Source organism: Cajanus cajan, chromosome 8, assembly GCF_000230855.2.
Source record: "Cajanus cajan strain Asha chromosome 8, NIPB_CcT2T_4, whole genome shotgun sequence".
Classification (NCBI taxonomy): domain Eukaryota; kingdom Viridiplantae; phylum Streptophyta; class Magnoliopsida; order Fabales; family Fabaceae; genus Cajanus; species Cajanus cajan.
This window is the reverse complement of record NC_138524.1, coordinates 9,824,598-9,887,389: the sequence shown is the minus strand read 5'-3', so window position 1 is coordinate 9,887,389 and position 62,792 is coordinate 9,824,598. Positions and strand designations below refer to the sequence as shown.

The window sequence follows — 62,792 nt, the reverse complement described above, 5'->3', positions numbered from 1 at the left end:
TAGTTTAAATATGTGGGTAGTATATGTATAAAATAGAATTTTGATTTTGCTTGCTATTTATGTTTTTATCCTCTACAATTGAAAATTATTTTTTTTCCTTAAAAAGGTTTTAGTTTTTAACTTTTGTCAATTTTAGTTTTGTCTTTAAATAAATTTTATGTAGTTTTAATTTTTTATGAATAAAAAATTTGATTTCAAAGACCAAAATATTAATAGGAGAAAAAATTTAAGGATACTGAAATATATTTTCTCAACATTATTTATCCCTTAAATCTAGTCAACATTAATTTATAAGATAATAAAATTTTAAATTTTTTTACATGATTAAGGATATTGAAGATTTTAAAATTTGGGGGCTGAGGCCCTTGTGTTAATGGCTTTGCTAGCCACACAGCCCTGCATCCACTCATTTTGTTTTTAGTTTTAGTGTAAAAATGTGGTCCAATACTAACTCAATTGGCACAACTAGTCATTGCCTAGGGCTCCCCCCCTCTAATTATTGAATATTAAAATGGTGTCCTATATTACATTCAATTTGTTATTCTTAGAAATTATTTTAGTTTCAAGTTGTTATTTTTAAACTAGAAAATATTATTTTATCTTCAATTGAATTTTTGAAAGATGACTACTCAAGGAACTCTTAATTCATATACTTTAAGAAGAAAGAAATAAAAAAATTATGATTCATGTCTGCTTACTTCCTTCTTAATTTGGCTTTTGAGTCCTAAGAATGTGTTATTGTTTTGAATTTTTTTTTTAAAAATAGCTATATTTATTTACTTTTATGAGATATTTTATTTTTCAATATATTAAATTGTAAAAATTATTAACAATAAAAACTAGTTATTCTTAATTTTACTTGAGATAAAATATGTTTTTGGTCTTTTTAAAAATTAGAAGATTGGTTTTATTCCTTAAAAATTGTCTTATTTTAATCGTCTAATTTTAAGATGTATTAATTTTGGTCTTCAAAATAATTTAAGTAATACTTTTTAACTGTTTTTAAGCATTATTGAAACCATTTTATGAATAAAAAATTGTGTATTTTCATATTAGAGAGACTAAAATAATACTTAAAAAATTATGAGACTAAAGCCAAATTTTAAAATTTTGAAGGAACTACACATATTTTACCTTTTTTCTTATATAATGTAAAAAAAAAATTGCCTCCTGACATTTTTATTCTTATTTCGTCCTTGGAAGGTATGTCACCATTTACACAAGTGATCAGAGATTTGATTCTAATTAACTCTAATTCAAGAGTCTAAATTAATTGATAAGTGTATCACTTACCGTAAACGTATCATGCATTTATCTTATTAGACTTTTTATCATTAAGTTGAATTGTTTGTTAAAACAAATTATCTTTTTCTTTTAGTAATTTATAGTAGATTAGATCTTACTTTCAATAGGAACTATATCAAATATACCTTTAGGTTTCGAAGTCGTCGAAATGTATCTAACTCTTAGATAACTAAAAATTGATACTTTTATATGTTTTTCGACGAATTTAAATACCTAAAGGTCCTTGTGATATAGAGATGCTTTTTGATTTGATATGAGTTTTTATTTATTTATTTTTTTAACTTGAACAATATATATATATATATATATATATATATATATATATATATATATAAAGAATGTTATAATAATATCGGTGTAATTTCTACTAAGTATTATACTTAATAACTTTATATTAATTGTGAATTTTTTGTAAATTTAACCGATAGATTGAAAACTCATATCAATTTATATGTGTATATCAAATTTTATTAAAATTGAACAACAACTTGAAGATAATCAAAATATTCATATCTTAATATATTTTAAAATAAATATATTACGTTAATTTTATTTTACAAAAATGAAGTATCAAATCATTTTAAATTAATATAAAATTTTATATATATAATTTAAAAGTAAAGAATTTTCAATCTTTACAAAAATTATATTTAATATAAAGTTATTAAGAGTTACGATACATAATATATATATATATATATATATATATATATATATATATATATATATATATATATATATATATATATATATATATATATATATATATTCCCGAGAAATCATAAATGTAGAGGTGAAGTTAAAGAGATGGGTTGTGAGATCTCATTTATGAGGGAAGGATGATGTCGGTGAGGCTGCTGTGAGACTAATCTTTGGGTTGGCTCAAATTCAATAGGTCAACTCAGTTTTTCGTCATTTCGATTCTTGTTCTGTCTCTTTCACTTTTAAATTTAAATCACTTACTTAATTAAGTACAATGAATTGAGCCATCACCAAAAACTTGTTGAGAGAGTGAAAAGCCAAATTCAAAAGTAGTTGGAGCTTCGTATACGTTGACTGTTTAATTAATTAATAAGGGTTGGCAGGTGTATTGCATCGCTATTCATTAAGAACAATATATGATATTTCTTTTGAGTTAGAAACATTATAAAGATAACAACAAATTCGAATATAAGACTTTTTTCATACATATTATTTCAACATTTATCATTAGACCGACTTTAATACTTTAAACAATACAACTAATATATGATGTATATGTTTTATTGGTTAAAAATATGATAAGTGGTACTTTTTATTGAAAACATTTCACTTTTAATTAGTTCCTTAAAATCAATCCTATATACGGTATATGCATGGATAAACTATATTGATCAATGTTTTTACTTAAATATGCACGTTAAATACTTGTAATAAAAATTGTCTTTGTCCGGTACAAGATACAAACATATGGTCTATAAATCTTTTTGACTTTTCTTAAACAATGAAACGACAAACGTACTTTTCATCCATAACAACAAGAAATAACAAAACAAGACTTTTGTCAAAGTTCATATACGCTGAAATGAAAGTTATGTTCTTCAGATGAAGAAATTGACTTGCGTAACTAGGTTCTGGGGTTGTTTTGTAGCCCTATGTGTCAATTCCCTTGTTCATCACTTTACCTTTCACTCTTTCACCAATACTCAATCTTCACATCTCTTAAAAATATAAAATTGAAGTTAACTGAACTTTACAAAATTAATTTATAAGATAATTATATAAATATTATTTTCAATTTATATACACTATTATAGTTATCTCACCTGTTCTTACCGAACAAGATATCGAAATTAATAAAGAAAATAACTCAAACTCTTGTGTGCCTACTCTACCATCTCTTAAGTCAAAACTGACATCCATATCATTGTCATATCCAGCTTGTTAAAGGCTCTTCGTTCACCTGCTCCTTTAAGATCATGCACATGGCTCAGAGACTAGGATTTTATCTTTGCAGAAACTATAATCAATCGGGGGTTGCTGCTGCATGCACATCCAGACTTTTATTAATTATTATTATTAGTATTATTATTATTATTCCCATCATACCATATGTGTGTAACCATTTCCAATTCTTGCTCATTTGAGCAAAATCTTGCATATATAAACATGCAAGAGAGAAGCACATTAATTAGCGTGTTCAATGTCACTTGATTGAAAGGGTAAAAGAATATTAATAGGATATTGGGTTTTGTTTGTTATATGTGGCCACCCCACCATCGGTTTAAAGCGACTACTCACCTAAATGCCCTAAACTCGTAGTAATTGATTGTATGACATTAGATGTAATGGCCCCTACTTGACTCCTTCATTATGCATGCATGTAGCTTTCCCACCTACTCTCTACGTTGGAACTTTATAACTATGACTTGCGAATCACACACCAGTTTTAGAAGAAAATGCTTCAAATCATGAAAAAATATGAGGTACTTCACGATCAATATATATGCCCTTGATCCCTTTCAATCTTTATCCGACATCTAGTTAAATTTTATAATTTATTAAAAATTACTAATATTTAATTACATATCATGTAAAAATTAATTGAAAAAGATTATATATGTTTTTAATTTCTGAACAATTTCTTCTTCTTTTTTTTACTAATTTTACACTACTATAATTTTTCTTATTACATGCAATCTTTCATGCGAATTTTTCATAAAAATTCGTAGGAAATGTTATTCCTACAAATTTTTCTGTGAAATTTTATCTCTAGGTAATACTTTCGTGGATAATATATTTCTGCGAATTTTAAAATTCGCAAGAAATTTTATTGTGAAAAAATTTGTAGGAAAGTTTTCTACGAAAAAAATTTGTATGAAAGTTTTCTGCGAAAAAAATTTGCAAGAAAGTTTCATACAAAAAAAATTTGCAGGAAATTTGCAAGAAAAAAAATCAAAGAAATTACTAATCGAAGGTAATTTTTGTACAATTTCTATTAATAATTCTTCAATTTTCAAATAAATTCATCTGAAGCATGTAAATTATAGGTCTAAGACTAAACCATACAAAATCAACTTGTAAGGTGAGTGTTGTCTCAACTTATATACTCTTTAATTATTTTATTTCTAATCGATGTGAGATTTGAGGTAAATATTTTAATTCTTAAACTTATAAATTTATATATATATATATATATATATATATATATATTATTTTTCCTACGAATTAAAATTAGCAGGAAAATCTGCAAGAAAAGTTAGCTGTGAAAGTTTTTTACTATTTAGTAAACATTACTTGCGAATTTATTTTTATAAGAAAATCAACAAAAAATAAGATAAAATTCTTACAACATGCAAATTTTTACCATGAAATTTTTTTTCTATAATCATTAAAATTATAGAAAAATTTGCAAAAAAAAAAAATTGTGCATTATTTTTCATAAAAATATTTGTATAAGAAATTTTTGTAAATTATTTTTCATAAATAAGTTTGCCTGCAAATATTTTTTTTGTAAGAAAATTCATTAAAAAAATAATATTTTTCAAGTAATTTCTAGAGAATGGTGTTAGACCCATATATGTAGGCTACATACTTTAATAAATACAACTAAAGTCACTCACGGAAGTATTTATTATACATTGTTAGTCCAGCAAAATCATTAAAATTTCTTTTATAATACTCATCCATTTTTTTACTTTATATATTGAGTTAATCATTTATATATTATTCATGTAAATTTCTTTACACTATTAATCAATTAATTTTTTTAATTATATTATGTTATTATAAACATATTTATTTTTAATAATAATATAACACAATTAAAAAATTTAATTAGTTATTAATATAATTTTTTTTTACTATAATAATATATAGGTGATTAAGTCTATATTATCTCAACTTACCCGAGAGATATCGGTCATCAAAAGAACTCACACCGTGATTCACCCAAAAACTTTTAAGCCAAGTTTCCCAAAATTCGATTTTAGTCGACAAATCCAATTGAGACACGTCAACACAATTTATCTCATACATATGTTAACAAACAAACTTAACATTAATGGATCAAAAAGAAACTAAAAAAATTGACGTGTAATAATAAATAAAAATTTACTAAAAGTTAAATATTTGTAAATAAATATTTATTTTATATTGTTTCATAGACGATTTATCTATCTATTGTATAAGTTGTATAATTTTATTTTTTTTTAGATTTTACCAACAACAAAAATAATTATAAATATAAATATTTAAATTTTATCTATACTGAATATTTATCAATAAAATTAGTATTCAATTTCATGCACAGTCATATCTATTAAATTAAAACATTCATATGGATATGTCATTTTTATGGTAGTGATCAATAATTAAAAGTATATACAAAGAAAAGAGTTATGAATAAAAAAATCAGAAAGTTTTTAATTAGAAAAATAAACCACACAAGTTGCAAACCCATTAATTACTCTCTGTAATCTTATAGAGAAAAGGCAGACACGCATATTCTATCTAAATAATAAATTGAAGACTGTACATTGTCAAGTGGGAACACTTCAATTTAATGGGAAAATAACTTCATGTTCAGCTTCTGATCAGTAAATGGGACTCTAATATTAATTTTCTTTTATTTTTCAGCTAGCTAGTATCGGACCAAATACACTTAACAATAACCACGAAGGCACAAAATATTAATTTTTTTTTTCTCATTTTAATTAATTAATTAATTAATTAATTATCCATCCCTTCATCTGTATCTACAATTCTGTCATTAGTTATTGTTGTCTGTGCTCGTATGATCGTATCCAGCTGGGGATATTATTGCTCTACCATTCTTGAAAAGTGAAAAGTTGTGTCAACGAAATTATAGATTTTTGGTAGCGAGTGTCCCCAAGTTAACAAAGAATGTTTTAAGTGAGGCGTTCATATATAAAATAATTTTACATCGTATCTAACTATAAACTACAACCATTTATAATCAGTAGAAATATTTTTAAATTTCAACTAATTATTGAATCAATTTAAATGTAAATGTACTTTAAAGTTCAATGGCTTAATCATAATTAAACTGTAATTAAATTAATATTAATAAAATAATAATAATTATTTATATAAAATTAATATTAAATATTATAATATTATAATATTATAATATTAAACATTAAAATAAAATATTATTTATAAATTCTTAATATTTAATCTATATAATCATATATGCTAATAATAATAAATTTATATTTAAAATAAAAGTATTGAATTAATATAATATAAACTATAAAAAATAATGATGTGTGTGTTAAATTTTAATGATCTAATTGTTAAATTAAAAGTTTGTTAATGAATAGATTAAGTGTATCTTTACAAAATTTAAAAATTATATGAAACTTTGTTATATATATTTCAATTGACATATAATATTTTTATGAATATACTTCAATTTTATTTAACATAATGAAGTATCAAATAATTTTAAATTAAAAAATTATAAACTTAATTTATTTATTAAGAAATTTTAATTTAATAGTTGACTTGTTGAGATTTAATACAAATTGTATATTATTGAATAGAGGAAGACTATCAAGATTTATTGTAGAATAAGTGAATCCTCCCCTATTTTTAATGAACTAAATTATATTTAAATTATATCTATACATATTATAAAGGAGATACATGATATATAATTATTTTTGGTATCTATTTTTTATTAAACCATTATATCTCTTAGATAGATGTTAAAAAAATATATATAATTTCTCATCTTTTTTGAATAACTATTCACAATCATCTAACATCTTAACCTTTCTAGTAATAATAAGAATAATTAACAGTATTATATATCTAACATGTACTTATATAGTTGTTTATGTTACATGAAACATTAAAAAAGTTCAATTCTCATCAATGAAATTTATATAACTATTTTAATTTGGATTCCGAATTAACATCAAGTTTAAGGGTTGAAGGTTACTTTTATTAAGTAGATTTAAATATTTTTCTATTTGTAATATATCCAAAAAAAAATTAATCCTTTTAATTGCTTTTGGAAGAGGTCTTGTTATTTGGATCCATATCAGTCCATACTATTAGCAACTTGCTATGCTGAGGTGGTCCGATACCCACCTCGATCGACAAGCCAATTCTCCCAATTTTAATGAGTCATTTGCAACGTAATAGTACATGCAAACAAGGGGGGAAAATTAAACACATGAACATTGTTTGGCATTATTATTTGTATTTGGTATGTTCTGTATTTGAGTACATGAACATTGTTAAAATGATATTGTTTTGGGAATTCCTTTTTGATAGTCATGAGCTTATGTTAATGTACATTTGTGGAGGGGCACTTGTAACCAACCCCACACGGCAATATAAAAGTGGGGAAATATAAACAATAAAAGGCATTGCAATAACTAATTTTCAGTCTCATTGCAATGGAAGACAATTAAATTGATAGAGGCCAATGAAGAAAAGGATGATATGTGCATGATGTGCACTTTGATGTCAGAGAGAGGAGGGAAAAGCGTAAGAGATTGATGATGGATTTGATGAAGTTATTGCTTTTACGTCTTAACCATGTACATGTGAAGAGGCAACATATACAATGCTTGATAGTTAGAATCACCAATCACCAATACCTATTAAGGAAGTTTAAGAGGAAACTAAGCGTGTATCAAGATTTTCATTGAGTTTGCAAAGAAAAAGGGAGAGGATACTGATGTCGACACTGCTTGTGGAGAAGGATTATAAAAATAATGAAGAATGAATCCATTATATATATATATATATAATAAATAAAAAAACAAATGAGCTTCGAAGTTGGTAAAAACTTACAAAGTACAACAATTACTCCGTCTGAACTCAAATATAAATATAAAAAAAACTCACGAATTATGAACTGAAATAGATATAAATAAATCTTAATATTTTTACAAAATTTAATACTATTATATCTAAAATACTCTTCATTTAATTGAGATTTTATTTTCAATGACACTACTTTATTCTTGATAACAAGTTCTAGTGTGATATAGAAAAATATAATTTTTAATTGAAATTAGCAAAATTAAATATTGTCGATTTACTAATTTTGTTAATAAATATAAAAATTAGTTAAATTTTCTTATAAGTCCTAAGGTGTGACACCCTCTACCCCGTTATTAATATACAACAAATGTAACAATAAAATATTTCTTATCTTCTTTTTGGGTAAATAAAATCTTTCATAGTTGACAAATATTTCAAATATAACAAGGTAGAAGATTCACATTCGTAACTCATAAATCATAACTCCAGTGTAAAAATTATAAAAGAAAAGAAGTTAAGATTTTCAATACAATTTAGTGTAAAACAAGAAATCATATATATACAAATAATAATAAAGGAAATATAAATTAACTCCAGTAAAGGTGGCAGTGCCTCCTGGTTAGGAATTAATTTATACTCCCAAATCATATAATAAAAATATAACAAAAATGTACATCTTGGTCTTTTATCAAGAACGTTCAAATTACAATTCTTAACATATATTTTCCTTGAATTATATATGTTATCTACGTTATTTCTTCGTTAGAAATTACAAAAGAAGAGAAACTAAAGTTATAAAAACAATAACATATTAAACTAAAATAACTATGCCCCGATGTCACATCCTATCAGAGCATGCCCAATTGAAGCCTTTAAGCCTCATCACCAACATCCTCATGATGCTGATCACCTGCAACATAATTTAAACATATACAAAAACAACAAGGGAGTGAGAAACATCTCACTCAGTTTCAGGTGCAGAAATAAAGGCTAGATAGCACTCACACACACAACAAATATAAGTCACTTATAAATAATACACATACATCATCAATATCACATATATATTCATTTATCATGCAATGATGTCATGATCTTGACTTATAAATGCATGCATGTGGCGCCATAAGGAAGTTTCACATATCATCACTGGTGACCCTAAGGCACACCTGGTTACATCACTGGTGACCCAAAGGTACACCTGGTTACATCACTGGTGACCCTAAGGTACACCTGGTTACAAGTTACATCACTGGTGACCCTAAGATACACCTTGTTAGCATGTTACATCACTGGTATGCGGCCTCAGCGGCACACCTGGAATAATATATGCATATGATGCATGTCATACCATCATAATCTCATTGACTCAATATTTAACTTTTTACATGATTTCATTTAGTACATCATGTCCTCATTTGTCATAGTCTCATAATCATAGTTTGTCTCAATAGTCAATTCTTAGGTCTCATGTCATTTGTCCATATTTCACATGGTCATGTCATCAATACTCCTCTTAAGGTCCGCATAGGTATTCACAGAGATCCAGAGAGCATTCTTATTCATATTAAAACTCATTTATTATTAACATTAATTTCATATTCATTTATTACTTTCAACAAAGAACAAGGTAGAGTAAATAGAAAATCAGACAGAACAACGACACTTTCAACAAAAACAAAGTAGAATAAATAGAAAATCGGACAGAACAACGGCACCTTCAACAAAAAGCAAAGTAGAGTAAATAGAAATTTAGACAGAACAACGGCACCTCCAACAAAAAAGCAAAGTAGAGTAAATAGAAATTAAACAGAATAACGACAAAGGATTGGGGCCAATCCGACAAACAACTATCCAACAATTATCCCTACACCCGTGAGCGAGGTTCTCACTCCCCCCCTTACCTGGATAAGCGGAGCTGAACTTAGGCAGAGCCTCCTCCTCTGGATTCCCTCTTCTTTTCTCTCTCTCTTTCTTTCTCTCTCTCTCTCTCTCTCTAAAATTTCACTTTCTTCCTCTGTATAAAAAAATTTCACCCCCCTGCCCCTATTTATAGGCAATCTGACGCACCCGGAACGGCCCGTACTGATTTCGGAACGGCCCGTTCCGGATCCTTCAAATCTGGGCAAAATTTGTAACTGGAACGGCCCGTTCCAAAATCGAAACGGCCCGTTCCCAAAAAACCAGAACGGCCCGTTCTGAAACCAGAACGGCCCGTTCTCAATCTCAGAAGAACGGCCCGTTCTCCTTCCGGAACGGCCCGTTCTCCATACCGGAACGGCCCGTTCCAAGGCCGTTCTGGAACTACAAAAACCTCACATTTTCAACATTTGGAACGGCCCGTTCCACTTTTGGAACGGCCCGTTCCAGAACCCAAAATACCCCTATAACTTTATTAAAATTACGAAAATGCCATTAAAATAATAATAAAAATTTGGGTGTTACAATTCTCCCCTCCTTTTAGAAATTTCGTCCCCGAAATTTACCTGAAAACAGAAATGGATGAGCTTCTCGCATCTTGCTTTCTAATTCCCATGTAGCACTTTCTTCAATATTTCCTCCCCAAACGACCTTAACCAAAGGGATTTCCTTTCCTCTTAGTTGTTTCACTCTCTTGTCATCAATCCTTAGAGGAACCGTTTCATAAGTAAGATTATCCTTCAACTGAATGTTGTCAGACTCAATGATATGGGAAGGATCATGGACATACTTTCTGAGTTGGGAAACATGAAAGACACTATGGAGATTTGAAAGAGATGGAGGCAAAGCAATTTGATAGGCCACTTCACCGATTCTTTTAAGAATTTGATAAGGACCAATGAAACGTGGAGTAAGCTTACGGGATTTCAGTGCTCTGCCTACTCCTGTCCAAGGAGTGACTTTAAGGAATACATGATCACCTTCTTTAAACTTAAGGTCTTTTCTCCTCTTGTCATTATAACTCTTTTGCCTACTCTGGGTTGCTCTCATCTTCTCTTGGATCATCTTAACCTGTTCAGTAGTTTGTTGAACTATCTCAGGTCCTAACATGACATTCTCTCCAGGTTCTGTCCAACATAAAGGTGTTCTACATCTCCTACCATACAGAGCCTCATATGGTGCCATCCCAATACTAGAATGGTAGCTATTATTGTAGGTAAATTCTACCAAAGGTAGGAAACTATCCCAACTACCCCCACGTTCTAAGATGCAAGCCCTCAACAAGTCTTCCAAAGATTGTATGGTTCTCTCAGTTTGGCCATCTGTTTGGGGATGGTAAGCTGAACTCAATCTAAGCTTAGTGCCTAAAGCCTTATGCAAACTCTCCCAAAATCTAGAGGTGAACCTAGGATCTCTATCAGACACAATACTAGTAGGAACTCCATGCAACCTCACGATCTCACTGATGTACAACTTGGTTAACCTCTCCAAAGAGTACCTAATATTAATGGGAATAAAATGGGCAGACTTAGTCAATCTATCCACAATGACCCATACAGCATCCAAGTTCTTCACAGTCTTAGGTAACCCAACTACAAAATCCATAGAGATGCTATCCCACTTCCACACAGGCACATCTAAAGGTTGCATCAAACCTGAAGGTTTTTGATGTTCTACCTTAGCTTTCTGACATACTAAGCAAGCATACACAAATTCCTCCACTTCCCTCTTCATCTTAGGCCACCAAAACATCTTCTTAAGGTCTTGGTACATCTTAGTGGCTCCTGGATGGATACTAAGGATACTCTTATGACCTTCTTCCAGGATTGCTCTCTTAAGTTCTGGCACACTAGGAATGCACAACCTATCCTTAAATCTTAAAACTCCATCCACTCCAATTCTAAACTCACTTTTCACAGCTTGATTCAACTTCTCTACCCGACTCAATAAGAAAGGATCCATCTTCTGACCTTCTCTAATCTCATCTATCAAGCTATTAGTCACTCTCAAAGCTCCCAACTTAATACTCTTAGAGGTCAACTCACACCCTAAGCTCATATCCCTAAACTCCTCAATCATTTGCATTTCCCTAATCATCAAGGAAGACATTCTCAAAGATTTTCTACTCAAAGCATCAGCTACAACATTAGCCTTGCCAGGGTGATAATTTAATTGAAAGTCATAATCCTTAAGAAACTCTAACCATCTCCTCTGCCTCATATTCAATTCCTTTTGGTCAAACAAGTACTTAAGGCTTTTATGGTCACTAAAAACCTCAAATCTAGACCCAAACAAGTAATGTCTCCACAACTTGAGCACAAAAACTATTGCAGCTAACTCAAGGTCATGGGTAGGATAGTTTTGCTCATGAATTTTAAGTTGTCTTGAAGCATAGGCTACTACCTTACCCTCCTGCATAAGCACTCCTCCTAAACCCAATTTAGAAGCATCACAAAATACCTCAAAAGTCTTACTAGGATCAGGTAATACTAACACAGGAGCACTAGTTAATCTCCTCTTAAGTTCTTGAAAACTTTCCTCACACTTAGAATCCCACACAAAAGGTTGGTCTTTCTTCGTCAGCTTAGTCAAAGGAAGAGCTAGCCTAGAGAAATTCTCTATGAACCTTCTGTAATAACCAGCTAGTCCTAGAAAACTCCTAATCTCAAATACTGATTTAGGTGTTCTCCACTCTAACACAGCTTCTACCTTAGCAGAATCTACAGCTATTCCACCCTTGGATATCACATGTCCTAGAAAGTTCACACTATCCAACCAAAATTCACATTTTGACAATTTTGCATACAACTGCCTCTCCTTAAGGGTTTGAAGAACGATCCTAAGGTGCTCAACATGCTCCTCCCTAGTCTTGGAATACACTAGGATATCATCTATGAAGACCACTACAAATCTATCCAAGTAAGGGTGAAAGATCCTATTCATGTAGTCCATAAAAACACCAGGTGCATTAGTCACACCAAAAGGCATAACTAAATACTCATAGTGCCCATAGCGGGTTCTAAAGGCAGTCTTAGGAACATCCTCAGCTCTCACTCTAATCTGATGGTATCCTGACCTTAAATCTATCTTACTGAACACACAAGCTCCAACTAGTTGATCCATAAGGTCATCTATCCTAGGCAAAGGATACTTATTCTTAATGGTCACTTTATTCAGTTGCCTATAGTCTACGCACAACCTCATGCTCCCATCTTTCTTCTTAACCAACAAAACAGGCGCTCCCCAAGGCGAGACACTAGGCCTAATGAATTGTTTTCCTTGTAATTCCTCTATTTGTTTCTTAAGCTCAACTAACTCTGTAGGGGACATCCTATAGGGTGCTATAGATATAGGTGGGGTACCTGGTACTAAGTCTATGCTAAACTCAATCTCTCTCTCAGGTGGTAAACTAGACATATCCTTAGGAAATACTTCTGGAAATTCTCTCACTAAGGGAATCTCATCTAGCTTACTATCAGTCTCAAGTGTTAAAGAAGCTAAGATCATGTACACTTTTTCATTGTCTTTTAAACAAGTTTTAATGTCAGCAGCACTAAGAAATTCCGTACTCTTACATTCACCAAAGGAAATAGATTTCTCAAAGCAGTTTAAAAGGACATGGTGAGAAGATAACCAATCCATACCAAGAATTACATCTAATTGACTAAGAGGTAAACAAATTAAGTCAACTAGAAACTGCTTATCAGAAACTGTCAAAGGACATTTCAAACACACTAGGGATGTAGTCACAGGACCATTAGTAGGGGTTTCAACAACTAAATCAAAATCTAACAAAGACACAGGCAAATTCAATTTTTGGACACAAGAGACAGAAATAAAGGAATGAGTTGCACCAGAATCAAATAGTACAACAAAAGGAGTCTCAGCTATGAAACAAGTACCTTGTATCAAATTTTCTGACCGAGAAGCTTCAGCACCACTAAGAGCAAATACTCTCCCCACAGTCTTTGGACGCTCAGTTTGCGAACCCGATCCCATAACACGTGTTCTTTGTGATTCAGGACATTGGGTACTGATGTGACCTTTACCATTGCAGTTGAAGCAGGTAACTTCCCTGTCACGACACTCAGACTGATTATGACCAACAAGTCCACACTTCCAGCATCTTACTGAAGGAGTGGACACAGACCCTCCAACACTTCCAGTAGCACTAACAGTGGATCCTCTAGTAAGCAACTTGCTTTTATTAGCAGCAGCTTTACTCCCTTGAAATCTATTAGAAGCGGAGTAAGGCTTGCTCCTACCCGAAGTACTAGAACTCACAGCACGGATAGGACCTCCAACTCCTTTATAAAAAGCAGCACGAGCACGGTTGTCATGATCATAAATGCTGCACTTATTGACCAGAGTGGGAAAGTGATATATCTCCTGATAGTTAATTGCAGTTTTTACTTCCGGACGCAGACCATTTACAAATTTTATGCATTTAGCTCTTTCACCACCCTCACCATGGTAGTGTGTGCAATAACGAACCAAAGCATCAAATTTGGCAGCATACACAGCCACTGTGTCGTTCCCTTGATTCAGCTCAAGGAATTCCATTTCTTTCCGACTTCTCACATCATCCGGGAAATACTTCTCAAGAAAGACCTTCTTGAAGTTGTCCCAATTCAAGTGCACCCCTCCATCAATCATCCTCCGAAGTGCTCCTTCCCACCAAAAATGAGCATCAGCAGTCAACATGAATGTGGCCAACTTCACCTTCTGAGCGATGGGACAATCCATAACATTGAAAATTTTTTCTATTTCTGTTAGCCAATTCATAGCAGCATCTGGGTCATATCCTCCTTTAAAGGTAGGTGGGTGATTTCGTTGAAATTGCTCCAACCAGTTAGGAGCGACCTCAGTCCTATTATTATTATTCATAGCTTGTGCTAATGCTTGAAGAGCATCGGCAATCGCACGATCATTTCTACCAGCCATAGTCTAAGAAAATAATACAATCAATAAACATAATCAATCATCATACTATCATACCAACAAGTTTTACAATCAATTCAGTCCATCATTCATGTACCAAATAAACATAGTAAACCAAATAAGCATAGTAAACTCATAACTCACGGTCGATTAGATCGACCTGCTCTGATACCACTAAATGTGACACCCTCTACCCCGTTATTAATATACAACAAATGTAACAATAAAATATTTCTTATCTTCTTTTTGGGTAAATAAAATCTTTCATAGTTGACAAATATTTCAAATATAACAAGGTAGAAGATTCACATTCGTAACTCATAAATCATAACTCCAGTGTAAAAATTATAAAAGAAAAGAAGTTAAGATTTTCAATACAATTTAGTGTAAAACAAGAAATCATATATATACAAATAATAATAAAGGAAATATAAATTAACTCCAGTAAAGGTGGCAGTGCCTCCTGGTTAGGAATTAATTTATACTCCCAAATCATATAATAAAAATATAACAAAAATGTACATCTTGGTCTTTTATCAAGAACGTTCAAATTACAATTCTTAACATATATTTTCCTTGAATTATATATGTTATCTACGTTATTTCTTCGTTAGAAATTACAAAAGAAGAGAAACTAAAGTTATAAAAACAATAACATATTAAACTAAAATAACTATGCCCCGATGTCACATCCTATCAGAGCATGCCCAATTGAAGCCTTTAAGCCTCATCACCAACATCCTCATGATGCTGATCACCTGCAACATAATTTAAACATATACAAAAACAACAAGGGAGTGAGAAACATCTCACTCAGTTTCAGGTGCAGAAATAAAGGCTAGATAGCACTCACACACACAACAAATATAAGTCACTTATAAATAATACACATACATCATCAATATCACATATATATTCATTTATCATGCAATGATGTCATGATCTTGACTTATAAATGCATGCATGTGGCGCCATAAGGAAGTTTCACATATCATCACTGGTGACCCTAAGGCACACCTGGTTACATCACTGGTGACCCAAAGGTACACCTGGTTACATCACTGGTGACCCTAAGGTACACCTGGTTACAAGTTACATCACTGGTGACCCTAAGATACACCTTGTTAGCATGTTACATCACTGGTATGCGGCCTCAGCGGCACACCTGGAATAATATATGCATATGATGCATGTCATACCATCATAATCTCATTGACTCAATATTTAACTTTTTACATGATTTCATTTAGTACATCATGTCCTCATTTGTCATAGTCTCATAATCATAGTTTGTCTCAATAGTCAATTCTTAGGTCTCATGTCATTTGTCCATATTTCACATGGTCATGTCATCAATACTCCTCTTAAGGTCCGCATAGGTATTCACAGAGATCCAGAGAGCATTCTTATTCATATTAAAACTCATTTATTATTAACATTAATTTCATATTCATTTATTACTTTCAACAAAGAACAAGGTAGAGTAAATAGAAAATCAGACAGAACAACGACACTTTCAACAAAAACAAAGTAGAATAAATAGAAAATCGGACAGAACAACGGCACCTTCAACAAAAAGCAAAGTAGAGTAAATAGAAATTTAGACAGAACAACGGCACCTCCAACAAAAAAGCAAAGTAGAGTAAATAGAAATTAAACAGAATAACGACAAAGGATTGGGGCCAATCCGACAAACAACTATCCAACAATTATCCCTACACCCGTGAGCGAGGTTCTCACTCCCCCCCTTACCTGGATAAGCGGAGCTGAACTTAGGCAGAGCCTCCTCCTCTGGATTCCCTCTTCTTTTCTCTCTCTCTTTCTTTCTCTCTCTCTCTCTCTCTTCTCTTTCTCTCTCTAAAATTTCACTTTCTTCCTCTGTATAAAAAAATTTCACCCCCCTGCCCCTATTTATAGGCAATCTGACGCACCCGGAACGGTCCGTACTGATTTCGGAACGGCCCGTTCCGGATCCTTCAAATCTGGGCAAAATTTGTAACTGGAACGGCCCGTTCCAAAATCGAAACGGCCCGTTCCCAAAAAACCAGAACGGCCCGTTCTGAAACCAGAACGGCCCGTTCTCAATCTCAGAAGAACGTCCCGTTCTCCTTCCGGAACGGCCCGTTCTCCATACCGGAACGGCCCGTTCCAAGGCCGTTCTGGAACTACAAAAACCTCACATTTTCAACATTTGGAACGGCCCGTTCCACTTTTGGAACGGCCCGTTCCAGAACCCAAAATACCCCTATAACTTTATTAAAATTACGAAAATGCCATTAAAATAATAATAAAAATTTGGGTGTTACATAAGGGATTATTGAGCGATAATAAAATACTTTCAATTAGTAAGCCTAAAATATTAAAAGAAAAATATCTTACGTAAAGTTTCTTTCCTTTTCACAAAAAAAATTAAAATTTAATTAAATAAAATTTATTTGTTTAAAATAATATATATATATATATATATATATTGTTTTTTTTTTTAATTTCAACCACTTTTCGTTGTGAAGGTTTAACTCTGAAGGCATCGAATTAGAAAGAGTCAAAGGATATTGAATTTTTGAAAATGAACAGATAAAAGATAGATTATGGAAAAGATATTAGAGATAAAAATGAAGAAAAAAAAACACAATCAAAATCAATTACGAGCTATGTACACTAAAATTCTAGAATGCAGTTTGGAAGTTGTACGTCAACTCAATTTTAACTGTACAGTGTTGTTGTTATTTGTTGGGTGGTGGCTCGATTAATTGAGACCACACAGTCACACTCTTCACATACCAGGACCAGACCACCAGTTCGACAACTATATAAATTCGAAAAAATATTAGAATAAATTACGTTCACACTTTTTTTATATATATTTTTAAAATTATATTCAATATTCTTCTCTTATTTGGATTTATAGTGAGACCTTTTAATGAATAAGTAGTTAAAAATGATTTGATAATAATAGTAACTAAAAATAATGATTCTAAATTTGGAGATTAAATCAAAACTTAACTATTTTATATGGACTAAATAATAAGTATAATCTGTTTAAAAATAAAAAAATATAAAAATAATATTCAAGATATTTAGTGCCTCTATGTATTTTGTTTAAAATTAATAATAAAAAAATAAAAATAATAGAGGTTACAAAATATAAATCAAGTAAAATAATACATAATTAAAAAATAGTAAAATAGTTTTAAATAAAATTATAGATCAAAGGTGATAATAAAATAATAAGATGATATTTATTGATAAATTGAATAATTAATTATTTGAGTAATGTGATATTAACTGTAATTTTGAAAAAATACAATAACATCTTTCCAATTTTTAAAAAGTCTCATGATTTAAATAATGAAGGAGTATTATGTATACTATTAAAAGAAAAAAAAAAAACTAGGGATGAGAGCACAACATCTTTTCAATTTTTAAAGAGTGTCATTGTAAGTCCAAATGATAAAAAAATAGAGTGCAATCTTTAAAAAATATAACATAATTTACTCAAAATACTATAAAAAAAAAATGCTTTCTACATATAACAGTAATGAAAATTTTAGCACTTAATTAATCATCCACTACAATTATTAACACCCCCAAATGGCCTGAACAAAATATCTTTTAGAGGAAAGTTAATTTAGCTTATTAGAGAAAGTTTAACATATGGTCTTTTGTTAATGAGTTACTTTAATAATATGACTAACGGGAAAAAAATGAATGTAATTATAGTCAAACCAGAGTTGCCATAAAGTTTTATGAAGGTATGCTGCTAAAGCCTCAAGATGTTCATACATTATTTTGGCAATTTATTGACTTTTCTAGCTCAACCAGAAACACAACAGAAAAAAAGAACGCGAAATTGTAGCCTTTATTATACTAAGATAATAAACTACGACCAACACTTGCGTACACTCCATCTCATAAATGCTACATGCCGAATTCTGTGCTTATATGAAGCGGCCAAATGGCCATATGAGATATGATTTCGCCCACCCTCTTGTGTCTGCAATCTGCATCATCGACCATCGCCACTATTTCAGTTTCTCTCTCATTAATATTACTGTCATAACTTTTCTACAATGGAGTTAGGAAGTATACTCCACTTCCTTCAGGACAAGACCATTTTAGTCACTGGTGCCACTGGCTTTCTCGCCAAAGGTATCATATCTTTCTAGCTTTATTCAGAAGGTACTAAACAATGATGTTCGCATATACGCACTTGCATGATATGTATATATTTGTACTTGTACCTGTTGTTTTACAGTTTTATTGGAGAAGATATTGAGGGTCCAACCAAATGTTAAGCAGCTTTACCTCCTTTTAAGAGCTGCAGATGCCAAATCTGCCACTCATCGGTTGAACAATGAGGTAAATATGCACAAGAGACAAGATCAGTTTATGCTTATGCAGAACTTAGGCCAATTCTTTTTTGTTTTGTTTTGTTTTTTGTATTTACTTTCATTTTCTCTCTCGAATGGAAATATTGAGTATATCTATTTAGATAGAAGTACAACATTTGAAAGAGTTCTTCTCTTATGAAAAGCTCTTTATTTTTTATAAAAATTTCTTCAAAATATTTTTATCTTATATCTAAATAAATTTTAAGTTTATTTATATATAAGTTTAGAAATGTGTTTTAAAGTTTTTTTTTTTTACCGAAAATAAATAGTATTTTTTTCAATAGAAGATTTTTTAAAAATACTTTTAACTTGTATTTAAACATATTTTTTATATCTATTTTTGTGGTTGAATTGGACAAGAAGATTTGAATTAAAATCCTATACAATTTACTCTCAGACCTTCTTCTACTACTAGATGATTAGATGATATCTCAGAAAGATAGCCATGGTCCTTTTCCCATGCATTATAGTTATAGTTAAGTAAGCATATTAGCATTATATGATTGTCGTGTACCAATTACCAAATTAACCAAAGGCTTCGAGTAGATATATGTTTGTCTCTTGATTTTATAACATTTGTCAAATTTTTCCTAGTCATGTAAATAATGAGACCCACAGTATACTTGCTCTACCTAGTTTTCTCACGTCATAATATAATAATTAATTAAGCTTGTATAGCTTAAGTATGTCCTATTTAATTATCTTTTTCGGTGTGTAGATCATAGGGAAGGATTTGTTTAGATTGCTGAAGGAAAAGTTGGGTGCAAATTTTAATTCCTTTGTCTCGACAAAGTTGACTCTAGTACCTGGGGACATTTCTCGTGAAGATTTGGGATTGGAAGATTCCATTCTAAGGGAACAGATTTACGATCAAACTGATGTCATAATTAATTTAGCTGCAACAACCAACTTTGATGAAAGGTATGTGGAGTACTAAAAATATTTAATGTTTTCACTACCCGCCTCAATTATTATTTCCTTTTCTCACCTAAAATTTCAGGTATGATATATCTTTGGGCCTAAATACTTTTGGTGTTAAGTATGTCATCAACTTCGCCAAAAAGTGTACCAAACTCGAGGTTCTTGTGCACGTATCAACAGGTTTGTATCAACCATAATGGTTAGGAAAAGCACATTAATTAGACTCACACAAATTCATCAGCATAATTGTTACATCTTAATTAATAATTTCAGCCTATGTATGTGGTGAGGGAGAAAGAGAAGAACTCATATTAGAGAAACCCTATCACTTGGGCGATTCATTGAATGGGGTGTGTGGATTAGACATCTATGAAGAAGAAAAAGTTGTACGTGACAAATTGAGTGAGCTACGACAGTTGGGAGCCTCAGAAAGTGAAATTAAAGAGGTTATGAAGGACTTGGGTATTAGCAGGTTTGTGAAAATCTAATGCATTATTATTAATTTATGTGTACTCTTTTCAAGGTCTCTTCTCCTTTTGGGTCTTCTTTTATCAGGGAAAATAAATTAAATGGGTACATGATTCACATGCTATATTACAAAGCCTTCAAACATAATAATGGTTCCTCAAAAGACAAATTAATTCCCTTAACCTTTTAGGGGGATTAGATTGTCACTTTCATCCAATTAAATTTTATAAATTTTTTTTCTTCTAAATTATTAAGTTGGTTTTAAAAAAGTTGAAATTAAATTATTTAGATTTGTGGAGCAATTAATAGAGACGTGGGAGTAACATTAATAAACGCTTCTATCCTTTTTCACTAGAATCTTCACTTAAATTATTACAGTCCCACTTTCATATTAATTGGCCTACCATGGAAAATATCTTTAGGATTTCCTCGAACATGACAAGGAAATAAGAATTCTAAGTTTTCACATTTTCTCCATGTAATGTTTTTTTATGCGGGACCAGCAACAGTTGAACTCCGACGTAAGAATTGATTCAATTTTAATTCTATATACAGAGGAACTGTACAATAATTTAAAGAATATATCCAATTTTTATAATTACAGTCCAATGATTAATGAAACTCGTATATTGTACTAACTAGAAAATAACTATATATACCTTATTTACAACTACCCAGAGGGATCGGAACATATTATATACACCGATTAGGTCATCTAGACTCCGAAAACTGTGTATATCTTGATTTACAGATCCTACATTAATGAGGTGGAAGTGACTTGTTTTATTGCTTACGTACACAATGGTGTGAGAACCAATCCTAGCTATAAAAGTAGATGATTTTATACACAAGCGCTAGAAAGTTTTTAAAAGCTTTTCTACGTAGAATAAAGAATATTTTTCAATAAATAATTTTTTAGCACTTCTTATAGCACTGTGCACCTTATTGCTATATTGTAGATGGATGTAATGACCTCATAGAAGCACACGTAATGAAGCAACAGTTTGTGGTTTGTTTGCCTTGCTCCATTAAAACCCTGAATTGATTTCTTACCAAACCCGACCAACTCACCCTTTCCATATTGAAGAAGAAAGAAAGGAATAATTGCTAGCTAAAGATATTTTCTACATAAGAGAGTGATGTTATTGCAGCTCAGGCTTCAAACGACTGAACGAGAAACGGGTAACATAAATTGACGCGTAACAAAAGTAAAAACCCATCCCTTATGTAACCTTTATGGAGAGTGGCCATCAATTATGGCTCTTTCATTATAACCTTTCCAAACCATGGATCGTAAAACGAGGTCAAGGCTGAGCTCTCTAATTAAAGATGTACATTAAGAATTTTGATCAGAGGTACCGAAAATGACTTCTCCACATGGACTATTTTCCGCAAGACACATTAAAAATACCTAAACACATAATTGTATTAGAGTTTTTATGAAAATGACAAAAAATTATTTATATAGTATAGTTGTTGGAATCATGGTATTCATGACATGTTATATATACTCTTTTTTTCCTTTTGGTGGTGGTGGGGGGGGGGGGGGGGTGGTGTACATGTCACGTTAGAATTTATTATTCTGTCTTTCTTAATTATTGATTGAGTGATAGATATATTGTTTCTTCAAAGTTTTCACGTGAGGTCTTGCAAATTATTTTCCTGAAATAAGTTGTGTTAAACTATAACTTGTCGATCGCTACCTAGTTGCAGGTGTCTTAATTATAAAAAATGTGGTTTTATAACAGTAAAACATGGTAACAGAATTTGTGAGAGTATGATCACCGCTTATTAATATTAGTTTTGAATAAATATCCATAGTTTCAACATATAATTGTTGTAATATAAAATATTATTTGTATGTATTCTAAATTTTTTGACACTACAAAAAAAAAAATTATCCTATAACAATACATACCTTGGACTAACATAATACTTGTCATAAAAATTATTTTTACCTACATTATAAATTAATATATATTAATATGTTGTTAAAAAGTACAATTATAAACAATAATAATACATAATATATATAGTTAATTCTTATTCAAAATTAATATTAGAATGATATATAGTTATATATCAAATAGATTTATATCTATATATTTTGTATCTATAATAATATTTTTTGTATGTCATTATATATAATATTTTTATATAGTTTGACATGTCTAATTATCCAAAAAGATTAAAAAAAATGATTAATATAATTAATAACATATATAACAATGAATATATAACAATGAGAGAAACAGACATAAAGTAAATATATCAACTAAGTGTTTCATTTATTTAGGTGTGAAGAAATTTTCACCTTATTAAAAATGAAAACACTTAAAAAGAGATAAATTACAGCTGCCTGCTGAATGATATAAAATCAAGTGTCACGTAAGTACACTCTGTGTATAACTTTCCTTGCCTTCAGTTTAGTAATAATAATAACCTACAAGGACTCATCAGAGAAAAAGTGGAGCCTACCATTATGTATAAAACGCATGTAGATCTGAATATCGGTTGATATCTATATCTTTCATTGATGCTTATAAGAGTTGTCCCAACTGTACGTTTCCTGCATTTAATTTTTGTAGCAGTGCATGCAGCGCAAGAGATGAGAATGAGGTACATGTCTCTTGATGAGGCCACTTCACTATGTAACGTGTGGGACTGCAGTGCCACCCCATTTTCGAAAGGAATTTTGAGTAATTATTTGATGGATTTAAACCGCCACATAATTTTCATGATCATGAGTGTAACACTAACACAGTTAAGTTTTTTAATTTAAAAAAACAATTGATAACTCTTATATATTATGTAGAGATTAATGAGGACTATGTGGTTCTAATTTCTCACGAAATAGACACCTATACCAGCAAACAATTCAAAATCACGCTTCTAACAATATTTTTTATTTTTTTTTTAATATCAGAAGAGAGATAAGAAGAGGATAGACAAAAGTGTGCAATAGAATATGTGATGTGAATGAGATAAAGAGAAAGAATGAGATGTCAACAAATGTGCTGGGAATTTGACATAGGGCTAACATGTCAGGAACCTTGTGGCCCAAATAGAAGAAAAAAAATCTTATATTTTTCTTCCAAATTTACTCTCATGATAATTTCGGACAATCCATAACAGATAGACAAGTTTTTTTGTTCATTGCGAATTAATTGCTGGTTTAGTCTCAGAACATGTTCTAAATTCCAAATTTGACATAACTGATTTTTTGTGTATGTAACTTATCAGGGCAAAGTTGTATGGATGGCCAAACACATATGTATTCACAAAGGCGATGGGAGAGATGCTTGTTGAGCAACTAAAAGGAAACTTGTCCGTTGTGATCATTCGTCCTACCATTGTTACCAGTACATTCAAAGAACCTTTCCCTGGTTGGGCTGAAGGAGTAAGGTAAATCTTTTGACAGAATAAATACATACTAAGACAAAGATCATTTAACGAGGTTAATGTGTCCATGTTCTTAGAACCAACAACTGTATTTCTATTATTGATCGAAATATAAGATTACATTAAATATATAAATATTATACATCGATTACATTACTCTCTTACTCTCTTTTCTATTTCGCTCCACTCCAACTCATACAAAAATGAGTCATCTACGACAATTTTGTTTTAATTTGTCCACACATGCATGTTTAGTATTGAATATCTATTTAGTGTATAATTTATATGCATAAAAAGAAATAACTGACTAGTTCATCTTATTAGTGGCAGTTTTGTTAGTTTGTATAAGGTCTTGATTAAACCTTATTACTTTGATTGTACATAAAAAATATTTTGAAAAGAAATTAAAATATCTATTTAGTGTATTTTGTGCAGTAAAGTCCAATGAGATAAAATGCAAATGTCAGTTCCTAATGGCAAATTCCTTTTATTTTTTATTTGGTGGTGCTTGTTACAGAACCATTGACAGTTTAGCTGTAGCTTATGGCAAAGGAAAATTAACATGCTTCCTTGGAGATCTCAAAGCAATTGTTGATGTGGTGAGTTCTGCACGAAGCCCTTTATTATAAGGCCTTATATTGTGGTCAATTTCTACATTCTTTTTTATCTCATCTGAATATATATACCACCAATTTAATAAGCAGATACCAGCTGACATGGTGGTGAATGCAATACTTGTGGCCACGGTGGCTCATGCAAAGCATCCTAGTGATGATGTTATATATCATGTCGGTTCATCTGTTAGAAGACCAGTAAGATACAGCAATCTTCAAGACTATGGCTTAAGATATTTCACAGCAAAACCATGGATAAACAAGGATGGAAGGCCAGTTAAGGTTGGCAAAGTTACAGTATTGAGCGACATGGATAGCTTCAGAAGATACATGTTCATTCGCTACCTGCTTATGCTAAAGGTTTTTGTTCCCAGTCAATATTTCACCATCATTGGAAATTTTTACAATGAAAGGAACCAACATTTTTTTTTTTTTGCATTTAATAGGGACTTGAGCTGGTCAATACTGCATTTTGCCAGTATTTCCAAGGAACATATCTTGATCTCAATAGGAAGATCCAGATTGTGATGCGATTGGTGGACCTTTACAAGCCTTACTTGTTCTTCAAATCTGCGTAAGTGTTAGTTATTACTATTTAAAACTTTTTGGATAAAAGCTTAACATTTTTTTATAGAGTCTTTTTACTTAGAAAAAAACTTTTATTACCCGTGAATAAGTTCTTAAAAACTCTTACAAACGTGTATTCAATCAAGCTTTTATATGTTTTAATTCAATGGTTGTTTAATCTTTCTGGCCTTTTGATCATGTATTTGTGGTGCTTAATTTTATTTTATATATCTAATGCTTTATAAGGTATATAAACTTAGGCAAAAGATGTTATGGTATATACAGATTTGATGATTTGAACACAGAGAAGTTGCGAATGGCAGCAAGACAAGGTAGGGTGGAGACAGATGCGTTTTACTTTGACCCCCAACTGATTGATTGGGATGATTACTTTTTGAACATCCACCTCCCTGGCGTGGTCAAGTACATTTTCAAGTGATATAAACCTTTAATATTGTTTTAGTGAAACTGGTGATTTTATTATATGTTCAAATTTGTACTACAAGAGTCACATTATAGTTGTGTTATTTGTTTTTCAAGGGCAGTATAAATGTGTTAGCTAGCTAGCTGCCAAATATGTTTCAAACTTCGATCAAGCTGTGTATCCAATATCATATATTTTATTTTTAATTTACTTATTGTTCCTGTGTTAGGATACACACTTCACTTATCCTTGTTGTAGCGGGTCTGATCCTGGGTCTCGGTCTTCTCGTTCCTATCCGGGTAGTCCGATGTGAGGGGGGTGTGCCTGCAAAGACACTCCAACGCTCAAGTAAGTGTTCGGCGTAATAAATGTGGTAGTTGAAAGTTAGTTACGTACCTCGCTGGGGTCCTATTTATAGTGATTCTTATTGGGCCGCGATTAAGGACTGGGCCCCGGGAAATTAGGGGGCTAATCCGGTGCATTACATAAATTAACCTCTCCATAATTATCCTGGCGTAAATTGTAACGTCTAAAATATACATATTAATCCTAGTTTTATACATTTATAGATAGTATATATATATATATATATATATATATATATATATTTAAATTGAGAACACAATTGAGTAATAAGAGCAAATACATATAAATAACTTAAAAGGATCTTAAAATATTTACTAAGATATGTACATCATTTTAAACTACTCATATATCTTACATTATTATTTTTAACATTTACACACATATTATTCTACACGCATTACCTATTCTATATATATATCTTGTTATTTTACACGACTATTACAATAATATTTACATTGGTGGTGGTGGAAACAAGTTCACAATAGGATTTATATGATTTGCCGGTGGTAAAAAGAAAGTCACGATAATAGGTCCATCTATGGTGGTAGGGTTTTCTTGATCGGGGAAGAAAAAGAACGAAGACAGTGCGATGCCTTGGAATGTGACAGAGTTGGAAATAGCATCTATTCCCCAATTACCCCCGGGGAATACGGCAGTGATCACTCCTGTAAAAGGACCTGGGATAGCTGAGAGATCCATCTTTTTTTTATATATATTAAAATTTTCACAACAAGAAATAAGGAGTGAGAACACTTATTAAATAAATATAATTAATTAAATAAGTAACAAGATTATTTATATAAAAATTAAATAATAAAATTTGAATCATTTTAATAGTGACTAGTCAGGATAAATGAGCATTATTGTAATATCAATCAAATATTAACAAAATATTTTTCCATAAATGCTTACTCATTTAAATCCCCAAAGTCAAACCTCCAGCTATAAATAATTCAAACTTTATCTTCTATGGCCATAGGATAATATTTATTTATTTTTTTACGAGTCAAAGACAATTTAACAAAATGATATTATAATCAATCATAAAAATAAGCACGCTAAATAAATTTGAGAATTTAGTTAAGCTTTAATTAAATAACATATACGTAATAAAATATAGTAAGAGCACCAATTAATCAAATGACAATGATAATCATTATAAAATAAATAAACAATATAAAATATGAACATATTAATAATTATTATGGATAAAAATAAGCATAGAATAAGCAAATAAATGAGGTTAGGGACACCTCACTAGATAAATGAATCAAGAAATTAACATAAAATAGTAATAAATAAAATTTAAAGAAACAAAGTTCTTCTCCCCCTTACCTTAAGGTTGTTTATCTTTCTCTTTTTATCTCACTTTTCTCTTTGGCTTCTTCATTCACTATCTCTTTCTTTTTTTTTCTTCTTTCTCTCTGGCTGTTGAAGAGCTTTGTTTTTCCACTTCTGTTAAGCTGTTGAAGTGCTATTTATAGGCGTTTGCCCAGGTGCATATACATTCTTATGCGTGACTCAATGTATGGAAAAGTTATATATATATTTTTTCAAAAAGTATATAAGGCCCTAGTAGGAGTTGAACCCAAGAGCCAGTACCCATAACCCTTAAGCACAACTAATTCAACCACTAAACCATTTCATTTTATATGTCTATAACCTCATGCAAATTTATAATAAGTTATTTTTTTGTAGATAATATTTATAATATAATTAGTTAGTACACACACGCACACATATATATATATATATATATATATATATATATATATATATATATATATTTATATGTATATACATATATATATATATATTTATTTATCTTTCTGAACACAAAATTTTATAAAATAAAACTTATTAAAATATATAAGTTGTAATAGATAATTTTATATATAATCATTATATGATAAATAGTTATAATATTTTTGGATATCATCTATATATATATATATATATATATATATATATATATATATATAGATATATGATAAAAAGAAATGTGAAATATAACTATCTAAAATAATAATACAACCAATTTTATCTATATTAAATAAGGTATCTAAAATTAAAATATATATATATACATATATATATATATATAAGATAATATTGTATCATAAATTTAGAATATTACATAAATCCGTGACTTGGCCGAGCACACCGACACGTTCCGTTCAGATTGTGAGTGGTCGGTGGACTCGGGTATTCGACCTGGTCGTCCACGAACTCGGGTATTCGGCCTAGTCGGCCACGAACTCGGGTATTCGGCCTAGTCGGCCACGAACTCGGGTATTCGGCCTAGTCAGCCACCATACGGTATACAACTCCCGCAGCGTCGAGGATGGGAAAGACGAAGACGTTTTAATTGTATAGGGTTGTGGTTCTCGGCGTGGAGTGGCAGATGTTGCTTCCGACCGCCAGTAGTAGTGTGCATGTTCCTAGTGTAGTCGGTTTTGCTGACCTCGGTGGTCGTGGCCGGTTCGAATTTCCTTGTGCCAAACGTCCTCCCTAATTGCTAAGCATGTTATGATGAGGTCGGTTGTCTCCGAGGAGAGGTTGCAGGGGCGGCTTAAGGAGGCTGAGGTGACGTTGAAGGAGGCATTGACCGCCAATGCAAAGGTCACCGAGTCGGCCGAAGAACTGAAGAGGGCAGCCGACGCCCATAGGAGAGAGGCCGACGACTTGAAGTTGACGGTCCAGAAAATGAAAGTCGAGGCCACCGCTGCAGCTGCCGAGATTGCTCGGCTAAATGAGGCCGCTACCAAGTTCGAAGCCGAGGCCACCGAGAAAATTCTCGACCAGCACGATGTCGGCTTCCAACATGCTATGCGACAGGCCTTCTACTTTTGTGAGGTCTCGGCTGACTTCAATTTTGATGTTAGTCAGGGTTTCTACGGTGAAAGAGTCCCCACCGGCAAGGGAGGAGGAGCCGATCATTGATGTGGTCGGCGTTGGGAATCTGGAGGACTCGGCCGCGGTGTAAGAGGTTGACTCTCGTGGTAGTATGTTAGGGTTAGGATTTTTTGCTTGCTTGTAATCAGGCCATTAGTGCCTTTTGTGATCGGCCATTGGCGTCGTGGACAAAGATGATTTTTTGTGTAAGTAGTCGTACTGATTGGCCATACTTTAATGGAATATTTTACTTTCCAATTTTTTGTCATATTCATTAACGCCTAGTAATATAAACACAACCGAATGGTATGCTCGGCCGAAGGGGGGTTAAATTCATGTTTGTCGCGGATTAATGCTTGGTGTGAGTTCGGCTCAGGAGTGCTCCGCCTAGGCGTGCTCGGCCTCGAAATGCTAGAGTACGTGCGAGTGCTCGGCTTGAGAGTGTTCGGCCGAAGTGTGCTCGGCCTCGGAGTCGGATCATGCGATTTGATACGCGAAGTGTATTTGATCCGCGAGAGTGCTCGGCTTGAGAGTGTTCGGCCAAAGCGTGCTCGGCCTCGGAGTCGGATCACGCGATTTGATACGCAGTGTATTTAATCTGCGAGAGTGCTCGGCTTGAGCGTGTTCGACCTAAGCGTGGTCGGCCCCGGAATGTTGGGTCACGCGATTTGATGCGCAAAGTGTGTTGGAGCACGCGAGAGTGCTCGGCTTGAGAGTGTTCGGCCGAAGCGTGCTCGGCCTCGGAGTCAGATCATGCGATTTGATACGCGAAGTGTATTTGATCCGCGAGAGTGCTCGGCTTGAGCGTGTTCGGCCGAAGCATGCTCGGCCTCGAAGTCAGATCATGCAATTTGATGCGTGAAGTGTGTTGGAGCACACGAGAGTGCTCGTCTTGAGAGTGTTCGGCCGAAGCGTGCTCGGCCACGGCGTGTGTCGTAGTGCTCGGCCTAGGTACATCCTTAGCCGAGGAGGGTACTCAGGAAGGAAATCTGTCTGGCGCGAGTGCGGTTTGAGTGGTCGGCCGAGGGTTCTCAGCGTAAGCGCGTGTCGTAGTGCTCGGCCTAGGTACATCCTTAGCCGAGGAGGGTACTCGGGAGGGAAACCTGTCGGGCTCGAATGTACGTTTTGAGTGATCGGCCGAGGATTTCTCGGCGTCGGCACATGTTCGTGCGTAGTGCTCGGCCTAGGTACATCCTTACCCGAGGAGGGTACTCGGGAGGGAAACTTGTCGGGCTCGAGCGCACTTTTTGAGTGATCGGCCGAGTATTGCTCGACATCGGCATATGTTCGTAATGCTCGGCCTAGGTACATCCTTAGCCGAGGAGGGTACTCGGGAGGGAAACCTGTCGGGCTCGAGCGCACTTTTTGAGTGATCGACCGAGGATTGCTTGGCGTCGGCGTATGTGCGTAATGCTCGGCCTAGGTACATCCTTAGCCGAGGAGGTTACTCGGGAGGGAAACCTGTCGGGCTCGAGCGCAGTTTTTGAGTGATCAACCGAGGATTGCTCGGCGTCGGCGTGTGCGTTATTCGAGATTGGACCTACATGAGCGCGACCTAAACGTATATATATATATATATATATATATATATATATATATATATATATATATTAAAATAAGGAACGACATGACAAATATTTAAAAATGTCTTGTATACATTGTGTAACGTGGTCCTCTCGGGGGACGAGCATTTGAGGGCTCGGCATTCGCCTTTCTCATCGGGTCTCGACCCGGTTCTTTTCGTCCATATCCCTCCTCGGCTCTGGCCTGATTTCTAGTCTCCGCCAATTCTTCCATTTGCATGTACTTCTCGGCTCGGCGTCGGAGATCGTTCATATCACCGGGCGGTTTCTTACACAAGCTATTCACAAATGGCCCCGGCCTAAGGGCAATGCTCAGCCGATCCATTACCACGGCTGGGTTAAGGTCGCCGATCTCCATGGCGATCTTGTTGAATCGGTCCATGAAGCTTCTCAAACTTTCCTTCTTCTCCTGACGAACCCCCGTCAATGCTAGTGAGGTCGTCCTGTACGGTTTGCTCGTCGCAAACTGAAGAGCGAATTGGGACGACATCTCGCTAAACGAGTCAATGGAAGCGCTCGACAATCGCGTGAACCAGCTCAGAGCCCTCCCTTTCAACGATGTGGGGAATATCCGGCACAAGGCCAAGTCATCTTGAGTAGAGAGGGTCGCTTGTGTCAGGAAAACGTTCAAGTGCTCCTCGGGGTCGGTGGACCCATCATAGTTCTCGATCGGCATGCTCTTCCAATGGTCTAACAGGGTTGCCTCCATTATTCTTCGGGAGAAGGGGTGTCTCAACCAGTGGGTGGTGGTGTCGATCTTGCCACCAATCAAAGAAGTAATCGGTGTTCGAGTTACATGGTCGATGGGGGCATGATAGGCCGACTCCTCTGGGAGTGTGGGAGTTGACGGCACGTAGGTTTGGTTCAGACTTCGGAGCTCGGCATTTTGTCGGTGCAGTTCGGCCAACTCCCTGGCATCGACTTCTCTCTGTCTTCGGAAGGCTACCATTTCCTCGCGCAATGCGCGCAAGTCATCGTGGAGGTCGGGCTGGGCTCCGTCGACATTCGGCCGAACCTCTTGTATCACAGGCTCCGGTTGTGTCTAAGGCATTCCGTATGGGTATCGTTCTTGGCCGGTCATGACGGGATTGTTCTCGGGGTTGGGGATCGGTTGAGTCGATGTCGATGGTCCTTTGCGTGTTACTACCATATCTCGGTCTCAGTTGTAGAGTTAAAAGGGGCTGAAAACGTCTCTTCGACCCCACGGTGGGCGCCAAATGTTCCTGTGTTAGGATACACACTTCACTTATCCTTGTTGTAGCGGGTCTGATCCTGAGTCTCGGTCTTCTCGTTCCTATCCGAGTAGTCCGATGTGACGGGGGGGTTTGCCTGCAAAGACACTCCAACGCTCAAGTAAGTGCTCGGCGTAATAAATGTGGTAGTTGAAAGTTAGTTACGTACCTCGCTGGGGTCCTATTTATAGTGATTCTTATTGGGTCGCGATTAAGGACTGGGCCCCAGAAAATTAGGGGGTTAATCCGGTGCATTACATAAATTAACCTCTCCATAATTATCCTGGCGTAAATCCGTGACTTGGCCGAGCATACTGACACGTTCCGTTCAGATTGTGAGTGGTCGATGGGCTCAGGTATTCGACCTGGTCGTCCACGAACTCGGGTATTCGGCTTAGTCGGCCATAAACTCGAGTATTCGGCCTAGTCGGCCATGAACTCGGATATTCGGCCTAGTCAGCCACGAACTCGGGTATTCGGCCTAGTCAACCACCATACGGTATACTTATCTCTTACAAACTGGTAACAGTCCAAATACTTTTTAACATATAGTCCAAATACTTTTTAACATATGATTTGTTGGATAAAATCAGTATTATTTACTTTTCCCTGTTTCCCAGTGAATTACAATTTAAAGGGAAGGCTAGTAAATATTCATTTCCTTTATTTAATGTTTACAAAAAATAATGTTAACATCTTTTAATGATTAAGATGTCATATTAACCATTAACAATCGAATAACGCTTGGAAAGTTATCGATTAGAGTGAAATGCTTTGAGACGGTCAGACCTACCAAAATCCAACATATAAATATATTGTTCGGTTTTTTTTAATAAACTAAAAGTTTAATTAAAAAAAAAATGTCAACTAACACTTAAGTTTAAAATACTGGCTTGGACTGATACTACTGAGTTACAAGTTTTTATGGGAAGAAAATAAGTTCTGTAATTTTGTCGTAACGTTGAGTGAAGTATTAGGCTAAACGACCATTGTGGGGCAGTTTTAGAAACTTATTACCAAAATGGGGCTGTTTTGAAACATTTTACACCTTTGGGGTTGTTTTTATAGGTGTCGCTATGGCCCATAGCGACACCCATGACACGTGGCTTTTTTTTTATTTTTGGCTTGGTTGGACTGGACCACTGTCGCTATAGGCTAAAGCACCACACCTGATGGGCTAAAAAAAATTATATAGCCCATAGCGACACTAAGCAAAGAAAAAAAAATACGAAATTAATAATAATGTAGAATAAATATAATAAACTGAAAGTTATTATTATATAATTATAAAAAGAAAACAAATTTTTATAAAAAAGTAATTTTAAATAAATAATATGTATTTTTTTTAAACTGACGCTGTGGCCCATAGCGCCCTAAAGGAGCAATGGGCCATAGCGCCCCAAATTATTTTTTTATATTTGTTTTTAAATAATTTTTTTACATTATATTTACTTCTTTTTTCAAATTTACATTATTTATTATTTGAATTATTTTATTCCCTTTTATCTGTTAATTTTTTATAAATTTGTAAATAATTTTGTATTTATAAAATAATATATATATTTTCCTTAACTGGCGCTATGGGCCACGGCGCCTGAGTGGAGCTGTGGCCCATAGCGCCCCAAATTTTAATTTTTTTTTCGTTTTTGAATTATTTTTTTACATTATATTACTTATTTTTTCAAATTTACATTTTTTATAATTTGAATTAATTTTTTCCCTTTTATCTGTTGATTTTTGATAAATTTGTAAACAATTTTTGCATTTATAAAATAATATATATATTTTCCTTAACTGGCGCTATGGGCCACAGCGCCTGAGTGGAGCTGTGGCCCATAGCGCCCCAAATTTTAATTTTTTTTTTCGTTTTTGAATTATTTTTTTACATTATATTACTTATTTTTTCAAATTTACATTTTTTATAATTTGAATTATTCGTAATTTCATTATTCTAATTGTGCATCATTCATAATTTGTATGCAGGGTATACACCATGTAAACACATTTTTGATCGTAATCTGGAAAAGTTTTGTCAATCTAGCCCTGATGTTCAAAGGTGGATAGGAGGAGTATCAAAAGAAAAATGGAGCATGGCATACGATGCAGATGGTCGGAGATACGGTCTCATGACAACAAATTTGTCTGAATGTGTTAATAAAGTTTTAAAGGACTGTAGAAATCTGTCTATCACTGCATTAGTGCGATCGACTTATACCAGGTGCGCTGAGTATTTCAGTACTCGTGGTAGTCGTGCTTTATCTGAAGTTTCATCAGGGAAAGTTTTCGTTTCTAAATTGGTTGAGGCTTTGCAAAAAAATCAAGAAGAGGCTTGTTCCCACCAAGTTTGTAGATATGACATTCAAGCTTCAAAATTTGAGGTTGAAGAGGCATTTGATCCAGTAAGACAAACAGGGGGAAAGAAATGGGTAGTTAATCTAAATGAACGATACTGTCAATGCGGAAAGTTTACAGCATTTCACTATCCTTGTTCTCATGTTATAGCTGCATATGGTGTCGTTAGCATTGATTACTACCAGTTTATAGATCCAGATTATACAACTGATTATGTTTTAAGAGCCTATTCTGGTCTTTGGGAACCAATCGGAAATGAAGACTTAATCCCTCCAAGTGATAAGGACTGGATACTTGTCCCAGATCCAACATCTGTGCATGGGAAAGGCCGACCAAAATCAACCAGAATTAGAAACGAAATGGACTAGGTTGAAAGCTCAACGCGACGACAAAAATGTGGTATATGTAAACAAGAAGGTCACAATAGGCGCAATTGTCCGAGAATATGTAACCGTGATGAATAGTGTATAATTTTTTTTCGATGATTATAATTTTTTTTCCATGATTACAATTTTTTAAAGTTAATCAAATAGTTCATAAATATACAATGTCTAATCATCATCCTCCCCATCCTCCTCATCTTCCTCCTCATGATGACCAACACCTCTAACAGTACCAGGAGTGAGAATGCATCGTCGTCGTCTTTCTCTTGCCGCCCTTTGAGGATTTCTACGAACATGTGGCTCCGATGGTGGATGACTAGCCTCAGCTGAAAACTGTGGACTGGCTGGAGGAATAGGTGGAAATGGTGAAGAGATAATGGTTGGGAATCGTTCCCATGCCCATAACTGTAATAAAAGAGTAAATCCACCACAGCTTGGGGTTTTGTAATCGGTTGAGGTGCATAAATTCCGATACAAATATCCAAGCACAGCTGCACCCCATGCATAACCCCTAATAATGTCAAAATCGCGCAAAAACAACAACCATCGTAAGGACACATATGCTGAAGATCTATCCGGAACAAGCACTCCTCCTAGATAACGTAATATCCAGGCTCTAGCATAACGAGCCAAGACATGTACATCATCTATGTCATCAGCAATGTCCCCAAAGATTGCTGCCAACCAAGATAGCCTAACGCGATGTCCTTTTATTTCAGACTGTGGTGGAACAACCCCTAACAGCTCCTCAGCTGCATAAAATCAAACCAAAAAATTAACTATTATTAATATTAACAATATACTATAAATTTACGAATAATTTAAAGTCAACTTATAATTACCTAATTCCAATATATTTGGATCGCCTCGAGATACTATCGGTTCACCGTCAACCGGAAGACCAACAAGCATGCCAACGTCTTGAAGAGTAATTGTGCACTCTCCGAATGGCATGTGAAATGTATGTGTCTCTGGTCTCCATCGCTCTACCAAAGCCGTTAGCAAACCAGGACTAACTTTAATATAATTTAGACGCGCTATCCATCCGAAACCAGCTTGATCTAGCAACGGAATTATTTGTGGTGGAACTCCTGCAATTCCACTGCGCGACGGAGCAGCACGTCGTGCTGCTAGTCTCCTGTCTTCATCTCTGTTCCAAACATACTGTGACACATGTATATTTTGCAACGATAATAAATCATCGTCGACTGGTCCACATGTCACACGCATACCCGTAGAAGATGATGATGATGCCATCTATAACAAAATGTAATAAAATTAATTATTTTAAAACATATAATTTATTTTTTAAATTTCATTAACATTAATATACCAAAATAATAAATAATGACACACTAACATCATATATAATTTTCAAATAAATCAAAATAATAAATAAATTAAATAAATAATTTGATAAAGCTTATACCAACTACTTAATTTTAAGAGAAAAACAAATATTTAAACTAAAAATAATAAATACCTGAGATGAAGAAATACAACAACAAATCCAAATAAACCAACAATAATCTGAAAAAAAAATAATAAAAAATAACAGTTATAACAAATGTCAAATAAATTAATTTAATATCCAAAAAATTAATTTATTCTTTTCACTATAAATAAATAAACAAAACAATTAAATAATTTAAATCAATAATTATAATCATAATCCAAATAAATAACACACAATCCAAATAAATAATTTATATATTAAATAAGGTATATTTACATATTTAGGGAATGAATTAAAATAAATTAAATCACACAGAAATAAATTAAATCATTTTAAAATTTAAATTTAACTTTCTTTTTAATAAATATAAATTACACAAAAATAAATTATACCAATTTATATTTTAAATATATTTATTTACAAAAAAAAATTAAATTAAACAGAAATAAATTAAAGCAATTTCAAATATAAACAAAATATTTTTTTAATTAACATAAATAACACAGAATTAAATTAAATCAATTTTAAATTTATATATATTTAATTATTTAATAAATATAAATTACACAGAAATGAATTAAATCAATTTAAGATTTAAGTATAATTATGTTTTAAATAAATATAAATTACACACAAATAAATTAAATCAATTTAAAAGTTAAATATACTTATTTTTGAAATAAATGTAAATTACACAGCAATTAATTATATCATTTTATAATTTAATTATAATTATGTTTTAAATAAATAAAAATTGCACAGAAATCATTTTATCAATTTAAAATTAAAATATATTAATTATTTTAATTAATATCAATTATACTGCAATAAATTAAATCAATTAACATAACAAATAAAAAAATTAATTATAAAATAATTACAATTTTTAAATTAAATAACATAACAGATAAATCAAATAATTTAACACATTGCATAAATAACACAGAAACAAAATAAAGAACTAAATTTTAATTAACAATTATTAAGTAAATAAAATATTCAACTTTAAATATCCTATAGCGACTTTTAAATATTTAAAAAAAAACTAAAAAAAAAATTACCTCAAATGCATAAACTTACGAGCACCAGCAATCCAGCAATCCAAATAAATAATTACGTAATTCAAAAATATAAATTATTATTAACCAAAACGTAATATAAATACAACAAATTTAATAAAATAAATTTTTAAAAACTAAAGTAAAACATAAACAAACAAACTTACCCGGAGAAGCAGCAGAAAACGCAAGTGAAAGTGGGGGAGGGGGGGGACCATCAGTATTTTTATAAGTGTAAAAAATGAATTTTTTAACCGCAGTGCCACGTGTCAGCCTCTGATTGGGCAAGCCTGCGGTGAATCAATGAGGCGCTATGAACCCCAGCGCTTCAAACGCGCCCATGGCCACGTGTCACTATGTGATTGGTCAAACCTGCGGTCAATTTATGACGCACCAGAGGAGGCGCTATGAGCCCTAACGCCTCCGAGGCGCCCTGGGCCACAGCGCCCCCAATTTATATATATTTTTTCCCTTTTTAATTTTATTTCACATTATATTACCTCTTTTTAAAAATTAAAATTTTGAAAAATTTCAATTCTTTTTTGCTTTTTTATCAGACATTTTTTTAAAAATTTTTTTTCATATTTTATATTTACAAAATATTATACTTTAAAAAAACGTCATGTGAAGCGCTATGAGCCCTAACGCCTTAAAGGCGCCGTAGGCCATAACGCCTCAATTTTATCAGACATTTTTCCCTTTTTAATTTTATTTCACATTATATTACCTCTTTTTAAAAATTAAAATTTTGAAAAATTTCAATTCTTTTTTGCTTTTTTATCAGACATTTTTTTAAATTTTTTTTTTTTTCATATTTTATATTTACAAAATATTATACTTTAAAAAAACGCCATGTGAGGCGCTATGAGCCCTAACGCCTTAAAGGCGCCGTAGGCCATAGCGCCTCAATTTATTAATTTTTTTTTTCATTTTTAAATTTATTTCTCATTATATTAGTTCATTTTTTAAGTTTATATTTTTTAAAATTTCGTTTGTTTTTTTCTTTTTTATCAAACATTTTTTAAATAAAAAAATTTTCATTTTTTATATTTATAATAATGTATTTTTTATATTTATAATATTTCATTTTTTAAGCCGAGTTCAGTCGCTATAGGCTATAGCGACTCTTCAGAGGTCTCCACCAGTAGCGACTCATATAATATGGCGTTCAAGGCTTATATTCAAACCCAAAAAAGCCACGTGTCATGGGTGTCGCTATGGGCCATAGCGACACCTAGTAAAAGAGTCCCAAAGGTGTAAAATGTTTCAAAACAGCCCCATTTTGGTATTTTGTTTGTAAAACAACATTATAATGGTCGTTTAGCCGAAGTATTAGGTTTCTTAAGAATCTTTTTGTAGTTTCTGGAAAGAGGATCTTAAACTAGGGTGGTGAAGTGATGGTTCTTGTGGCGACGATTAGAAACTCTAGACGTAACATTTGTAAGGACTCTAATATTTAAATTAATAATTGTTTAAAATATTTTTGAGAACGAGAAATGAATGCATACCGTACCATGGTGAAATTTTTTTATTTTTTTATTTTTAATACAGATATCACATTATGATAATTATGTGTTATGCTATGTAGATAGTGTTGGTAGGTAAGAAATGTGCCATGTTAATAGTCTTGTTTTTACATATAAATCATTGGCTCAATTATATATAATGTTTGTTCCAGGTAAATCAACCTAAACTAAGTATAACTTTTGTATGAGTAGGTCGGATTTAGGTCATATCAACCTTCAAAGTAGTTGTTCTAAGTCGGTATTACTTTACTAAACTAATAGTATTAGTAGCTTAAGAGTTTAGTTAGAAGTCGTGGTAGACCTTCATAACATTTACCCTCAAGTCAATATTACTCTACAAAAGTAATAAGAATTTAGAAGAGTTAAACAATTCATATTAACATGTTTTGTTGGAGATCTCAAAGCCTAAATATTATTGTGAATTTTAGTCTAAATATTACATATTAATTATCATGACATTAAATTAATAATAAATCATGATCAATATTATAATTTTGATAAATAATGGATGAAAAATTTACTTGAACAAAAATTGTGAATTCTATAAAATTAGAAGACTAAAATTATAAAATTAAAATCAAAGAAGGAAAATAACAGATTAAATTCATTACAAGAGATGTCATATAATTACATACATCTTATAGTAATATAATATTCATAACTAAAATCTACTTTTATCGATGTTATAGATATAATATATATTGGTATATTATTAAAAAAAAATGTAAGTATTTTAACTATAGTAATATAAAATATTTTATTAAATTTCATTAAAAATTAATATTAAAATTATATGTAATTATATGTCAAATAAATATATATTTATATATATTATACTTACAATAATATTTCTTATATGTCACTATGTATAATTTTTGTAGAGATTATAAATGGAGAAAAATACAATTAAGCCACTATTTTACTTATACCGCTAAAAAAAGTTCTTTTCTCCTAAAAGGAAAAAAAAAAACTTCCAATCACCTACATCAATATGGATTAATATTTGTTTTCACATGGACCAAATATAAAAATAGGGTTTATTTTTTAATATAAAATATGCAAAATGCTTTTTAAAAAATTAAACTTTTGTAAACAATGAAAATATTAGAGAGAAAAAAAACTATCGAAATTATTAAAAAAATGAAAAACTTCATGTATATAATTATTTTTTTTTATAAATATAATTAAACAACGTTGGTAGTCTATAATAAATATTATGATTTAAACTCTAAAGTTACAACATATAATTAAATGCAAGAGTAACCCATTCTTATGGTAAATGATTTAATTATATATTTTAATATAAATATAAGACTAATAAAAAAAAAACAATACTAGAAAGATTAAAGATATCATGTCACATTCCCTAAATTATATACTCGATTAGTAACCTTATTAAATAACAACTCATAAATTCAAAAAGGTTAAAGCTAATTATATATATATTGTACCTGCCTGAGGGTACACTCGTAATCTTCAGGGGAATATGAGGACCGAACGAGAGCTTTAGGTGGATTCTTCGGAGGGGGAGGTACCTGCAAAAGATACTCCGATGCTTAAGTCAGTGTGGGCACGATTTTCTAGGGTAATGAATGAACAGTGACATACCTTGTTGTGTGTGACCTATTTATAGCATCTGACATGGGCCTGAGCGTGATGGGCCCTCTCAGATATTTACCAAATTAGGTAATACGGTACTAATTGGTTGTTAGGCTTTAATCATGTACTTACCTTTCTTAATTGTGATTACCGTTATGACTTGTTTAACTCTTCGGCAAGAGGCCGAGCCGACTATTCAATACTAGTCGGAACGGCAAATGCCGAGCCGTCTAGTCCGTATACGGCAGCTTGTATACTTTCCGGTACGATCTATGTCGGAACGGTACTTGACCGAGCCGACTCGATGAGTGATGATGGTCCATATTGGCGTTAACCAGACTGATGTCGGTTCTCGACCTCATGCCGAGCCGACGTTGATGGTGATGCTTGTACGTGGCTTACTATGCATGAGTGTCTGACGAAATGGCACGTGTTGGCCCACGTGACCGATACGGTCTCTCCGGTACACAAGCCCCCCAGCCTTTGAGGAGCGAAGCGACGCGAAAGGTTAATGGAATAAAAACAGGATTTCTCAGTTGGTGTGTTGAAGAAGAAGCTAAGGGTTACAACTGATGGTGGGATATGAAGGGTTGTAACCGTTGGGCATTTGATGGCGTACGCGAGAAGTTATGGTGGGATATGAAGGGTTGTAACCGTTGGGCAGTTGATGGCGTACGCGAGAAGTTATGGTGGGAAGCGAAGGGATATAACCGCATACGAAGAGTTGCGCGCCCTAGACCGTTGGATCTAAATGATCCAACGGTAGGCACGAGGGGGTGTCTCTTCAGTTGCCTATTAAGAACGCCTATAAATAGATGTGTAGGAGGAAGGGTTTCCACATGCAAACTTACTAGCTGCTTCGAGCCGAAGATACTTGAGAGCGTTTTGAGTACTCAACAGCAATTGGTCAAGTTCAATCATCAGGTACGTAATGGCTAACCTGGACATTGTTCATGTTGACTCCTCTGGGGACGAAGAGGAATCTAGGTTAAGGACGACGCCGAACCAGGAGGTAGCGTCGGCTTCAGCTTCGAATGGGGGCGATTCCGCAGAGTCGGCTTCGGGGTCCGATCGGTCGCAAAGCGGGAATGATTCGGCATCGACTGCGGGTTCTGAAGATCAGCCGAGTCGGGGTGGGGAATCGTCAAGAATTTTTCCTCCCATATCGACTCCCGGGTATTCGTGGGTACATGGTGAAGTTGGTAGTGTATACTCTCGGTATACGAGCAAGAAGTCTCTTGTGGACTTCGTATCGGCCATAAAGTTTTTAAACTTTCTCGAAGATGAAGAACCTTCTGCTGTCTTTTTCCAACCGTGCCGAGGTGACGGGGCTTCGAATCCAGACTTCGTTTATTTGAATCAAGGATCGTCCAAATACCCATTCTTTTACGTGTATGATTATATGTTCCGGGATCTGAAGATATCCCTCCCTTTTGACGATTACTTCATGAGTATACTTCGACTTCTTAATGTGGCGCCGAGCCAACTTCACCCGAACACCTGGGCCGCTATGCAAGGGTTTAGGCATTTGTGTCTAGCCCTCGGTCTCCAACCCACTCCACATCTATTCCTGCACTTCTATACGTCTCGGCCGACGAAAAAGGCTAAGTGGCTGTCGTTGATTCGTCACAATGATTGCTTGCTGCAACCTTTTACCACCTCGTACAAAAAATTTAAAGTGGGATTTATGAAGGTAATGATTCGGCCAGAACCAGGAAAAAAGTATTTCTTTGATGCCGAAGGGAATCCCCTATTTCCCTTGTATTGGACCCGGAAGCCGCGCAAGTACGACACGGTTTCCAAATCACGCATGTCCCCGGAGGAGAGAATGAGTCTAAGTTTTTTAGACAAACTACCTCGGCCTCTACCATGTCGTCCTCTGATCCGGTTGTTTGAATCGGCCGATGTAGTCGAGGAACTAATTGGTATAGTACTTTTCTTATTTAATTAAATTTGTGTGTTATCATTGATTTTGACTAATAATGTGCAGGTATAATGGCTGCCCATGGAGATGACGATCTAGACATCCGTAACCTGATCCGGAATCAATTGGCGGCGACTACTGGAAACAAGACTTCAGCCCCGATGGGTGGGAATCAAGCTACCGTTCAAGCTGGTGGGGTAGGGTCTTCGGCTCGGAAAAAGAAACCCACTCGGCCCCAACCTGAAAAAAGAAGGCCGGATGCAAGGGCCGAGGAAGAAAGTCGCCGGGCCAAACAACACCGAGTGGCTAGCCCCCCTGTTCCAGAAGGTCTATCTTCGCCAAGTTTTTTGGCCGGGAACGTCAACGCTCAGGATTTCCTGAGTCAAGACTTAACTTCTGAAGCCGGCCAAGGGATGCTGAGTCGCATGAGCTCGGCTCAAAAATGGAGCTTCTTCTGCGAGTTCCAAGTGCGGGCCGTGGCAATGGCCCAAAGCATAGTTATGCAGCCGAACGACGAGGCTGATGGGCTGCGCCGGCAGCTCGCTGAGCAGGAGAAGTCTCTTCAAGAGACGCTGGCGGCTTTAACAGACGCTCAAACATCCAACAGCAAGTACCAGGCTGAAATGGATCGCAGAGGGCGGGTTGCCGACGACTTGGCCTTGAAGGTTCAGCGTCTCGAACTTGCTTTGAAGACCGAGACCGACAAGGTTACTGCACTAGGGAAGGGGTTGGATGCTGAGAAGACCGCTTTCGAGGCCTATAAGGAGAAAGCGCGTGCCAAGGTCCTTAGCCAGCATCAGGCCGGCTTTGCCCAAGCGGCTCGGCAAGCCTGTCATTTCGGCGACTTTCCGCCAGACTTCCATCTTGACATGACGAAAGATTTCTTTCAAGGGAAGCTGGTGGACCTCACTTCTATTCCTCCTGATCAACAAGCCGACGAGGAAGCTCCGGCTCGGGCGAACGAGCCAAATGAGAATGTTACAATTCAGGAGGAAGAAGCGCCTGAGGCTGGTCCGATTCCCGGCGAGGCGGAGGTAGTTTCTTAGGTTTTTGCGTTGTAATTCCGGGCCAATAGTGCTCGTTTTTTTTTTGTGTTGCTAGGCCGATAGTGCCTTTTAATAAATTCGATTTTTCTTTTCGTATACTGCTTTGAATTCTTTTCGCAATGTTTTTCTCATTGGCCGAGAGTCATCTCGGGTTAGAAGATCTAAAACTAAAGCTGCATCCTTGGCCGAGAGGCATCTCGGGAGGGAAGACGTAGGATTAAAAGTCACATCCTTGGCCGAGAGACATCTCGGGAGGGAAGACTTGTAGGATTGAGTCACATCCTTGGCCGAGAGACATCTCGGGAGGGAAGACTTGTAGGATTGAAAGTCACATCCTTGGCCGAGAGACATCTCGGGAGGGAAGACTTGTAGGATTAAAAGTCACATCCTTGGCCGAGAGACATCTCGGGAGGGAAGACTTGTAGGATTGAAAGTCACATCCTTAGCCGAGAGACATCTCGGGAGGGAAGACTTGTAGGATTGAAAGTCACATCCTTAGCCGAGAGACATCTCGGGAGGGAAGACTTGTAGGATTGAAAGTCACATCCTTAGCTGAGAGACATCTCGGGAGGGAAGACTTGTAGGATTGAAAGTCACATCCTTAGCCGAGAGACATCTCGGGAGGGAAGACTTGTAAAAACTAATGTTAAAAATGTATAGTAAGTCAAAGATAATTGAACTGTGTTTTTATTGATTGGATGCCTCATTAAAAACCTTGCCGGCCAAAACCTCTTTTCACGATTTTTTAAGAGGAGAAAAGACCGGTTCAAGGAAAAGAGTGCATCATTATACATAGTTGAAATGTAAATACATGATGTTGATTCAACTGTAATATGTCTTCAAATGAGTAGAATTCCATGTCCGAGGAACGACCTTGCCGGACAGCTCTTCTAACTTGTATGCTCCATTGTTGAGGACATGCCGTATCCGGAAAGGGCCGTCCCAGTTGGCTGATAGCTTCCCTTCTGAAGAGTTGCGTCTGGCTGACCCGGTTGCTCTCCATACAAGATTACCTTCGTGAAATGTTCTCGGCTTAACACTTGAATTGAAACGGCGTGTCATGCGTTGTTTACATGCCTCGGCCACAATCTGTGCTTTTTCCCGTGCTTCATCGAGGACATCAAGCTCGGCTCGGAGCGAAGCATTGTTAGACTCCTCATGGAAGTGCTGTCTTCGGAATGATGGCTCTCCGACTTCAACCGGGATCATGGCGTCTGCGCCGTAAGTCAGGCGAAAGGGTGTCTCTTTTGTTGTTGATTGTGGTGTACATCGATACGCCCAAAGGACCTCTGGCAACTCTTCGGCCCATGCCCCTTTTGCCGAACCGAGCCGTTTCTTTAATTCGGTGAGGATAACCTTATTGGCCGCTTCGGCCTGGCCGTTCGACTGGGGGTGTTCAACTGATGTAAACCTATGCCGGATGCCAAGGTTTTCCAGGAAAGAGTTGAACTTTTTGTCCGTGAATTGTAGGCCGTTATCCGAGATGATGGCATATGGGATGCCGAAACGGGTAACTATGTTCTTCCAGACAAATTTCTGGACATTAGCGGCGGAGATGCAGGCAAGCGGCTCGGCCTCAATCCACTTTGTGAAGTAATCGACAGCTACGAGGAGAAACTTAACTTGTCCCTTCGCCACCGGAAATGGGCCGAGTACATCAATGCCCCATAAAGTAAACGGCCATGGAGAGCTAATGCTATGCAGTTCAGCAGCTGAAGCATGGATGAGGTTCCCGTATTTTTGGCACTGAACACATTTTTTGACAAAGTCGGCGCAGTCCCCCTTCAGAGTTGGCCAATAATAACCGGCCCGCAAGACTTTAGCTGCTAAGGTTCGTCCTCCGGAATGGGAGCCACAAATACCCTCATGGACTTCCCTCATCACGTAATCTGCTTGGTGACTATCTATGCATTTGAGCAGCGGGGTGGAGAACCCCCGTCTGTAGAGGTCCTCGGCTATCATGGAGTACCGAGCCGCCTGTGTTCGCAACTTCTTAGCTTCCAACGGGTCGGCCGGTACTGCGCCGTTAGTGATATAGTTCCGAATGGGTGTGGTCCATGAGGGTGATTCATCTATTGCCATGCACTCGGTTGTTACGCTTGGGGAGGGAACTTCAAGATGAATGGTGGTGCGCAGTTGTCCCGGCTTCCGGCTGCTGGCGAGCCGAGCTAACTGATCAGCTCGTTCATTATTGCTACGCAAAACATGGCGAACCTGAACCTCGCTGAATTCATCCTTCAATTTTTGGAATAGATGATAGTATTGTAATAAGTTCGCATCTTTAACTTGGAAATTATCATTGACCTGCTCGGCCACTATCTTTGAGTCGGTCCAGCATATGACTCGCTTCACATCCATCTCGGTTGCCAACCGCATCCCAGCTAGTAGGGCCTCGTATTCCGCTTGGTTATTGGAGGCACGAAAACCGAACCGAAGGGACTGCTCAATTGTGACGCCTGAGGGACTAGCCAGTATCACTCCTGCTCCGCTGCCTTGGGCGTTAGAAGACCCATCGACATGCAAGGTCCATGATTCGTCTTCAAAACGCCCCGAAGGGGTAAGCTCGTTAACAAAATCAGCCAAGTGCTGCGACTTGATTGGACCTCTCGGCTCAAAGGACAAATCGAACTCTGACAACTCGACCGACCATGCCATCATTCGGCCGGCAATCTCTGGTTTTCTTAATACTTTTGCCACTGGACAATCGGTCCGAACAATTATCTTGTGGCTATGAAAGTATTGTCTCAGTCGACGAGCAGTGTAGATGAGTCCTAAGGCTACCTTTTCAATTAACTGGTATCGTCGTTCGGCCTCCTGCAAAGTCCGACTGATGAAATACACTAGTTGTTGCTCTTCTCGGTTTTCTTGTATTAGCGCAGCGCTAATTGAGCTGTCGGAAACCGCTAAGTATATAATCATGTCAATGTTGGCAACTGGTTTGGAAAGGACTGGGGGTGTACTAAGGCGCTCCTTGAAATGTTGGAATGATGTTTCACACTCCTGGGTCCACTGGAATCGCTCGGTCTTCTTGAGCAAGAGGAGGATGGGTCTAGCTATCTCAGCTAGGCAAGGAAGAAAGCGGGAGAGCGAAGTGAGCCGGCCTGCCAACTTCTGAACTTCTTTCAGGGTACTTGGGCTTTTCATGCTTAGAATGGCTTGGCACTTGTCAGGATTTGCTTCAATGCCGCGACTGGACAACATAAACCCTAAGAACTTGCCGCCTGAGACCCCGAATACGCACTTGTCGGGGTTGAGTCTCATCTGATGTTGCCGAAGCGCGTGAAACACTTCGGCCAAGTCATGCGTATGTGCCGATACATCACTTGATTTTACCACCATATCATCAACATATACTTCCATGCTTCGGCCGATCTGGTTGTGGAAGATTTTATTCATCAAACGTTGATATGTGGCCCCGACATTTTTTAATCCGAACGGCATCACCCGGTAACAGTAATTGGCTGTTTCGGTGATGAATGCAGTTTTTTCTTCGTCTTGGGGGTGCATCCGGATCTGGTTGTATCCCGAGTAAGCATCCAGAAAAGACAAGAATTTGTGGCCGGATGCCCCATCGACGAGCCGATCGATGTTCGGGAGTGGGTAGGCGTCTTTTGGGCAAGCTTTATTTAAATTGGTATAATCGGTGCACATACGCCATTTCCCATTTGACTTTCTAACCATGACCACGTTAGCCAGCCAAGTCGTGTAGTGCACCTCTCGGATAAACTGAGCGTCTAGCAACTTGGTCACCTCTGCTTCGATGGCGGTTTTTCTTTCTTCCCCCGTTTTCCGGCGCCGTTGAGCAATCGGCCTAGCCTCTTTGCTAACGGAGAGCTTGTGGCACATGAAATTGGGGTCAATGCCAGGCATATCAGATGGGTGCCAAGCGAACAAGTCTCTATTCTCGAGGACCACACGCTGAATGGCTAGGCGCTCCCCTTCGGTTAAATAGGTTCCCAAGTAAGTAACTTGGGATTTTGTCGTTCCTACTTGGAAGGGTTGTTTGTCTTCAATGGGCTCTACCCTCTCCTCCTGATCGATTCGTGGATCGAGGTCGATGGCCGACTGCTGCGAAACCGAGTGCACCCTTCTCGGTTCGGTTGGCTCCTCCATTCTCGGCAACCTTAAGCTACTAAAATAACATTCGCGCGCCGTTTTCTGGTCAGCGTGTATGGTGACGATTCGTCCGGACTCAGCCGGGAACTTCATGGCCAGATGAGGAGTGGAGACAATGGCTCCGAGCCGATTCAAGGACGGTCGTCCTAGCAGAATATTATAAGATGTGTTGGCGTGCACCACTACGTACTTGACTGGGATATCGCGGTGATCAGCTTCATCAAATCCGAACCGTGTGGACAGCTTGATATACCCCTTTGTCTTCACTCGCTCACCAGAGAACCCCACCAGTGGCTCGTTGTAGGGGACCAATTCGGATTCTGGAATACCCAACTGTTTGAACGTGTTCCAGTACAAGATATCTGCCGAGCTTCCCTGATCTACCAATGTTTTACGCACAATGCAGTTATGGATTTCTACACTGATTACCATTGGGTCGTCTTGCTCCGGATCAATGCCTTTGAAATCGGCTTCGGTAAAGGTGATAGTAGGTAATTGCCGACGGACTGTTTCAACGGCGTGAACATGCCGAACGGCCCGTAGATGCCTCCGTTGCGATGAGGAAGATGAGCCACCACCAGCAAATCCACCTGCTATGGTATTGATGACTCGCCGAGGCTGTGACGAGGGTTCGACATCTCGTCTTTCTCTGGACCGGCTCCGTTCTCTATACTGACGTGGTTCCATTCTCCTTTGCTCAGGATCATGCCGTCTTGACCGGTCGGCGTGCCGAGTTGTGTGCGGTCGGTCGATGAAACCCTGTAGCTGGCCTTGTTTGATTAGGTCTTCGATCTTGTCTTTTAAAGCCGCGCATTCTTCTGTCGAATGCCCCCGATTGCGGTGGTAGCGGCAAGATTTTGTTGTGTCGGCCCTGGGGGGGGTAGAAGCTCGTTTTGGAACGGCCAACACATCCGAGGCCAGCGCTTGCTCGAGTATGGCTGCTCTGTTAGTGTTAAGTGGTGTGTACTGGGAATACCTTGGGCCACGAGGGGGTCTCTCCCGAGGTACCAATTCTTTCGGGCGACCTCGGAAATTATTCTCGACTGGCCTTTCAGGCTTTGCCGCGACTTCTGCTCTAGCTTGGTTGCGGAACTCAGCTAGCTCCTCCATTTGCATATACTTATCGGCTCGTCGCCGAAGGTCATCCATGTCGGATGGTGGCTTCTTGCAAATACTGTTGGCGAAGGGACCTGGCTTCAAGGCGGTAGTCAGATGATGCAGGGCGACGGCCGGGTTTAGGTCTCGGATTTCCAATGCCGCCTTGTTGAATCGGCTCATGAATGTCCGAAGGGATTCCTTTTTCTCCTGACGAATGCTTACCAGAGCCAACGAGGTCAGTTGGTGAGGCCTACTGGTAGCAAACTGAATTGTGAATTGGGAGGCCAATGTACTAAACGAATCAATTGAGTTGGCCGGAAGCCGAGTGAACCAACTCAGAGCTCGTCCTTTTAGCGATGTTGGGAAAATTCGACATAGGGCGGCATCATCGGTTGTGCTTAAAGTGACTTGAGTCAAGAACACATCTACGTGTTCATCGGGATCAGTGGTCCCATCGTACTTGTCGAGAGGCAACGACTTCCAATGATCAAGAAGCGCGGTCTGCATGATATTTGATGTAAAGGGATGCCGATGTGCTCCGGCCGGCATCGGCAGTATCGGCCTACTAGCTGAAGCATGAGCGGCTGGGGTGGCAATAGAGGTGTGGTTGGCAGGGGTGTGGTGTCCGTGTGAATGAAACGACCCCTAAGTATGGGTCGTCTCGGATGGTTTCCATGTGGGATCTCGGTATTGGTTTTTCAGGGCAGCATTCTCTTCTCTCAATGCAGCCATTTCGGCGGCATCTCTCTCTCGCTGCTGTTTCATGGCAATCATTTCCTCTTTCATTTGTCGTACCACATCGGTCAAGTTTGTCTCCTCTACCGTTTCGGCCCCGGACTGATGCTCCTCCTCGGACTGGTGTTCAGCGTTAGTCTTCCTTGTCTTCACCATGACGTCGAAACAGTGTTGGATACGTCTTTCTCGAGAGCTATCGGTTCGGCCCCACGGTGGGCGCCAAAATGTACCTGCCTGAGGGTACACTCGTAATCTTCAGGGGAATATGAGGACCGAACGAGAGCTTTAGGTGGATTCTTCGGAGGGGGAGGTACCTGCAAAAGATACTCCGATGCTTAAGTCAGTGTGGGCACGATTTTCTAGGGTAATGAATGAACAGTGACATACCTTGTTGTGTGTGACCTATTTATAGCATCTGACATGGGCCTGAGCGTGATGGGCCCTCTCAGATATTTACCAAATTAGGTAATACGGTACTAATTGGTTGTTAGGCTTTAATCATGTACTTACCTTTCTTAATTGTGATTACCGTTATGACTTGTTTAACTCTTCGGCAAGAGGCCGAGCCGACTATTCAATACTAGTCGGAACGGCAAATGACCGAGCCGTCTAGTCCGTATACGGCAGCTTGTATACTTTCCGGTACGATCTACGTCGGAACGGTACTTGACCGAGCCGACTCGATGAGTGATGATGGTCCATATTGGCGTTAACCAGACTGATGTCGGTTCTCGACCTTATGCCGAGCCGACGTTGATGGTGATGCTTGTACGTGGCTTACTATGCATGAGTGTCTGACGAAATGGCACGTGTTGGCCCACGTGACCGATACGGTCTCTCCGGTACATATATATATATATATATATATATATATATATATATATATATATATATATATATATATATATATATATATATATATATATATATCACCCAATTATAGAAAAATTAAAATTAAGTTTAAGAAAAACAAACCCAACATAACGAATTCTAAACTTCCTTTGATATCCCATTGCCTAATTTAGAAATTGAGACCAAGATAATTATTTTTTTAAAATTATTACCTAATAAAAAAAATAAATTTGAATTGATAAAAGAAAACTCTTTGATTTTTAACAAGGATCAACGTCATTACGTCAACATATAAAATTAGAGTTTCAAATTTTTCTCTAAAATATGGAAAGTACGTGTTCTTAATTTTTTTTTTTTTTAAACAATGCAAAAATTGTTAGAAAAAATTACTTAGAAATTGAACAAAGTATTCTAATTGTTATTTTTTTTTACGATAATTAAAAATAATACAAAATTTAAGTTTATATATATATATATTATGATTAAACTTTTTTAAAAAATTGATTCGTTATTAAGGAGTATTATTTATCACATATAAGAATTAATTTCCTTCAAAAATTTAAAAAATATCAGATATATAAATGAACATCTCTTATGAATTTATATTTTATACATTGAAATTAGTGGAAAGACACCTTCAATAATTTTTATAGAATATAAATTCAATTTATCTAAGTGTTATATATGGTGATATTAAATACTAATTAAATCAAGTATACAAAATTATATATAATTATAACTTTATTTAGTAGTTCATCAATCAATTTATTGTAATGTATTAAATATATTCAAAATACATATAAATATCTATTATTACATAACATATCCTGAGAAATTCAAATCATTTGAAATTTGATATGCATGATTATGAATATAATATTATCAACTACAAGTCTACAATAGTCGAATCAGTTGAATTTACATTCTATAAAAATTTATTAAGAGTATCATTTTACTAATTTGACAACATAGTTACAAAGGAACCTTTCTTTCTCTCTCTCTCTCTATCTATATCTATATCTATATCTATATCTATATCTATATATATATCACAAATTTTTCCCTCATATAAATAATAATTTAAAACATTTTGTGGTGATTTTTTATTTAAATTCTCGTAATTAAGCTAATTTTGTGACAAATTTTTCTTCGAATTAACCGTTTCAAAGTTTTACAAGGGACAAAAATTCATGATACTTGGTAAATGGAGAACACAATTTTCGGAAAAGAATTCTTTAAGAACAAAATTTAAGAAATTGTCAAATTTCGTAGATAAAATGTAGTCTAAAAATTATATTTTATTTTAATAATATATATTTATTTTTATATAAAATATTTAGAATTATATTTTTAAAACAATTAAAATATATAATAAAAAATAAATTTACATGAACTAACTTTTTAACACACTTAATATTACAAATGTCAATGTAAATGGTAAGTTCGCGTGCCATTAATAATCTTAAGTAATTTATAATAAAAATGTTGTGTATATTAATATTACTTTTTTTATAAAAAAAAAACTTATTAGTTATGTTAAAAAAAATATTAAACTAAAATAAATTTTGTTACTAACTGTATTATCTTTTAAAAAATAATAGTAGTCAATAATTATAAAAAGGATTTTAGTTTCAAATTTTTAATTGAAAAATATGAGAAAAATAATGTTAATCATATTAGTACTAAATTAACTATATTTAATGGTAGTTTATAAAAAAATAGAGTTAATGATTAAAAACTAAAATATACAAAAAAAAATGTTAAAAATTTAAAGTTTATAATTTTTTCACAATAACTAAAAATAATAATAAAGTCATATTTATATGAACGTAAAACATATTTAAGTTAATATTTTTTATGTTAAGATTTTTTAAAGATAACTTTATTTATTTACTTTTTATATGAAAATATATAATCTCGATTTTTTTATTTTTAAAACGTTACTCTTTCTATAAATTTAAACCACTTATATATATTTTTTACAATTTTAAATATTTTACTTTTTATTTTCTAATTTTTCTTAAATTAAAAAGTATCCGTACATGTACATTGTAATCACTCACTAACTCTTTAATATATATGCAGATACGATGTTGCATTGGGTATAAATACATTGGGAGTTAAGTACGTTTTGAACTTCGCCAAAAGTTGTATTAAACTACCCACGTATCAGCCGGTTAGTATTAAAATTGACTTCATAGTTCTATTATTCCACATGTATTCTCGCATCGAAAGTCACTTTTCAGTATTCAAATTAATATACGATAATATATAAGTGAGGTTGGCTGTCAGATATATATTAAAAAAATCAAAGTCTCACGTTAACTAAAGATTAAGCTATTAAATAGTGTCCTATCTGTCGAAACTGACATCACGACGATAATATATAAGTAAAAAATAACCTTCATCTTACAAGTTAGTTTTGTAAGATTTCTACTTATATACTAAGTAATTGCTTAATCTCTAGTTGATGTAGGACTTGAATTTTTTCTAATACATCCCCTCATATTTAGCACTATTGGGCTTTATACCTAGATAAATGATAGGTGACCCTTCCAAATGATCTAAGATTGGCGGGACTTGAGTTTTTTTTCTCAATACACTCCTTCATACTCATAGTACATGTATCAATGGTGGCAACGGGGCGGGGGTGGGGGTGGGGGTGGGTTTTACGTTCCACGCCCCCGATACCTGCTGGGAATAAAATTTGGGTACCCATCCCCGCCCCCAGCAAGGTTTGGGTTTCCCCACCATGCCCTATCCCTGCCCTCGCTTTTATTTTTTTTTCTTTTTTTTTTTAAATAAATATGAACAAATTTTTAAAAAAATAATATAAAAGTAAAATAATATAAATGTTTACATATAAATATTTTTAATTTTGATTTATATATATATATATAAATAATTTTTTAATTATATTATTAAGCGGGGCGGGAGCGGGTATTAAATTCTCGTCCCCGACCCCGATTTTATCAATTGGGAAAAATTCGAACCCGATAAACACGGGTTTACAAAATTCACATTTAATATAAAATTATTAAATTGTGTAATACTTAGTAAAAGTTACACCGATATTATTATAATTTTTCTCATATATATATATATATATATATATATATATATATATATATATATATATATATATTTATATTTATAAGTAGATCGATCGGTGTTTATATATTATTATATTATTATGTAAAATTATTCACATATAGTGAGTTGTGTGTCAATTCAATTCAATACAATATGAATGAACATATATGGTTTCAGCATATGTATGTGGCGACGGAGGACTTATATTAGAGGATCCATGCCAAATGGGTGTGTCACTAAATGGAGTATCAGGACTAGACATTGACATGGAAAAGAAAATAGTGGAGAACAAATTGTACGAACTTCGACAAGAGGGAGCCACAGAGAATGATGTTAAAATGGCCATGAAGGACTTGGGTATCGAAAGGTTAAAATTGTAATTTGAGGTCACTTTTCATTTGCAATATCGTTTGAGTTCACTTCCACTGTTCCGCATACAATATTTTCGGTATACACCATTTATAATTACTTTCTGAAGTTTTTTGATTTCTTAAAATCCCTATTAAATTTAGCATTTACCTCTTTAAATTTTGAAAGTGGATTGTATACTCACATCAAATTTGTGTTGGGTTGTATGTTAATAAATTCAGATTTCAGAGCAATTGAATATGGATGGCCAAACACGTATGTCTTTACAAAGGCAATGGGAGAAATGTTTGTAGAAACTCTAAAGGAAAACATGTCTGTTGTTATTGTACGTCCTACAGTTGTTACCGGCACTTATAGAGAACCTTTTCCTGGGTGGGTCGAAGGAGTCAGGTAAATTACCAAATTTATTTCATCACTTTGTTCATGTACGTGCATGCATTGCGTTATGTAGTGTAACAAAGCATGCGTTTGTAATTATCTGTTAGTTTATATGTCCCCTTTGATTAAGTTTCTTCCCTATACAAAGCACATAATTCGCATTCTTCTTATCTTGGAGCTTTTGCAGAACCGTAGATAGTTTCTTTATGGCTTACAGCAAAGGAAAATTAGCATGCTACCCCGCAAACAATAATGCCATTGTTGACACGGTTAGTCTTTAAATATTGAAGCATTTGAGATCTTTTAAATTAGCAAAAACAAAAGAGCTAATAAATAATTTATTAACAGTTAAGTTGACCATTTTCTAACCTAACTTTATTTTACAAAATACACATAAATTCCTGACTCGTCAAAATGGATATACTGATATAAGCTGAGTTTGGAGCAGATACCAGCAGACATGGTGGTGAATGCAATAATAACGTCCATGGTGGCTCATGCAATAATTAAAGGTTTTTTTGTGTTATCCTCAATTTCTACTTCAGATTTTCTGTTAGAAAAAATAAATTTAATAGAGCACAATAAAAATAAATATTTAGATTTATCAATAAAAACCAATATCAACAACACAATGAATATTATAAAATTAAAACAGAACAATCAATAACAACTAATTAAACACAAAGAACAAATTAGAATGTTAAATAAAAGGTTTAGAGTAGCCTGAGTTGAAGCACGCAGAGCGCTATCCTTAGAGAGAAAACGCCCCCACTGCACTGGTAATTTTGAGCCTTATAGTGCGCTCCTCTCCCAAGATACGTCAACCCGTTAGACCGTTCGAATGCAGCGAAAGATCCCCGAACCAAAGAACACCGCTCCAAAATTATAATTTTGTAGTAGAGGAAATATTGAGGGAGAGAAAATATAAACTTGCTGTAGGTGTATTTTCCTTCGTATTAATAAGTTTATATATGCACAATTAGATGCCTTTTCCAAAAGTTGAATACGTGCATTTGCAACCTTTTTGGTACGTGGTAACAGTAAACAAAAAACGTGGATATGTACTAACCACTTTTAAAAGCAAAACAAGACGTGGTCAAGAAGAAAAAAAAAAAACATACATATCCGTCTTTTGTTTTGGAACGTTAAAATAATCCTAGGACCAAAATCTTTAGCTTTTCTAATTCTTTTACTAATCCTAGGTTCAAAATCCTTGTTAACAATACTACTAGAAGATAAAACTGAGCTAGAAGTATTATAAACAGGTTTAGACAATTTATTCTTTAAAGGAAAAATATTTTCAAAGAAAACAACATCTCTAGATTCCATAATTATATTATTAGAAATTTCAGAAACTTCAGAATTAATAACTAAAAATCTATAAGTGGTACTATGTAAAGAGTATCCTAGAAAAACACAATCAACCGTCTTAGGACCAATTTTTCTTTTCTTATTAATAGGAATATTCACCTTTGCAAGACACCACCACACTTTGAGATATTTCAAATTTGGTTTTCTATTTTTCCAAAGTTCATAAGGGGTTTTATCGGAATTTTTATAAGGAATTCTATTCAAAATGTGACATGCAGTAAACAAAGCTTCCCCCCACAAATTATCAGGCAAACCAGAACTTATAAGCATAGCGTTTATCATGTCTAATAAAGTACGATTTTTTCTTTCAACAATGCCATTAGATTGAGGAGCATAGGGAGGAGTAACTTCATGAATTATGCCATGTGTTTCAAAAAATTCACCCATTTCATTAGAAGAATATTCCCCTCCTCTATCAGAACGAAGAATTTTAATACTCTTTTCTAATTGATTTTCAACTTCTGCTTTATAAACCTTGAATTTTTCAAATAACTCACTTTTATGAATAATCAAGTATACATAGCAATATTTAGAGAAGTCATCAATGAAGGTAATAAAATATTTCTTTCCACCACGAGTGATAACACCATTACTATCACATATATCACTATGAATGAGTTCAAGAACACAAGTTTCCTTTTGGACAGAATTTTGAAAAGATTTTCTAGGTTGTTTGGCTTGAACGCAAACTTCACTTTTTTGTTTCAATTCATTAAACGATTTAGGAATAAGATCAAGTGTCATCATTCTTTTAATAGAATTCAAGTTAACATGTCCAAGTCTACCATGCCAAATATCACAACATTCAACATTTGAAATAGAAGATGAAGAAATGCTAGAATTTTTATTAATAAAAGAAGACATGATACTAAGTTTAAATAAACCATCACAAATATATCCTTTCCCAATAAAAGAACCATGTCGAGAAATTACAACTTTATTGGATTCAAAAACAACTTTAAAACCTTGTTGAACTAACAAAGCAGCACTAATCAAATTTTTCCTAATTTCAGAAACATGAAAAACTTCATCTAAAACAAGACAATTTCCAGAAGATAATTTTAATTCTACTCGGCCTAGACCAATGACGCGTGCTAGGCTCCCATTCCCCATGCTTACAGTACGTGTGCCACATTCCTGATATGAAGAAAATAATTTATTATCAGCACACACATGAACATTAGCTCCATAGTCAATCCACCAATCATTTGAGTTATAAATGAAATTTAACTCTGGGCTAGTGACATGATACCTGTTAGATGGGGAATCCGAGCTAGCATTAGCGGTAATGACATTAGCTTGAGGCTGAGATGATGATTTGGGATCAGATGTAATGTCTTTTGGTTGACGACGACGATGAAAATAATCTTTAGCAAAGTGATTGTTTCTTCCACAAACAAAGCAAAAGGACTCATTCCCTTGAATTTTACTCTTTGGTTTGTAGTTGTTATTAAAAGCTTTGTTTTTATTTTTAGAGAAATGAGAGCTTTGACCAAATTTATTATTATTGGAAAAACCAGATTTTTTGAAAAATTTTTGTTTAGGCTTATTAGCGTTTTCTACTAAATGAGCCTTAGCCTGAAAAGGGGTTTTATTAGAAACCTTTTGTGAAATACGATGTTTATCTTCAATTCGCAAGGTAACCAATAAATCAGATAAAGTGAAGTTATCGGGTTTATGTTTAAGGCTTCTTGCAAATTCAGACCAAGAAGGAGGCAATTTAGAAATTAATAAGCTAACAAGCATTATGTCAGGCAAAGTAATTTCTTTCATTTTCATATCATAAATAATATTTTCAAATTCATGAACTTGGTCAGAAAAATGTTTTCCATCTTCCATATAAATCATTCTTTCACAAGAGTATTTTCTTAAACCCTTTTCAGCAGAACCATACTTTAGTTCAAGTGCGTCCCATAACTCTAAAGCAGTTTTTGTATGACAAAATATTTTATAGATATTATTAGACAGAGCACTCAAAATTCAACCATGACACAAAATATCTTTATCACTAGAAGAACCAGCTTCAACCAAGGCACGTTCAGAAGAATTTTCAGATTTTCCATTTAAAATAACAGAAAATAAATTCAACTCTGTAAGCCAAAGTTTCATCTGTTGTTGCCAACATAAAAAATTTTCACCAGTAAATTTTTCTGGCTTACTACTCAAAGAATTTAAAATATCCATTGCAGACATGTTGATATTGAACAAAAGAAAAGAATTTTTCTCTCTAAGATTGTTAGAAAAAATAAATTTAATAGAGCACAATAAAAATAAATATTTAGATTTATCAATAAAAACCAATATCAACAACACAATGAATATTATAAAATTAAAACAGAGCAATCAATAACAACTAATTAAACACAAAGAGCAAATTAGAATGTTAAATAAAAGGTTTAGAGTAGCCTGGGTTGAAGCACGCAGAGCGCTATCCTTAGAGAGAAAACGCCCCCACTGCACTGGTAATTTTGAGCCTTATAGTGCGCTCCTCTCCCAAGATACGTCAACCCGTTAGACCGTTCGAGTGCAGCGAAAGATCCCCGAACCAAAGAACACCGCTCCAAAATTATAATTTTGTAGTAGAGGAAATATTGAAGGAGAGAAAATATAAACTTGCTATAGGTGTATTTTCTTTCGTATTAATAAGTTTATATATGCACAATTAGATGCCTTTTCCAAAAGATGAATACGTGCATTTGCAACCTTTTCGGTACGTGGTAACAGTAAACAAAAAACGTGGATATGTACTAACCACTTTTAAAAGCAAAACAAGACGTGGTCAAGAAGAAAAAAAAAACGTACATATCCGTCTTTTGTTTTGGAACGTTAAAATAAAAAGGAATTAATTAGATTAAATATTTAATTGAATTTTAAATTATAAAATAATTTCTCAACATTTTCCTCCATCTATTCGTGCAATAACTAATATGTCATCCATGGTCAACTTTATTCAATCCTTATAATTATAACTATTATACGCAGAAAGTGCTCACTTATTTTGCATTTTAATAGGGACTAGAGCTAGTCAATGCAGTCTTTTTCCGATACTTTCAGGGAACATATCATGACATCAAAAGGAAGATCCATTCAATGATGCGATTGGTTGACCTATACAAACCTTACTTGAGCTTCAATGGCGTGTAAGTTAATTAATTTGCAACACTACAGTAAGATTTGAATATTAATTAATTTACTGAGATCGACAAGCTTCTTTTTCTTTTACACACAGATTTGATAATATGAACATAGAAAAGTTGCAAATAGCGGCAAGCCAAGGTGGGGTAGAGATGGATTTGTTTTACTTCGACCCAAAAATGATTGAGTGGGATGACTACTTTACGAATGTTCATATTCCTGGTGTCGTCAAGTGTGTCCTCAAGTGATATATAAATAACATCTATGTACTCCTAAATATGAATTTGTCATTTTAGCTTTTGTGTTAATTTCAAAACTTGAATCTCCATGGAGTGTAAAATTATGCTAGTCAAATTGGTGTGTTAGTGATTATGAACTTATGTGGTATATTTTATATATATTGTAAGAGTAAATGTATTTAAATTTTTATGGAACTCAAATTAATTAATACTTACATAATTAATATTTTATCGAGCTCTTTCTCGAACTTTCTGTGCCAGATCAGATTAAGCAAGAATAGCACTGTGATTTTCTAAATGGTTCATATACCAAACACATCTTTAAACTACTGAATATTGGTTGTTTCTTGAACTCAACAAGTGATAGAGTTATTTTATGATATTTATCTGAAAGGATATTTTATAAGAATTATTTATATAAATAACTCCACAATGATGAGATATTGTCCGCTTTGAGTATAAGTTCCCACGGTTTTACTTTTGGTTATCACCCAAAAAATCTTTTAATCATTGAAACATGTTTGTATTTTATAAATTGTTATTTCTTCTCTCTTATTTTATTAATGTGAGACTTGTTTATTTCCTAACAATAAGTACTTTACCTTTAAATATAGGGAGTATTCCAACAACCTTATAGCAAGAAAGTGTTTTGAAAGAGTGTACTTAGCATTTCTTGCATATCCATACTCCACATGGACAGTTGCATTGTATCTTTGTACCTCTCACCTAAATTGAGATTTGAGAGACATGAAGTCCATAACCAACACACGAAACAAATTTTATATATAAACGAACTTTGAGAGGAGATATTTATGAAAATATTTTTACCTGACATGACATTTTCCTTGTTCTTACATATCTCTAAGTACAATGTACAATCAAACTAGATTACATAATTCTTTAGGTAGAAAATAGTTTTGGTAGTTGATCACAAGTTTTTAGGTTAAAAAATATCGATAATTAGGATATTAAATCTTAGCCATATGTTAAAGTTAAAGCTAAAATATTTTACTGAATATTTGTCACAATGATAGGCGACCTAAAAAAAAGAGATATACTCCCCTATAAACATATTCTAGACTAGATTTAATTTTGTGGTATTCAAGGAGATTCTAAACTTAACAAAAAAAAATATTAATTACTAAATCTATATCGCATTTGCTATTATTGATAAATTTTAATTTAGTTATCCAATTAATATTTTACAATTAATTTTGGATTAATATGGGATGGATTTTTTTTTAGTTTGAAACGGTTAATACTGTGAATTATTTTTTTTATTAATTTGAATAGAAAGAAAAACAATAACAGATATCTATTGAGTGAAAGTATTTTAATTTTTGAAATTAAATTTATTACCGAAAAATGTGAGAGAAAAAGAAACACTATTTTTGTTTGGCATTAACATGCTTTTCTTTTAAGGAAATTAATTTTATTAATTTCCATATTTTAAATGTAATTTCCTAAGTTTTCTAAAATTATTAAAAAGAAGTTTTAATCAATCAAATAAGTTTTATAAATATATTAAAGATTTTTTAAATGATTATGAGTGTTTATATAAATTAAAGTTTTTAAATTATTTATTCTATTAATTATTAGAGATAAATATATATATATATATATATATATATATATTATTTGTTTTGATGTATTTTGATTATATATTATAGTTTTAATTGATTGTGAGATTTTATAGTTGAGAATGAATTTAGATATGAAAAAAAAATATATGGAAATTATTTTATTTAAAAAATTATATTATGTATTTAATTAAATAATTAATTGAATTATTTTATAATTATGAGTATCATTAGATAAAAAGGAAATGTTTTGAAATTAACTATTTATGGATTATTATTTATATTTTAAAGAAATGAGTAAATAATTATGGCTAAAAGGTTTTTGTCAACAGGTTATGTGAGGGTTAGGATTTTAGTGTTCCTTATATACAGATTAGTAATCTATGGTAACATCTCATAATTAATTCACGTTTTCTTGATTTGAAGAAGAGGAAGAACTAGAGGCAGCCAAAATGGATCTCGGACATTTGAAACTAACGTTTAGTGTCTATCAAGATAAAAGGAAAGTGAGAACCTCACTTCGAAGTATAGGTTATTTGCAAGTAGCTGGATTGATCATTAACTTGGTCTTGTTTGTGTATGATGCATGAAGGAGAAATCTAAATCTTACTTATAATGTTAACTTTGTATTATATGTCATCCATACATATTCTAGTTATAATAATTATTAGTTTTCATGTATTACAATATGTGTAATTGCCTTACAATTGCCTTTATTTAGGTTTCTATGAGAACCTTAAAGATGGAATAAATTAAATAAATAAAGGTAATGAATATGAATATATAGGTGAAATTATTGTTGAACTCGAGTAATTGATGGTATAAGAGTAATTTTAGGCTTTAATCTATGTTTTTATCGATTGGATTGAGAGAATAGAATTTTTGTGTGACTTATGTCTAATTCTAAATATTATGTTATAAATATATTTTGGTATTTATATGATTTCTTTGTGTGATTAATCACATTGAGTTTTGATTGTTGGAGTAAAAAGTAAACATTTGAAACTATAATTTAGACTAAAAAAATCACATAAAAATGTTAATGACTGAGTTATATGAATTAAAAGATAAACCTCATGTTCTGTACGCGAAATATAACATGTGTGTATGTTGTAAGCCTTGCCATGAGACTTAAATGGCTGAATTATATTTTGTAATCATCATGATAGTTTTAGCCCTAGATATTAACTTTTTAATTCCATTGGAATCACCCAAAAATGATGTCTAGAACCCAAGTTATGATTAAATTAGTAAGTGGAGGTCAAGTTATCATAATTAGGCTAAAATTTTGTAATTTCTAATTTTTAAACTAATAAATGACATATTTAACTCTTGAGATCAACATAAAAGTTGTAAATAATTGCCTCATATATCAAATAAAATTTAGATTAACTTGATATCATAAGTATAACTCTAGATATTGCATTTAAACCCTATAGTATTGTAGAAACTTAAAATAAGAAGAGGTAGTTGGTGAGTAAGTGTTTAATCTTGGAAATAATTGGAGTTGATTATATCAATAGTTAATAAAGATTAAGTATGGAAAGGGATATTTGTGAATAAGTTATGAGTGGATTATGATAAAAGTATGAAATTACGTCTGTAAAACCTTGTGTTTGAGTCTTTGTGCTTGTCTTAGATATGAGATGCTTTTATGTGAAGTGTATAATATGAAATATTTATGCATGGAATGAGAACTTTATATGTGATATGAGATAATATACATGAAGTGATATGAAATATTGATGTTTGACTTGAGAATATTGTGTGCGATGCTTGAGACATTGATGAATGATGAGATGTGAAATGATAATAATGTGATGTTAATGACTTGAGTTTGTGAGAGTTATGTGATGTGTAACGCCCGATTTATATAATAATAATTATATATTTTCTTATATAATATTTTTGTAATTATATCATTAACATTTTTTTTTTTGAAAATAAAGATAAAGAAAAAGAATATTTTGTAAGTTTATTACATGACATATCGTTCTAATATATTTACAATAATGTATTATTTTACACAATATTTCTTTCTTTCACTTCTATTACAAAATATTTACATTAATAGTGGAAAGAAAAATTACAATTAAAATAATATGGTTGGCAAATAAAATTATAACAGATCCATCAAATAGCCTCCATATTCCAATTTCTTCCAAGTAGGACAGCAGCAACAACGACTGCAAAATGATCTGGAATCTCAAGTAGATCCATCTATTTTATAATATATTTAATTTTAAAAACAAAGAAAAGAGAGGAGTGAGAACAATATCCAATAAATACAATAATTCAAAAGAATAAATACAAAATTATTTATAATCAATATTAAACATATATATATATATAAATATATATATATATATATATATATATATATATATATATAAATCATATATTAGATTTTCATGCTATAATAAAATTTGAATTATACTTGTAGTGACTAGTCAGGATAAATGAGCATCATCATAATATCAATCAATAAAAGGATATTTCACCTTAACCAACAATAGGATATTTCACCTTTATTTCTTACTCATTTAAATCCCCAAGGTTAAACCTCCAGCTATAAATAATTCAAATTTTATCTTCTATGGCCATGAAACAATATTTATCTTCATAAATACGTGAAGAAATAACAACAAGACGAATTCAAGATATCACAAC

At 34.0% G+C, this 62,792-nt stretch overlaps 4 protein-coding genes across 6 annotated transcripts; 2 read left to right on the top strand and 2 right to left on the bottom strand.

Annotated features, from left to right (window-relative positions):
• Positions 1 to 8,646: 8,646 nt before the first annotated feature.
• LOC145950761 (uncharacterized) lies at positions 8,647 to 16,686 on the bottom strand. Its single transcript, XM_083062461.1, has 2 exons — positions 13,911 to 16,686; positions 8,647 to 8,998 (listed from the first exon to the last, which is right to left on the bottom strand). Exons 1-2 carry the CDS (start codon positions 14,950 to 14,952, stop codon positions 8,961 to 8,963), a joined length of 1,080 nt encoding a protein of 359 aa, XP_082918587.1. The 5' UTR covers positions 14,953 to 16,686; the 3' UTR covers positions 8,647 to 8,960.
• Positions 16,687 to 18,771: 2,085 nt separating this feature from the next.
• Positions 18,772 to 34,560, top strand: LOC109798263 (fatty acyl-CoA reductase 3). 3 transcript variants are annotated; one of them, XM_083062090.1, is made up of 11 exons: positions 18,772 to 19,098; positions 19,205 to 19,308; positions 20,059 to 20,261; positions 20,341 to 20,441; positions 20,535 to 20,733; positions 23,973 to 24,134; positions 24,649 to 24,730; positions 24,836 to 25,105; positions 25,192 to 25,319; positions 25,966 to 26,084; positions 33,796 to 34,560. In XM_083062090.1, exons 1-11 carry the CDS (start codon positions 19,020 to 19,022, stop codon positions 34,530 to 34,532), a joined length of 2,184 nt encoding a protein of 727 aa, XP_082918216.1. In that variant the 5' UTR covers positions 18,772 to 19,019; the 3' UTR covers positions 34,533 to 34,560. The 3 variants fall into 3 exon arrangements, with proteins under 3 accessions (XP_082918216.1, XP_082918217.1, XP_020214058.1); XM_083062091.1 differs by lacking the exon at positions 33,796 to 34,560 and adding an exon at positions 26,651 to 26,676 and having other exon boundaries at positions 18,796 to 19,098; XM_020358469.3 differs by lacking the exons at positions 25,966 to 26,084; positions 33,796 to 34,560 and adding an exon at positions 25,598 to 25,950 and having other exon boundaries at positions 18,814 to 19,098.
• A 155-nt stretch (positions 34,561 to 34,715) lies between these two features.
• Positions 34,716 to 35,804, bottom strand: LOC109813932 (protein MAIN-LIKE 1). Its single transcript, XM_083061290.1, has 2 exons — positions 35,390 to 35,804; positions 34,716 to 35,299 (listed from the first exon to the last, which is right to left on the bottom strand). Exons 1-2 carry the CDS (start codon positions 35,802 to 35,804, stop codon positions 34,716 to 34,718), a joined length of 999 nt encoding a protein of 332 aa, XP_082917416.1.
• Positions 35,805 to 53,129: 17,325 nt separating this feature from the next.
• On the top strand, positions 53,130 to 54,464 carry LOC109793730 (fatty acyl-CoA reductase 3). Its single transcript, XM_020353194.3, has 4 exons — positions 53,130 to 53,417; positions 53,648 to 53,809; positions 53,985 to 54,066; positions 54,246 to 54,464. Exons 1-4 carry the CDS (start codon positions 53,218 to 53,220, stop codon positions 54,462 to 54,464), a joined length of 663 nt encoding a protein of 220 aa, XP_020208783.3. The 5' UTR covers positions 53,130 to 53,217.
• Positions 54,465 to 62,792: the final 8,328 nt, after the last annotated feature.

Bases quoted from the DNA above. Each gene is read 5' to 3' on its own strand.
- LOC145950761 (XM_083062461.1), bottom strand. From the start codon at position 14,952: ATGGCTGGTAGAAATGATCGTGCGATTGCCGATGCTCTTCAAGCATTA. The intron at 8,999-13,910 runs GTACTTGTTTCA...ATTATGTTGCAG, and splicing joins GTCAGAAAATTTGATACAAG to GTGATCAGCATCATGAGGAT.
- LOC109798263 (XM_083062090.1), top strand. From the start codon at position 19,020: ATGGAGTTAGGAAGTATACTCCACTTCCTTCAGGACAAGACCATTTTA. The intron at 19,309-20,058 runs GTAAATATGCAC...TTCGGTGTGTAG, and splicing joins CTCATCGGTTGAACAATGAG to ATCATAGGGAAGGATTTGTT. The intron at 25,106-25,191 runs GTTTTTGTTCCC...TGCATTTAATAG, and splicing joins GCTACCTGCTTATGCTAAAG to GGACTTGAGCTGGTCAATAC.
- LOC109813932 (XM_083061290.1), bottom strand. From the start codon at position 35,804: ATGGCATCATCATCATCTTCTACGGGTATGCGTGTGACATGTGGACCA. The intron at 35,300-35,389 runs GTAATTATAAGT...GATTTTATGCAG, and splicing joins TCCAAATATATTGGAATTAG to CTGAGGAGCTGTTAGGGGTT.
- LOC109793730 (XM_020353194.3), top strand. From the start codon at position 53,218: ATGGTTTCAGCATATGTATGTGGCGACGGAGGACTTATATTAGAGGAT. The intron at 53,418-53,647 runs GTTAAAATTGTA...TTCAGATTTCAG, and splicing joins AAGGACTTGGGTATCGAAAG to AGCAATTGAATATGGATGGC. The intron at 53,810-53,984 runs GTAAATTACCAA...GAGCTTTTGCAG, and splicing joins GGGTGGGTCGAAGGAGTCAG to AACCGTAGATAGTTTCTTTA.